This window comes from Heloderma suspectum, chromosome 3 (assembly GCF_057233095.1).
Source record: "Heloderma suspectum isolate Gila_16-S chromosome 3, 16-S_ref, whole genome shotgun sequence".
Lineage (NCBI taxonomy): Eukaryota > Metazoa > Chordata > Lepidosauria > Squamata > Helodermatidae > Heloderma > Heloderma suspectum.
The window spans coordinates 322660717-322721664 of record NC_139460.1 but is presented as its reverse complement, the minus strand read 5'-3'; the positions used below and the strand labels follow the sequence as shown (position 1 = coordinate 322721664).

The 60948-nt window shown below is 47.1% G+C and overlaps 1 protein-coding gene across 1 annotated transcript; it reads right to left on the bottom strand.

Moving 5' to 3' along the window:
* Nucleotides 1-3388: 3388 nt before the first annotated feature.
* LOC146351727 (cytochrome P450 2J5-like) lies at nucleotides 3389-41739 on the bottom strand. Its single transcript, XM_084847692.1, has 9 exons — nucleotides 41510-41739; nucleotides 29427-29592; nucleotides 22062-22211; nucleotides 20015-20175; nucleotides 17486-17671; nucleotides 16260-16401; nucleotides 7261-7448; nucleotides 5836-5977; nucleotides 3389-4425 (listed from the first exon to the last, which is right to left on the bottom strand). The coding sequence occupies exons 1-9, from the start codon at nucleotides 41678-41680 to the stop codon at nucleotides 4247-4249; spliced, it is 1485 nt and encodes a 494-aa protein (XP_084703818.1). The 5' UTR covers nucleotides 41681-41739; the 3' UTR covers nucleotides 3389-4246.
* Nucleotides 41740-60948: the final 19209 nt, after the last annotated feature.

Here is a 60948-nt window from a genome sequence, read left to right as displayed (position 1 = left end):
TTGCTTTTAGCATCCCTCGCTAACCTCAGCTCGTTCTCAGCTTAGCCTTCCTGATGCCATCCCTGCAATTCTGTGCCACCTGCTTGTACTTTTCCTTTGTTGCTTGGCCTTCCTTCCACTTCCTATATGTGTCCTTTTTTGTTTTCAGGTCATCTCTAAGCTTTTTGTAAAGCCACATTGGCTTCTTCTGTTGTCTTCCACCTTTTCTTCTTGTTGGAATTGTTTGTAATTGTGCCTTGAGAATTTCCTTTTTTAAAAGCTCCCACCCATCTTGGACTCCTTTTCTTATTAGAGTCGCTTGCCATGGGACCTTACTTATTATTGTCCTCAGTTTATTAAAATCAGCTTTCCTAAAATCCAGGGTACACGTTTGACTACACTCGGCTTTTGCTTCCCTTAGAACCAAGAACTCAAGTACAACATGGTCGCTTTCCCCCAGAGTTCCTGTAACTGCTACTTTATCCACTAGGTCATCTCTGTTGGTTAGGATCAAGTCAAGGATAGCCGATCCTCTAGTTGCTTCCTCTACTTTCTGTAGGAGGAAGTTATCTGACACACAAGTCAGAAATTTCCTGGAGGGGCCATGTTTTGCAGAATTTGTCCCCCAACAAATATCGGGGAAATTGATGTCCCCCATTACTACTGCATCATGCTTCCTTGAAACATTGGCAATTTGCTTTTCAAAGTTTTATCCTTGTCTTCTCCTCGATTGGGTGGCTGGTAGTAGACTCCGACCACCATGTTCCTTTTATTCTTTGCTCCATTTATTTTGATCCAGATGCTCTCGATGGGGCTACCAAGCTCCTCCTCCTGTATTTCTGTGCAGAGATATGTATTTTTCACATACAGTGCAACCCCACCTCCATTTCTGTTCCTCCTGTTGTTTTTGAACAAGTTATATCTTTCAATTGCTGTATTCCAGTCATGAGAGTCATCCCACCAAGTCTCAGTTATACCTATCAAGTCATAATTTCCCTCTCATATTAAGAGTTCAAGTTCGTTCTGTTTGTTTCCCATACTCTGGGCATTAGTATATAGACATCGAAGACCATGTGCTTCATAGTCTGGCTTTCTTTCTACATGCTTCTGAAGACTATTATTGGGCTATTAGAGCTGTTCTCTCTGTTCCGGTGCATGAGCCTTCGTCCATTGTTACCCCCAACTTTATGTCTCCCTTCCCCGTAGGATTCAGTTTAAAGCCCTCCTGATACTTACATAGCCTATCACGGCCTGAGGCAGGGACGCAAATGGCGGCCGCTACGACTGCCGCCATTTCGTTCCGCAGGCCAGCTGTGGAAGGAGGACGACCCGACCCGGAGCATCCGCCACCCGGTAGGGTCCGTCCCGGGGGGATTTCGGGTGGTGGTGGTGGTGGGGTAGTCCGTTCCACCATGGAGTCCGGGGGGCCAGATTCCAAAGAATCCGGCCTCACTGGAGTCCGTGGTGGATTTCTCCAACATCCCTAAGTCTTGGCACAAATGAAGTTATGGGGAGGAAGATACAACAAGGGCTTGTGCATAACAAGGAGGAGGTAGGGAAGAGTTGCACAAAATAAGACATCTGTTTTGATGAAGAGTTGCTGGAGGATGGTAGAATGAGGAGGGATGGTTGCATGGAGGGGAATAGAATTGGTAGGGGGGGAATGTTATTGCTCAGTGGTGAAAGAAAAACATTCTACACATGCTCAGAGGCACTCTGTATTTAAGAACATAAGAAGAACTGTGCTGTATCAGTCCAAGGTCCATCTAGTCCAGCATTCTGTTCACACAGTGTCCAACCAGATGCCCATTGGAAAACTACAAGCAGGACATGAGTGCAATAGCACCTTCCCACCCATGTTCCCCTGCTGCTAACATGGTGGAATGTAAATAAATTCCAGTAATTCTAAATTTGCAGGCATGTATAAACTAGGAGTGCACGAAAGCCACTTACCTGGTCTCGCAGCTTGCTTCGCGGTGGAGGGGAGGCGCTTCGCTGCTCCCCCCGAATTTCAGGCCGGGGGGGGAGGCTTCCCACCTCGCCCGGCCGAAATTCAGGCTGGGGGGGAGGCTTCCTGCCTCGCCCGGCCGAAATTCAGGCCGGGGAGGAGGCTTTGTAAATCTAGCTGTGATAGGCTACGTTAATCGTCATGTAGCCTATCACGGGGGCGTTTTTTTTTTTTTTTTACTTTTATTGGAATGGCTTTGTAAATCTAGCTGTGATAGGCTACGTTAATCGTCATGTAGCCTATCACGGGGGCGTTTTTTTTTTTTTTTACTTTTATTGGAATGGCGGTGGTGGCAGCCGGTCGAAAGACCGGCTGCCGCCCCCGCCCCTGACGAAGACCTGACAAACCGCCGCCGGGACCCGCTGCCGGGAGGGACATTCGGGAAAGGTAAGTCCCGTCCCGGGGGGGGTGGGGGTGCAGGGAGCGGGGGTGTGTGCGGAGAATTTCTTCCTGAAACTACTTCGGGGGGCCGAACACGTTGGCACTCGGCCCCCCAAAGTTTCGGGGAGAAATTCTCCCCCATCCCTAGTATATCCTTCAGAAACTTTGCAGGTTTCTTGCCTGGGGGACACCTCTAATGACCTGTGCATTTTCATACAAATTTATCCAAAAACTGTTGGGGAAGGGGTGAAGGGAAGGGAAAGCAAATCACTCCCTCCCCCAAATTGGAGAATTCCCCTTCCACATGAACTGCTGCATCTATCCTTCTGAAAATTTGCTGGTTTCTTACTTAGGGACAACTCTAGCCTGTCTGTGATTTTCAGAACAACGGTCCATAAGAAACATAGGGAGATAAGTATGTCCTCTTTTGGAGACCTCAAAATGTCAAGGCCACCCTTGCACAAAAACCCTTATGGCTATCATTCTGAGATTTGGCAGACATGATCTCCTCTGATGAGGCAATGAATCCTGAAATGTTTATCCACTTCTTCCAAGTAATACAAATGTTATTGGCAGTTCCCTTTAAAAGAAAATCAAAATATAAACCCTGCACCTATTTTTTCCCCCTGACAGTGGACGGGTATAATCTCCTTCTAGGGGGCTGCTATGCCTGAAATTATCCTCCAGTTCTGACCAAGAGAAAAAAGTTATATTTTTTTTCCTAATTTCCCATAGTAGTCAACAGGAAGCATAAAGACTCATCTTTCCAAACCTTGACGCAGGTTTGGTGCTGAGCTGAAGTGGTCCAACTACAAATTGGCCCAAGCAGAAGCAGGATGTTTTCCAAAACGCTGAATCGGGATCTGAGTTGAAGTGGGGTGGGGGGTCAGTGCACAATTCTTATGTATGTATGTAATCTGTACACACACACAAGCACACCGCATGTGTCAAGGGCTCCTTGGAGGGCTCTCTCAGTCTAATCCAGTAGCCAAGTCCAGACACAGACAAAGGGATTCTTTTCAAAGCTTTATTCTTCTTTTACAATGTAACAACTCTACAGGTAGCAACTAGATCTGAGCAGCAGCATCCCTATGCCCTAAGTTGGGACAGTTGGTTCCCGTTTGAAAGACAATTACTGGCAGACCCCTGTATTTAAGGACTAGGGAGAATCCCTCCCCTTTTCCCTTGGATCCCCGGGGCGCAGCCGATTGAGTGCGTGCCAACCTGGCACTTCGCCTCCTTTCCACGCCCTCCATCTGGCGCCGCTCTCTGCGTCTGCGTCGCGCATCCACCAAGTCTGCTATCTGTGCTTGGTCACTCCCTGGACTGCTAACTAAACTAGGAATGTGGGTGGGAGGAATCTCCATCAGCTGTTGGTCCTGGGAAAGAGGAGCGCGCTCCTCTCCCAGGAGCGACTGCTCTTCCTCAGCATCAGAACTACTCTGGGATTCTATGGGCTCAGTGTCCACCCTGACAGCATGCACACCACACACACACACACACACACACACACACACATTAGACGTGCGCTTAGACTCGGAGATATATATATATATGTATACACACACACGCACACACAGTTTTGTTATGGGCCTGTGCCCTGGATCTTTTAAGAACCTAGCAATGCCCCTGAGGGAGACAAGTGAAGCTAAAACAGAAAATTCTCAATACTTTCAACTAATTACACTTCTCCCCACAAATCTTTGCAGGGAGCCACAGCAGTGAAAATGGTATAAATTTCAAATGCATTTTGCAGTGTGAACATGCCTTCAGGTTTTTATTGCTGCAGTATCCAAAAAAAGACATGGTGCTAACATAAGAGAAGATGGCTACGGTGGCCCGAGGACCAGGTTTTTAGGCTGCTGATTATAATTCAGTCTAACGAGGAATGATGCAGGCTTTGTATGGGTGTGGTTGTAAAATGATCCCCAGGACAGGTTCACAGTTCACTTCCTGCACCCCTTCTGGCAACTGGAATGTGAATGCCCGCAGGAGGCTGGCAAAGAGGATGAAGAGGGTTGCTCTTGCTAGCTTCTTTCCGATACACACACGGACCCCTGCAAGATGAAGATGAAGAACAGTGTCATGCGAAAGCAAATAGGTAGGCATGCACAGCTGTGCTTGATGTTTTGAGTATGCATAACCCACCGATGGCAGCTTACGAGTGTAGCCCTGTGTCATTGCAGCGAATGTACAGAGAGAAGCATCACACACTAGTACAGATATAAACTGATTTAATTATTATAGCTTGTGGAGTATTTGCTTCTGCTAGCCCCTCCACATACCCATCTCACCAGGTACCACAGCCTCATCCATTCCCGCAATCCTGGCCTGCTACTGATGAGCCCTAGCGCGCTCTCTCCCCTCTTTCTTCCTGTGAATCACCCTCTCGTGCCAACTACTCCTGCCCCTCTTCGCACCCTTGGTACCCTTGCTGATTTGCCACTTGAGTCGGAGTGCAGGCTCCCATTAAATTCACTTCCTAACGGGCAAGCCCTGTCTGGTGGTGCCCTTGGTAGACCTGTGCATAACCCCTGGTGTGTGTCAGGGTGGAAACTGAGCCCATAGAGCCCCAGAGCAGTTCTGATTCTGAGGAAGAGCAACAACCTGTGGGAGAGGAGCTCGCTCATCGCTCACAGGCACAGCGGCAGGGAGAGATTCCTCCTGCCAGCATTCCTGAGAGAGAGAGTCACCCTGGCAGCGAGAGAGCGGGGGATGGGGTCTTGCTGGACACTCGGCGCAGATGCAGGGAGCGGCGCCAGATGGAGGGCGCCGAGAGGAGGCGCTCTGCTAGCTTGGTGCTAAAACAATGGTCGCGTCCCGAGGACCTACGGGAAAGAGGGAGGACCTCTCCATAGCCCATAAGTTCAGAGGTTTCCCGCTCTTCTCCTTCAAACGGGGACCAACTGTCTTACCTGGAGCTTACGCTACTCTGCTAACTACCCCAGTGCAGTTCCTTGCTTAGTCGCTGGCGATTAGCATCTGAAAGAGTCATTAAGTTGTAAAGGAATAAAGCCTTGGTTAGAATCCTCTTCATCTGTGTCTTGAGTTGGCTATTGGAGGGGACTGTAAGAGGCAGCTAGGGCGCTCCTGACAGTGTGCTGCTGCTGCTGCTCATTCTGCGAGTTTCGTGTAGCACCACGTTGGTAAAAGGTTTTGTGTCCAGCTCCCTATATATTTTTGATGGACGTTCTCTTTTGGAGCAACAAAAAACGATTCTGTCCCTAGAATAATTTTTCTGTTGCTATTGGCAGGAGCAGAGAGATGGAAAGACAGGACAGCAGGCCTGGAGCTGAATGATCAGACTTGCTTCCCTAGGAGCAGTTTCCTCACTTTGCTCTTTAAACAGTATTTTTCATAATATATTGTAGCCTTGCAAGTCATTGGGGAAGGGAAATCAGCATATTCTAGGCACTGAAGTCCCATCCCACCCAGCCCTGAATAGAAGTGAAATATGATTGTATTACCTGCTGAAAAGGGTAGGAAAGCTTCTTTGCCCATGAAATTCCCATCTGCGTCCAGGAAGTGATTTGGGTTGAACTTGCGTGGGGTCTCCCACTCCTCAGGGTCATAATGGAGAGAGAACAGGTTTGGAATGACGACCGTGCCCTACAAGGAAATTATACTCTGTGAGACTGAGACTGAAAGGTTGGTAGGGTGGCCAAATGTTTTACTTCATAGAGGACAATCCTCTATTTGAGGGGCCGCTACTCCAAGTCTGCTTGAAAGAGGAAGTCCCCTAAGAAGGTACAGCAGTGGCCTTGAAGATGCTCATCAGTATTTAGTACCCGGGCAGCACTCTGAGCAGTAGCCACACAGGTCACCTGGTCACAGTCTTCCCCACTACAGATTTCTATTTAACTCACAGTAACTTTGTCTAAATTAGCATCTATACATATAAATCAACACAAGCAACATTACATTAACATATGCAGCTTTAATGCAAATCAGTGTCCTCTTTTGGCTGCTTTTTTGGCTGCTTCTAAATTAGCATCTATACATATAAATCAACACAAGCAACATTACATTAACATATGCAGCTTTAATGCAAATCAGTGTCCTCTTTTGGCTGCTTTTTTGGCTGCTTCTAAATTAGCATCTATACATATAAATTACATGTTCAACTTTAAATTAACATTAAATTAATGTTAATATTAATCTCTAATCTCTTTATTAATTAATAGATTAAGTAACATTAATCTATAATCCAATATTAACATAATGTTAACGTTAATCTATAATCTATTAATTTATAATGTAATTAACTTTAAATTAACATTAAATTAATGTTAACACTAATCTATAATTAATCTATAATCTAATCTAAATTAGATGTTAATTTAATTAACTTTAAATTAACACTAAATCAAAGTTAACATTAAACTTTAATTAACAACTTTAAATGAACATCTATAATTAATTAACTTCTAAATTAGCATCTATACATATAAATGCAAATCAGAGTCCTCTTTTGTCTGCTTTTTTGGCAACCCATGTCATCTTCTTTGAGAATCTGTGAATGGCCTCCTTAAGAGATGGGCTCTTTGGCACAAGGGATGGGCAATGTGAAGCAGCATCGTTTGTGGCTTCTCCTACTGTACTGCTAGGGTAACTGAAGTGGCATGCAGCAGACCCTCCTGGTCAAGTGTGCATTGTGCTTATGTGTACCTACTGATGTCCACAGCTATAGGAACTGCTGTCAGCCCTCTCTGTGGGAGTGTGGATGGGGGGAGACGGGCCTCCATCCTCCATTCCTCACCTTGAAGTGGCCATCCTGTATCCTAGTTGCTGACCAGGGGCCTAAGAGGATAAAGAGCACTCCAACCAAAAGTAGATGTTTAGAACAATCTTGTATGATAATGACACAGAGCGCAAGCTCCCATTAAATGCACCTTGCTAATGGGCAAACCCTGTATGGTGGTGTCCTTGGTAGACTTGTGTATAACCCCCAGTGCGCTGCTGCTGCTCATTCTATGGGTTTCATGTAGCACCGCATTGGTAACAGGTAGGATTTTCCGGTCCTCATAGCAGATAACATGGGATGGGTCCAGGACCGTGTCCAACTCCTCTTGTACTCGCTCTGCCAGAGAAAAGAGACAGCCCTTGGACATTAACGGATTCTGTAACATATGACTGACCATGCTTATGTTATTCCCTTGACTGATACATCCAAACCATTATTTGTTGTAGTCATTATTTTCTTATAATTTCTAGATGTTTGCCTGCCCAAGTGTGAGGTGCCCAGGGATGTGGCAACACGACTCCCAAGAACTCCTGGAACCAAGATGCTGGAACTCCCTGAGCTGAAGGCCCCTGAGCCTGAACCAGAGTTTACAACCTCCTGACCTAGGGGTGGGCAGAGCCGTCAAGCTCAATCATGCCAAGGTTCTCGTCTTTCCACTGCCAAGCTCATTCCATCCTGGTTCTGTATGGGGCTGTTTTTCCCACACAGAAATGTTGACACATTTTTCAAACATACACGTTTTGGTGACCCGACCCCTTGGTCCATCAACGTCTTGGGGAGGAAGGTCTGAACAGGGGCCCTGCGGGGTTCTAAATCATGCAGGTAGCCAATACATGGAGTAGTCTCCCCAATCCAGACCTCTCCCCCCCGCCCCCAAATGTCTGGATGGCAGGAGGTGAGCAGGGCCAGTGTGTGTGTGCATGTGTGGAAGGACAGGGCTAGTGAGGGAGCCTCTGCTCTCTTCCTCACAGGACTGTAATGCCAGCATATGGCGTCTGTTAGTAACAGTATCATAGTGTTGGAAGGGGCCATTTAGGCCATCTCAGTGCAGGAATCCAGTTTAAACCATCCCTGACAGATGGTTCTTTTTAAGGATGTTTGCTGCTGCTGCTGCTGTTTCTACTTTTTTTGTACTGTGTCAGTTTTTATTATGTGAATTTTATTGTTGTACGCTGCCTTGGGAGGGCTCCTGCCCTGAAGGGCGGCCAAGAAATATTTTAAATATTTTTTTTAAATCCTCAGATCTTTCTTTTGTCATTTTGAAGATAGGGACAATATTTGCCCTCCTCCAGTACTTCACCCAGGGCTTCATCACACGGAGCTTTTATCCTGTGATTGAGATTGCTCCTTCATGGAAGTTTGCGGGCTCTTTACATGACGCCCTGACCCTGCCATGACCCTCCTGCACTAAATGCCCTTTGTTCCGTTTTTCAATAGATTGCAGATAATGAGCTATCAAATTACCCCGCTGTGTTCCGCTTCAGTTTCCTCTGTGAAAAGAGTTAAAGCGGCAAGAAGAGAAGCGAGATCAATGAAAGATAATGGAAGACTCAGATACAGGGAGAAGGGGGCAGGGGGAAGGAAGCGCATGTAAAGGGAGTCACTGGTGATCCTGCATTTAAAATGGAAGCAGAAAGCCCCGTTTTAAATGCAGGATTTTAGGCTGGTATAGAAATGCCCCATTCTCCAGTGTTTCTCAAAGAGAACAGACAGAGTTTCCATCTTGTAGCTCTTTCAACACACTAGGGTGCAATTCATCTGGACCTGGGGACTTAAACTTATTTAAGGTGCGTAAATATTCCCTCACCATCTGTCTGTCAACCTCAAGCTGCACTCCTACCCCTTCACCCTGTTTGTCAGATATGCCACATGGGACTCAGCTCCTCTTTTGGGAGAAGACTGAGCCAAAATAGGAGTTGAGCAGTTCCACTTTTTCTTTGTCACCTGACAGCATTTTGCCATCTTCATTGAACAACTAGTCTACCATTACCTTTGTTCTCCTTTTACTTCGAACATATCTGAAGAAGTACTTTTGGCTGTTGGTAGCATCCCTTGCCAACCTCAGCTCATTCTGAGCTTCAGCCTTTCTGCAATTCTGGGTTATCTGCCTGTACACTTCCTTAGTGACTTGTCTCTCCTTCCACCTCCTATATGTGTCCTTTTTGATTTTCAGATTGTTGCTAAGTTTTTGTGCAGCCACACTGGCTTCTTCCGTTGTCTTCCACTATTTTCCTCATTGGGATTGTTTCTGGTGGTGCCTTTATGGAACCTTTTACCCTGGATCAATTATTGGGTCCGGATGACGAGTTTCTGTCATTTTCTGATTTGCGTGCTAAATACAATTTACCTGCTATGGCTGAATGGCAATACTTGCAATTGCAGCAGTTGCTGGAATTTGGGCTTGGTCTGGCCGCTTTTACAGCCTCAGAGTCTCCATTGTTACAGGAAACACTTATAGCGGCTGATCAGTCATATCAACCCACAATTCATGTATATAGGCTGAATCAGAAGATCCAGAAGGTATACTAGCCAGCCAGTTCCCTGGGAACAAGCAAAGAGGGAGAGGAAGCAGGAGTTTGGCAGCAGGGTTCAATGAAGGAGATCAAGGAGAAGGTCCCTATAAGTGGACAGTGCTTAGAAGGGACCATCAACTGAGCTGCTAAGGGAATAAGAAGTAGGAAGACCCATGAGGAAGAGAAAACGGATGCATACAGTTCAGTAGTGGGACCTACAAAGTATCTCTTTATATATGTAATTCAAAGTTACGGGTTAGTTGGCCATCCCTTTTTGATTGCCTTCTTGTTGACCAATTCTCATGAAACACACTTATTGGAAAGTTCTTGATATGCAGATTCCACAAATAACAACATTTTTCGCTGTAATTCAAAGTCAAGAGTTTATTTATGTCCATAAAGCTCTTTTTTTAAGGATTAGGCTATCTTCTATAACAATGTACTATAAAGTTTTGTTTTTAATATAAAAAATGTCAAGTATAATTAAACAAACATAATTAATTGCAAATTAGAGCAAAATGAAATATGAACACAAAAATGTCTCTGTACACCTTTATATACACAGGTACAGGCCAAGGTACAATAATATGCCAGTAACAGACAGCCTGTAAACAAATCATGAAGGGATTAAGAGACACCTACAGTTAAAAGTAATCCAGTCAAAGGTTAGTTATTGCTCAGAAAGGAAGTCTCTGGCTGTTAAATTTAACAAAGTAACATTTAAAAGTCTCTGTAAGGAAGGGAAAGGTTCCTCCTGTGCAAGCACCGGGTCATTACTGACCCCTAGAGGGACGCCGCTTGCGCTGGCGTTTGCATGGCAGACTATTGCGGGGTGGTTTGCCATTGCCTTCCCCAGTCGTGACTACCTTTCCCCCAGCAAGCTGGGTACTCATTTTACCGACCTCGGAAGGATGGAAGGCTGAGTCAACCTGAGCCGGCTACCTTGGACCCAGCTTCCGCTGGGATCGACTCAGGTTGTGGGGAGAGTTTCAGTTGCAATAATGCCGCCTACCACTCTGCGCCACACGAGGCTCAAAAGTCTCTGTACACCTTTATAAACATAGGTGCAGGCGAAAGTACAATGGTATGCCAGTAACATATGGCCTGTATACAAATGAGGGACAGACTGTGGACCAAGTTGGCATCTATCTGCTTAACCTGTCTTCTGCCATGGACAACTCTACATTGCCATGAGTTGTGTGCACTCATTGGCAAACCTCAAGATTCAAGTCACTGATGGTCCAGAACAAGGATGTTACAGTGGCCACCCTGGAGTTTACACCAAGAACATTGTATTTAAGGAAGGTTTGTAAATATAAAAAATGTAACACTTCTAAACGCAGCTAGTTAAACCTTTTGTTAGCTTTGATTTTTCTCTGTGAACTGTGTTCATGGGTAACCAACTGGTTCAGTAGGTTTGTTTCCTGCCTGAAGATAATGTGGTGCACATTTGCAGTAAGTACAAGCTGGCTGCATTACTAGAAGAAAAGTTAAGAGGTCTGGAACAGCAAGTGGCTGTTGGTATTCTTTGGCAGAATACCGGAGGTGCTGGAAGGACAACTGTCGAGGACCACTCAGAAAGAGGAGCAGGAGGAACAAAAGAGGAGGAACAACCTGCATGGGTGTCAAGGGCTCCTTGGAGGCCTCTCTCAGTCTAATCCAGTAGCCAAGTCCAGACACAGACAAAGGGATTCCTTTCAAAGCTTTATTCTTCTTTTACAACTTAACAACTCTACCGTTGGCAACTAGATATGAGCAGCAGAGTACCTATGCCCTAAGTTGGGACAGTTGGTCCCTGTTTGAAGGAGAATCACTGGCAGGGAGAGTCCCTCCCCTTTTCCCTTGGATCCTCTGGGCACAACTGTTGTTTGCGCGCCAACCGGGCACTACGCCTCCTTTCCGTGCCCTCCATTTGGTGCCGCTCCCTGTGTCGGCGTCGCATGTCCAGCAAGTCTGCTTCCAATGCTCTCTCACTCCCGGGACTACTATCTATGCTAGGAATGCCGGTGGGAGGAATCCCTGCCAGCTGTTGGCCCTGGGAAGGATGAGCGTGCTCCTCTCCCAGGAGCGGCTGCTGTTCCTCAGAATCAGAACTACTCTGGGATTCTATGGGCTTAGTGTCCACCCTGACATCGGGCAACAGTGATGCTCAGGAGGAAGAGATTCAGAAGGCGCTCTGCACCAGGGGAAGTAAGAAACCGCTTTAAGGATCTTGCAGAAATGAGTGGCTCTCAGCCTTCAGGGGAAGATTTACAGCAGACCTCGCATGGCAGGACGCAAGATACTGGATCTCTACAGAACAGAGGGGATGATATTGATATCACCCCCTGCAGCAAGAAGAAAAAACGGGTGGTTATAGTTGGTGACTCCCTACTGCAAGGAATAGAAGGAGATGTGTGCTGGCCAAATCCGTTCGTTCGAGAAGTATGTTGTCTCCCAGGAGCACAGATTGGGGATGTGATGGGATGGCTGCTGAGACTCATCAAGTCCATGTTAGTTATCCCCTCTTGCTCATCCGTGTGGTGACAAAGACCACATTGTGTCAGACTATGAAGCTCTAGGAAGGAAGTTCAAAACTTTTGGAGCTCAAGTGGTATTCTCATCCATCCTTCCAGTCCATGGAAGAGGACTAAAAAGGGAAAGAAGAATTCTGCAGGTGAACAACAGGCTAGGAGATATGTGGTTTCTGGGACCATGATTTATGCTTTCTGGATGAAGGGTTGCTGGCAGGAGATGGACTGAACCTCACGAAGAATGTGTTTGCCTGAAGAATGGGGAGTTTGATCAGGAGGGCTTTAAACTGAATCTTATGGGGATGGAGACAAAAGTCTAGAGGTAAGTACTACAGATAAGGGCTGAAGGCACTATAGGAGGAACTGGGAGAGCAGCTGTAGTGGGGCCTGTTAAACTTCTTAATAGAAATGCAACTTTATGCATTGGAGGATAAAATTAATAGCTTTCAATGCCTATATACTAATCCTCAGCATATGGGAAATAAACAGAATGAGCTTGAACTCTTGATTCCTCAAGGTAAATATGACTTAATAGCTATACGTAACTGAGATTTGGTGGGATGGCTCCCATGAACGGAATAGAGCAATTGAAGAATATAGCTTGTTCAAAAAGAACTGAAGCCGTAGAAGGGGGTGGGGGAGGAGTTGCACTATATGTTAGAAATGTACACACCTGCACAGAAATTCAAGAGAATGAACATGGTAGCCCTGTTGAAAGCATCTTGGTCAAAATAAATGAAGGAATAAAAACAATACTGTGGTTGGAGTCTACTACCGACCACGCAACCAAAGAGAAGATGTGGGTGATGTTTTTGAAAGCAAAGTGCAGATATGTCAGGGAAGTATGTAGTAGTAGCGATGAGGGGACTTTAATTACCTTGATATCGGTTTGGGGACAAATTCCGCCAAGCACAGACTCTCTAGGAAATTCCTGACTTGCCTTGCTGACAAGTTTCTCCTTTGAAAGATGGAGGAGGGAACAAGAGGGAACAAGCCATCCTTGACTTGATTCTGACCAATAGGGAAGAGTTAGTTGATGAGGTGAAAGTACCAGTAACTTTGAGGGAAATCAACCATGTAATAAATAGTTTGTTTCGTTTGGCCAGAGTTGGAATAGATAGAAGAAGTGGAATTTTTTGAAATAAGAAAAAGGAGTCTAGGCAAGATATTCATTCTTACTATAGCTATTCTGGCTGACCATGATAACTTATCCTTACCCCAAATTTGAGTACTGGAATGAATTTGTGTGTACAATGGTTGACAGTTAAGTTTATGGAGTTCATGTAGGGAGAGTTCATGAGGGAGAGATATGAATCCCCAAATGTCGCCAAGGCTTAGTAATCCACAAAAAGGACATTTATTTTCTAAATTGGCTTGTGTAACTGCAGATAGATTGACATTAATCATCTCTGTCTTTTGCTTTGTACCCAGAAGCTTACCTCAAATCATCGAGTAGTGAGATTATTTCTGATAGTGCTGATATTGGATTTGTTACATAAAGGGAAATATCATCTGCAAACAAGCTCTCTTTATCTTCTGTATGACAAACATGTATGTCTTAAATACACCGATTAGCACAAAAAGCAATGGCAAGGTTCAACAGCTAAGGGTGCAATCCTATGGCTGCTAGTCAGTAGCTAGACGGCCATAGGATAGGTTGGTTCCCAGGAACTGACCTCGGAGCCTGTGCTCCGAGGTCGGTTCCCTGAGAACTGACTCCCACCCCCTCCCGCGCCGCCTCATAGGCAGCGCGGAACGGCCCCATGCTCTGCGCTTGGAAGAGGAGCATGGAGTGGCAAAAATGTGGTGTTCTTGGGGACGTGCCGGAGTGGGGAGGGTGGAAGTGCCATTCTGATGCTTCCTATGCATCAGCCGGTGTCTCCCCCCGCCCCGCTCCACCTTCCTGCGGCTAGTCAGCTGAAATTGCATATAGTAAAGGAGACAATGGGCAACCTTGCCTTGTACCCCTCTGTAACTGAAACATCCTTGAATTTTGATTATTAACAGAGATAAATGCTTGAGGACTTCGATAATTGGATGTGACAGCCTTATAAATGTTGAGCCAAAACCCATTTTCAAAAATAAGGAATTTAAGGTAAGGCCATTCAATGCAATCAAAAGTTTTTTCTGCATCAAGGGACAAAATTGCCATGGCAATTTTGTCCATCTTCACTTTATGTATAAGGTCTATGGTTCATCACACATTATCTGCCAAATGCATGGAATGTGTGGGATGAAACCTGTTTGGTCTGGTTGAATATATTAAGTAATTAATGTATTCAACCTTCAAGCAAGAACCACAGTAAAAATCTTTGAATCCCGATTAATTAAAGATATTGGTCTGTAAGATGTTAGAGCAGCTGGATGCGTATCTGGCTTTGGTATGACTATGATCTTTGCATCACACCATGTACTTGAAGTTATGCCTCCTGTCATAACATGATTGAACAGATTTGTAAGAGGTGTAAGCAACTGATGTTTGAAAGACTTATAAAAACTCTGCTGGAAGCCCATCAAGTCCTGGAGATTTGCATGTTTTTAGGGTTTTTTGTAACTTGATATATTTCTTCTTCTGAGGTCAGTTCATATCAGAATTCACAAAGACTGTATTCTTTGAGCATCACAATGATGCTTGTAATTTTGTACAACAATTAAAGGTACAGGAGAAGCCCTATCTTGCTTTGCACCTGGTTACCATAGCAACAAGAAATAACCTGCAGCCAACAGGGTCTGATACAGAGATGCTGGAGGAATTTGATCTGTGAGAATTCTGATGGAGTGACTTCATCCGCACCTGCCCACCTCATCTGTGTATACATGCAAATTTACAGTGCAATCCTATGTCTACTCAGAACTATGTTCCACTGAGTTCTATTGGACTTACTCCCAGGCAAGTGTGTATAGGATTGCAGGCTTAGTTATCCACTGGCTTTCATATTCCTCAAATGTTCCAACACAGTTCTTGGGGTCATAAAATGTACAAAAACATGTTTAAGAATTAATATTTTGAGAAACAATCTTTTTTTAAAGAGCATTCTAAAGACAATATGTTTAGAAATCTATATCTGGACTGGGAGTTGGGAGATCCAGGTTCTAGTCCCCACTCAGCCATGGAAACTCACTGGGTGACTTTGGGCCAATCACAGACTCTCAATCCAACCTACCTTACAGGGTTGTTGTTGTGAGGATAAAATGGAGAGGAGGAAGATTATGTACGCCACCTTGGGTTCCTTACAGAGGTAAAGAGGTGGGATATAAATGCAATAAATAAATAAATAAAATATCTATATCCCAGATTCAAGGCCAGCCCTACCATTAGGCAGAATGAGGTTGCCATCTCAAGGTGTCACAAGGTGTCAACAAATTGTTAGTTATTAATGTATTAATATAGTATTTCATTGCCAAGGAGTGAAAATTCTCCCTGTGGGATTTTCTGCCTCAGGTGTCAAAATGACTTGGCTAGCATACAAAAGTGACATAAGCCAGAAACACATTGATTCATCCATCCCTGTTCAAGGGCTCCAGTCAGCCTGGAACATGAACCTTGTAGCGCTGTTTGGGGACCAGTGAAAGCGGGTGGGGAGGAAGGGTTCAGGAGGGAAAGGAAAAGGGACACCATTTTTCTTTCCCACCTTCCTGAAACCTTCCCTTGCTGTGCTATAAAGCACTAAAGGCCTCAGGTTCAGTTCTGGCTGCCAAGACTCAAACCTGAGCACTTTATTGCTGCTACACTGTTCTGAAGTGTGGCAGTCAGAATAATAGCTGGTGTCCAAGAGGAGACATTAGCATGAATGTTGATGTTGCTCAGGCCAGCCATCTTGGGGTTCTCAGCTCAGAATCCAAGGCTATTTCTTTTAGTCCAAGCTGGGTGACTGTTAGGCAGTGGGGTAATGGGACACTGGCAGAATCTCTTGCTCTCTTCCTAGAGCCCATGAACAGGCACAAACATTCAAAACTGGACCAGGGAGCTCGTGCCCCAATACTCCATTGTGTCATTTGAACATTCCTGTCAAATGCTTGGAATTTCATTCATTCATTCATTCATTCATTCATTCAATTTTTAGAAATTAAATTATGAGGCGGGTGGAGGGGGGAAGCCACATACAATGTATCCTTCAAACCTTGTATCTCCGGGTGCACCATCATGTAGAGAAGTGCCCAGTAGAAGGAAATGGCGTTTGAGTCTAAGCCTGCTAGGAACAGGTCTATGACCACTTGGACCATATTGGATTCTGTAAATGGTGAGGTGGGATCATCTTTGCTCTGCAGAGGGAAAAGTAGGGTAAGAAACTGACTGGGCTTTATACATGATACTCCTTGAGAAAGAAATGTATGAAAGAAGTCAGTGAAGGATATACCGAGATGTATTGTACATCTCCTGCAGTTCTGTTCTGTTCTCTTCAATTGGCGGTATTATCCAGTGCTTGAGGGTGATGGAGGGGGGCGGCGAATGGAAGGAAGTAAAATCACCCCTGCTACTGCTTCTGTTTAAAGGTAAAGAAGGGGAAGTGGGGAAGTATGTTTTGGGTGTTGGTGGGAACAGCTCTGCGAGGGGAGCTGGAGAAAAATTCAGGGCTTTTAAAAGCTTGTGTCTTGCTCGAGGCAGGCTTTCACAAGCCCCCCCCCCCCCCGCAGTTTGTTTCAGTGTCTGGCTCAAGAGAACTTTGCCAGTGTCTTTACTTTTCATTAATATGTAGTTCTCCTATCCAAGGAGACATATCCCATTGCCTAGATAGCTTTAAGTATCTGGATATCCAATCCAAAATCCAGTTAAGGAAAAGTATTTAATAATCCCTTGACATGTTTCCCCAGTATTTGGAATTTTAATGGCCTTGATGATACCCCAAGAGTTCCCACAGGGAAACCCGTTAGAACAAAGATGCCACGTTTCATCCATGAGTCAAAGGGGCTGTTCACACAACACTCTAATCAACACCCAGTGTTGAGTGTGGGTTGTTTTGAACCATGGTTTGTGTGTTGAACAGTGGACTGGCATGTTGCCTGAATGCAGCATGTTTTCTGGACGGTGGGTTATCTTGTTGTCTGAGCGTAGCCAGTGTGGCTTGTTAACCACCCTGAACAACTCAGTAGCAAACCATGGCTTCTCAAAGTGGCTTGTTTGAGAAAATAAGCCACACTTTATGGTTAACAAGCCTGGTTGCATTCAGACAACATGCTAACCCATGGTTCAACAAACAACCCAAAGTTCAAAACAACCCATGCTCAACCACTGCATGTGGGTTAGAGCGTTGTGTGAACAGCCCCAAATTGTTGTTGCCTGTGGTCCATTTATTGGTGAGCAAAACTCTCTACTATTGTAAAGTGGAATCAGATTATTAGTGCTTACTTTCTCCAGCTGAGCAAGGTAGGAGTCAATGAAGTCTTGAGGCTCTTCGGGTGACGGGCTCCTTTTATGAAACTCGATCTCCTCCTTCACAGCCCTTTCTAGATCCTTCCAGTGAGCCAGTGCTTCCATCCATCTGCTCACAATAGGTTGCAGGGGCTTCATCAGCCCGGGAAAAGCATCATAAAGCTGCACAGAAGCACAAAGGCCCAAGGATATTAAAAGCCAGAGTTCCATGGATGTACTCCATAGAATAGAACGCTTTTGGCTGAACCCAAAGATCCCAGGCTATTATTGATTGATTGATTGATTGATTGATTGTATTTTTATCCTGCTCCTCAGCCAGAAAAGGCTCCTGGAGTGGCTTATAACCAATGAACAAAGAAGACAGTCCCTGCCCACAGGCTTACAATCTAAAAAAGACACGACACACAAGGAAAAGGCAATGGGGAGGGGAGAAAAAAGAATTAGGCAGACTGCAGCAGAGCTGGTGGGATGGCCCTGTTCCCCCCTCTCATCTCCCAAAGGAGGGGCAGTCCAACTGGAGCAGGCCCTGATGTTCCCTTTGCCTGCTCCCTCGCTCCTTCTTCTTCCCCACAGGGCCATGGATGTCAGTTAGCCCTGGGGGTGGGGTGGGGTGGGGTGGGGGAGTCTACAAGAGAAGTCTGCAGTCCCCAAGAAACCAGTCAAAGCCAGCTTAGCTGTTGATGTTGCAGATCACATGCATCTGGGTACTTGGTTCCTTTCCCACTATCACGGGAGCTTGTGGACTAGGAGATACAAGCTTGCAAGCAAATTCAGGTTTCTGTCCATGAGGGAAGGCTAGTGTGGGGGCCAGTGTCCAGGACACAACTGCTGAAACAGCAGGGGGGGTTGTCACAAGGTAACTAAGGCTAAGGCCCAATCTACACGGCCGATTTAGTGCGGAGTGACAGCACATCAGGGTCGTTCATGACAGATGATGTTGTCAATAATCCGCAGCAACCTCGCAGCTTCCCTCTGGAGAAGGTGCGTTTTCAGAAAGTCCTTGTAGCGCATCTTTTTTCCTTAAATGGGGCTCCCGCGCGGTTGCTGCAGTGTGGGCCTCCCCTCGCATTAAATCTGGGTGTGCCCATTTCTGTGACCTGGCAGTGACCTGGTCAAGGGGTGAGCAGAGTAGGGAGGCTGTTGAATGCCTGGACCGGTTTGTGGAGGCAGTTTCGGGATGGCTGAGAGCCAGCGTGGTGTAGTGGCTAGAGCGTTGGACTGGGAGCCGGGAGATCTGGGTTCTAGTGCCTACACGGCCATGGCAGCTCACTGGGTGACTTTGGGCCACTCACAGACTTTCAGCCCAACCCACCTGACAGGGTTGTTGTTGTGAGGATAAAATGGAGGAGGAGTAGGACTATGTATGCCGCCTTGGGTTCCTTAAGGAGGAAAAAAGCGGGATATAAATGTAATAAAATAAAGTAAATAAATAAACAAGCTAAGACTTAATCCAAATAGGACCAAAGTAATGTGGGTAGTGAAATCAACTACTTGGGAAAGAGAACTACATCTGGTCTTAGATGGGGTTGCACTAACCCTGAAGGACGTAAGAACATGAGCCATCAAGCCCCGCGTTCAGTTCCTGCAGTGGTCAGCCAGCTGCCTGTGGGAAATCCACAACCAGGACATGAGTGCAACAGCACCCCCTTGAAGCGCACAGCCTGGGAGTGCTCTTGGACTCAGTGCTAACTCGGGAAGCACAGGTGGCGGCGGCAGCCAGGAGTACTGTGTGACACCAGTCGCAAACCTAACTGGACTGGGAGGATCTTGTCTCAGTTATTCATGCCCTGAAGACAGCTAGGCTGGACTACTGCACCATGCTGTATGTGGGGCTGCCTTTGGAGATAGTTTGGAAACTTCAGCTGGTGTGAAACATGGCCACTTGGATATTGTTGGGGACTGGGTGGTTGGCTCATGTGACACTGAGACTATGCCAGCTTCACTGGCTGCCGGTGAGTTTCTGAGTCCAGTTTAAAGTCCTGTTTTTAACATTTAAGGCATTAAATTGTTTGGGCCCAAGTTACTTGAAAGACTGCCTTTTCCCATACCAGCCTGTACTCTGAGGTCATCACTGGAGGCCCTTTCAGATGTCCACTCCCTAGGGTGGTTAGGTGGGTGAGTACAAGGGAGAGAGTTGTTTTCAGGCATGTGACTCGGGGCATATCCTGAGTTCATGTTCAGTGAGATCTCGTGTTTGTGTATTTCTCGTAGTCACTGTTCTGGACTACAGAACAGATATTCGACAGGGGGAGCCAATTCATCTTGGTCCCAGCATGCACTGGGGTCTGCAGAGAAGGGGCTTCACTTCCCCTTTTGAGCTGGTATCATCTAACTTAGGCTCTAGGAGCTGGCAGGTTCTGATGTTACTATACAACAACTGTGCCCCAGCCTTCACTGTGGCACTGCAAAATAAAGTGGGTCATGTTTCCCCGCTCAGAAGCTGTGTCACTGAAGCCCCTCAAAATGTTTTCTACCCTTAAAAAGTGCAATATCAGGAATACTTGCTCGTGCCCAGGAGCTGCCCAAGAATTCCGGAATTGCCTTGGAACCTTTGATGAGACAGTGGAAGGCCTCATCTTCCATGGAAAAGCCATGCCCCAAAAGCACAGTGCCAATCACATTGCTATTAAATGATACGATGTGACAATAGGGGTCTATGGGTCTTCCTGTGAAGAAAAGAGACATAGTTATAAGCACTGGAGCATAGAGTTTTTCTTGAGCTTCAGCAGGTTGTTGAGCATGCCATGCAATTCCAAGTGCACTTGAATGGGACTGATAGTTTTGATGTATTTCAATCAAGTTTTACGCCCAATCTGGCAAAGAAACTGCCTCAGTTGCCCTGTTTCAATCTCATTTCGCAGCCTCACTATGCTAGATTGTATGGGGAGGGGGGGGGATGCTTCAGGGAGGTGTGTGCGTGCGTGCGTGCGTGCATGTGTGTGATTTCCCCCAGTTAATCTGAGGGGAGATTTTGAGAACTCACCCATCTCTGCTGGGATCAGTGAGGCAGTAAATAAGGGCCAATAAACGGAAGCTCAGGCTAGTTGGTGGGTGAGCTGTCTGCTCTGGAAAAGGTTGTTCAACCCATTCAAGACAGGGTTTCACTCCCACTAAAGGATCAGGTACACAGTCTGATAGACATAGATCAGCCCTGGCACTGGGGGCCCAAGTAGTGGCTTCTGAGGCTAAGAGCACGTTTGACCAGCTGATACTGATGCATCACGAGGTACAGGCCCTCTTGGACAGAGATAGCTTGGCCATGACTACCTGTGCTCTGGGAACATCCAGATTAGACCAGGGATGGGGAACCCCCAATGTGCGGCCTAGATAAAGCCCTATGGAGTTCCCCATCCATCCCGCAAGCTTCTTCTGCTGTTATCTCCAGTGACTGGAGATAAGGTGCTATTTAAACGCAATTAAACTTTAAATACTTTGCATAGGATTGAGTGGTGCTTTTGCAGGTATGAGAGCTGTTGCACTGGGGCTCACTCCTGAGTAGGGATGTCACAGATATCTGGGGGAGGTGGGGGGTGGAGTCCAACGGGCATCCACCCACTCGCTCCCTGGGTCCATGGACCCTGCTGGCTTCCTGACTCTGTTTGGCATAGGGCATAAGCCACTGGCCGGTCTGCAGCCACCCGGCTGCCCACTCCCTCACCAAGCTGCCATTTTGCAGAAAATGGCATCTTGTTCTTTTACATAAAGGGGCTTTTTAAGCAAATGACAGCCGTAAATAAGCCCATTTATGCAACATGACAGGCGTAAATGGTCTATTCACCCTACCCCTCAGTAGACTTGTTTAGAATTGAGCTATGCTTTCTATGCTTGGTGGGAAAATGTTCAAATTGATATATCTGTCCTTGGCCCCACCCATGCCCGTAGCCCTTCCCATTGCCAGAATGCAGCCACCAAGACTCTTCTCCAATTGGAATTCAGCTGCTGGGACAAAAAATGTTCCCCACCCCTGGATTAGAACACTGGAATTCACCTCTGAACACTGTTTTGAAAGTGTAGCTCTCAGGCTGATTTCTTGGACTTGTCACTGGGTACACATCTCACCAGTACATGAATAGCTTTATTAGCTTTCATTCCATTTCTGACCAGAGCCCAAAGTCCTACATGGCTTGAAGCATGGATACTTGAAGGAAGACCTACTCCCACATCAACCTGCCCATCCACTATCGTGATCATGGGAGGCCCTCCACTGGGGTCGTCCGCCACCTAAAGTGAGGCAGGCAGTGATTGTGGGTAGGACCTTCTCAGTTGTGGTACCCCTGTTTATGTCCTCTCCTGGGAGGCTCACTTGCTATCTTCACTGATGTCCTTTGAGTGCTAGATGAAGATGTGCTTACTTTTCTTGGTCTTCAGGAAAAGATTGCCATCACCTTCACAGCCTGCTTTGGATTGCCCAGAATCATGCACTGTTGGAAACACAATTCTGGGCCAGGTGTACCTGGATGTGACCCAGCAAGGCAGGTCTTATGAAATACCTGTCTGCCATTCATAAATTGACTTTTTCACCAGCCTTTAGAATGAGGAAAAGGCTTTTTACCTTTCTCTTGTGTGAAGGCTTCAATCAAATTATTGGCTTCTTGGTAAATGCATTTCTGCAGACTCTTCTTCCCCACGCCCAACTTCCGCAGTGTCATATCGGCAAACCGCCTCTGCTGCTTCCATTCATGGCCATTGGAAAAAATGAGACCTGGCATTATAGAGACACAGTTTTGGTGTGTTTGAGGAGGCTTTCTTAGCAAGAAACTGCAGTTATATCTCAAGTTACAGTTCTATTTCTGTGGTTGAGGCTGGGTGGAGTGCATATGCTGGATGTTATTTTAGGGCTTTTAACCTTTTTCATGTTCGGACTGCAATGTGCAAGCATCACATGTGTGTGCATCATAGCCATCATTGAAAAGAAAATCACAAAATGCATGTGGATGGTCTCAAAACAGCCTTCTCCTTAGAATCATAGAATAGTAGGGTTGGAAGGGACCTATAAGACCATCAAGTCCAACCCCCTGCTCAATGCAGAAATCCCAGTCAAAGCATCCCTGACAGGTGGCTGTCCAGCCTCATCTTGAATGCCTCCAGTGTGGGAGAGCCCACCACCTCCCTAGGTAGTTGGCTCCATTGTCGTATTGCCCTAACTGTCAGGATGTTTTCCCTGATGTTCAGCCAGAATCTGGCTTCCTGTAACTTGAGCCCATTATTCCGTGTTCAATCTAGAGCCACCCAGTTGTTTTGGACTACAAGTCCCAACAGCTCTAGCCAGAATGGCCAGTGGTCAGGGAACAAAAGTCCCAAACATCTGGAGGAACCCAGGGTGGAGAAGGTTGATCTAAAACCTGGTTCTGAGGTCTGGGATTTGGCCTGTTTATCTGTTCTAGATGGGATTGCACTCCCTCTGAAGGAGCAGGTACATAGACTGGGGGTGCTTCTGGAACCATCTTTGTCAATAGAGGCCCAAGTGACCTCAGTAGCTCAGAGCACCCATTACCAGCTTTGGCTGGTTCACCAACTATGTCCATTCCTGAAGAGGGATAGCCTAGCCACTGTGATCCTTGCACTGGTAACCTCATGATTAGACTACTAGAAAGCACTCTACATGGCGCTGTCCTTGCACTAGGTTCAGAAGCTGTAGCTAGTGCAGAGTGCACATCTAGGATGCTCAGTGGAGCACCTAGATATACATATATTACAACTGTGTTAAAAGAACTGCACTGGCTGCCTGTTAGCCATGAAGCTACAGTCAGGGCCAGAAATATTGGAACAAGGATAACTGTTGGCCTCTGTACACCACCACATTGAAGTTAAAAGGAAACACACCCAGATGAGAGCAAAGTCAGGACTTTCAGCTGTAATTCAAGGGGTTTGACAAAAGTGGGGCACAAACCATTCAGGAAGTACAGCCAGGGGCATACATCCCCCCCATCGTTGGGGGCTCATAAGTAATGGAACAAATGGCTGACAAGCAGCTGCATGGCCAGGTGTGGCCTGTTTCCTGGGTACCCCCTGACCAAGCAAGCAGATGAAAGGCCTGGAGGTGGTTCTGAGTGTTACATTTGCATTTGATAGCTGTTCACTGGAACCCCCAACATGAGGTCCAAAGAGGTGTCCATGAGAGTGAAGGAGGCCATCATTAGGCTGAGGAAACAAAATAAACCCATCAGAGAGATAGCAAAAACAGTGGGAGTGGCCAATACAACAGTTTGGAACATCCTGAAAAAGAAGGAATTAACTGGCAAGCTCAGCAACAGCAGAAGGCCTGGAAGACCACAGAAGACAACTAAAGTGGATGACTGTGGAATTCTGCTCATGGTGAAGAGGAACCTGTTCACAACATCTAGCCAGGTCAAGAATGCTCTTGAGGAGGTAGGCATGTCATTGTCAACATCTACAGTCAAGAGACGGCTTTATGAATGTAAATAGAGAAGCTTCACAACAAGGTGCAAACCACTGGTAATGCTCAAGAACCGAAAGGCCAGATTAGCCTTTGCCAGTAAACACCTAAAAAAATTCAGGCTGGGGGGGGAGGTGCCCCACCTTGCCCGGCCGAAATTCAGGCCGGGGAGAAGCGCGCTGTCTCCCCGGCCGCGAAACAAAAAGTAAAAAAACAAAAAAAACCCTCCCCGTGATAGGCTACGTAACGATTTACGTAGCCTATCACGGCTAGATTTCCAAAGTCACTTTGGAAAAAAAAAAAAAAGCGCGTACGCAAATGGCGGTGCCCTATGGGTGCCGCCATTTGCATTCCTTATTTGGTCCCGGTAGTCTATGTAAAGATTTACGTAGACTACAACGTAGTCTACGTAAATCTTTACGTAGACAACCAGGACCAAATAAGGAACGCAAATGGCGGTGCCCATAGGACGCCGCCATTTGCGTACGCGCTTTTTTTTTTCTCAAAGTCACCCGTGATAGGCTACGTAACGATTTACGTAGCCTATCACGGCTGACTTTGGAAATCTAGCCGTGATAGGCTACGTTAATCGTTACGTAGCCTATCATGGGTTTTGGGGGTTTTTTTACACTTTACTTTGTAATGGCAGCGGCGGCAGCTGGTCAGAAGACCGGCTGCCGCCCCCGCCCCCGACGAAAGGCTGATGAACTGCCGCCGGGACCCGCCGCCGGGAGGGACATTGGCCAGAGGTAAGTCCCATCCCGGGGGGGTGGCGGGGGGGTGGCGGAGAATTTCACCACCGATTTTGGGGGGCCGAATGCGTTGGCGCTCGGCCCCCCGAAGATTCGGGGAGAAATTCTCCACCATCCCTACAGTTCGCTCCCATCTGGGTGTGTTTCCTTTCATCTTCAATGTGGTGGTGTACAGAGGCCAACTGCCAAAACAGTTATCCTTGTTCCAATATTTCTGGCCCTGACTGTATGTTCTAGGCTTTGATGTTCACATACAAATCCCTGAATGACTTGAGACCAGTATACCTAGCTGACTATGTCCCCTTATATATACCCGGTCGACCCCTGAGATCTTCTGAGGAAGCCTTCCTTGATGGGATTATTAAATAAAGATGCCTCCCGTTAGAAAGGAAATTAGCAGAGAAAAAACAAAAAGGCAAAACAGAATGAGCGATTAGCAGTTCCACATGCACACAGGCTATCTTAGGATAACAAAAGGAGACCACACCTTTCTTCAGTGAAAGAAAGAAAACAGTTTACTTGCAAATATTCTTGCATATTCAATGCAGGTACAGCGTAGTTTCAAAAAGTGTTTGTTCAGTCCATTTAATGTTCTATTACACCAGTAGGAGCGAGACCAAACACATGTGTTCCCAACAATGGTGGAAGTTGGAGGCAAGGAGGAGGAAGGAGAGGAGCAAAAGGAAGAAATCACAGGAAACCACACTGTAGGCTATAGAGATCCTAAGCCTAGATGTGGGCAAAATTCCCCTAAACTAACTGCAACACTGCCCCCTTCCAGTAACTTGCAGACGAGGTTGCAATATTCCCAACACCCCTCTTCAACGTCGAATGCAAGAGTCCTGAAGCCTCATCTTGAGTTGCAAATTCTTAAAGCATCCTCTTGGCAGTGTCTTGGTTAAGATGTCTGCTGTCATTTCTGCAGTTGGTCAGCAGCTTATTTTAATAATCCCTTGTTCTTTTAAGTCGCGCACCAAATGGTACTTTCCCGCATACGCTTGGTAGGGATGTACGAAACCCCTACCTTCCGTCCTGGGGGAGGGTCCTTGGGGGGCAATCCGTTCCTCCCCCCAGAATCCTTGTGGGCCAGCTCCGCTCCACAGCGATTCCACGGAGCCGCTGGCCAGCTCTGTATAGCCAGCGATATGGCTGCCATTGCCGTGCCGTATCGCTGAGGAGGAAGGACTCCAGACACAAATGGCGTCCACTACGCCATTTACGGCTGCAAAGCTCTTAGATTAACCTAAATGCAGCCGTAAATGGCTAGGCTGGATAGGCTAGCCTATCGCAGGAAAAACCATGGCCACAAATGGCGTAGTGGACGCCATTTGTGGCCATAAAGCCCTTAGTTTAAGCTAAATGCAGCCATTTACGGCTGCCTTTAGGTTAATGGAAGAACTTTACGGCTGCAAATGGCATAGTGGACGTCATTTGCGTCCAGACTCCTTCCTCCTCAGCGATACAGCATGGCAATGGCGTCCGTATTGCTGGCTATTCAGAGCTGGCCGCGGAGAGGAGCCGGCTTCAAAGTGGATTCTGGGGGTGGGGGCGAGGTGAGTGCCCCATTCTGCTGCGGACTCTGGAGGCCGGATTCCTTTGAATCTGACTTCATTGGGGTCCGCGGCAGATTTCTCTGACATCCCTAACGCTTGGTGTGTGCTTGCATTTTCTCATTTTGAAAAAGTCTGATACAGCTCTAGTTGTCTTCCATAATCTGAATTGGTTTTTGTTCATCTATCCCAAGGTCCATCAGCAGCTATGCATCTGCTGCTGCGTATTCAGATCCTGTGCATGATAGGGCTGCTGCTGTTTGTTTTTGGCTGGCCCAGGAGACCGGTCCATTCCCATACATGAACAAGTATCCACTGGTGGACTTGTAGTTGGAAACGTCTCCGGCCCAGTCTGCTCCAGTGTAGCCTACCAGTTCTGGATTGCTACCAGCTGGCAAGTCCATAGTCCCTTTTAAGTATCTACTCCAGTCTCTTTCAGTGGGTAGCTGGTTTTTCTGCTTAGGATCCATACAGCATTGTTGTGTCTGGTCTGGTTGTACTGGTTAAGCATATTCTTTTATTGTTGGCTCAGAAGATAGGAGCCATCCTCTTCTCTTTCACTCTGAATGCCTAAATAGTAAGTTGCATTTTTTAATCCTTTTATGTCCACTTCCTTGTTTAGGTGGTGTACAATTCCTGCATAGTCCTCATCCTTTTGTGTTAACATGATGAGATCATCTGCATATGCAAGACTCAAAGGTAAATGTCCATTTTTGTTTCTGGTATACAGACATGGACCTGCCTCACGTAATTTGAAGCCTTGCTCTGTGAGCATTTTATGTAATTTCTCATTCTAGGCTCTGGCTGCCTGTTTAAGTCTATGCAGTCCTTTCTTGAGCTTGCACACAAGATTTGCTTGCTTGGGGTTTGTGAAACCTGGAGGTTGTTCCATATACCGTTCCTCTGTTATCTCTCCATGTGGAAAAGCAGTCTTCATGTCTAGGTGCCTTACTTGCATCTTCCTGGAGGCTGCTAGACTCAGGAGTATTCTGATGGTGCTGTATTTCACAACCCTGGTGAAAGTTTCATCGAAATCTTCTCTACACGTCTGTAGAAATCTTTGGCCACAAGTCTCACCTTGTAGTGTTCCACTCCACCTTCTGCACCTGGCTTTATCCTGAAGACCCATTTGCATCCCTCGGCTTTCTTGCCTGGCAGTACTTTGGTTAGGATCCACATATTGTTCTTATGCAGGGCCTCTGTTTCCTCTTCGGCTGCTTCCCTCCATCAGCTGGCCTCAGCCTTTGGCATTTGTTCAATTTCCTCCCAAGCTGATGGTCCATGGGGTGGTACCTACCTTGTGAGGTAGGATAGCCATCAGGCTGGTATATTTTTGTTGGGTTATGATGAACATCTGAGAGCTGATTCTGGAATCTAATCCTCTGTTGCAGTATCTTCCAGCACATCTGTGTCGTCATCTACATCCCCTTATTCAGCTGTACTGCCTTTGTCTCTGGTTCGCCCCTTGCATCATTGACCTCATCTTCCTGCTCCATATCTATTTCAGGATGTGTTTCTGGTAGTGAGGGCTCTGTTATCCCATTTCTGTATTCCAGTCATACGGCTTCTCTGAGCTGTATCCATCATCAGGCTTTTCTGAGCTGTATAATACAATTCTCTCTTATCAGCTCTGTTTTGTTAATCAAAATAGACCATGTGCCTTGTGCTGGACTTCACCTGTTTTTAAAATCATCACTCTGTACCCTTTGGTTCCTGGAGCATAGCCAATTAACACAGTCTCTTCTGCTTTCCCCTTCATGGATCACTGCCTTGTTGTGGCGAAGGGGCTTGCGTAACTCAGTGAAGCCATAAGCTATGCCGTGCAGGGCCACCCAAGACGGACAGGTCATGGCAGAGAATTCTGACAAAATGTGGTCCACTGGAGAAGGAAATGGCAACCCACTCCAGTATTCTTGCCAAGAAAACCCCATGGAAAACCCCAACCACTGATGCTGAAGAAGCTGAGGTTGGATGCTCGTAAGCCTCTGAGTTGGGGGGTTTATGATAATTGAGGGTACAACCCATAGGATTGCACCCTAATACTTAAAAAAAAAATGGTATTCTATACCAGTCAATAGTTTTTATTATTAAATGTGCATACCATTCGGGGGTTGGGCTCGATGGCTTTGTAGGCCCCTTCCAACCCTACTATTCTATGACTACTATTCTATGATTCTACCACCCAACTTGAAGATGCCCTTGGGGCAGTTTACAATTATTTTACTAGCCTAACCAAGACAATCATATTCTGGTAACCACTTTGGGAGTCCAATTAGCCAGTAAGTGTCAGGCTGGGCTAGGCTCCACCCAAAAGTAGCCAGGTTCCACCATGGCTCTGTCTTGGACCTTCCAGATTCTGCATGGAGGGCCCAGGTGCTTCCGTGCATGCAAAGTTGCATTGCATCATGACAACTACAGTAACAGGCCTGGGAACCTCCAGAGCATCTGTATAGGTTATGGTTCAGAAAGTGTGGATTGGGTGCTCCCCACCAACCCTGCCCCTGCTGAAGTGTTGCCTGCTGTAGGAGGAGGCGCTAGAAAGAACGCTTCCAGCAATACCCAGACTACAGCCTCTGGTAGCTGGAATACACCAACGAAGACATTAACCCAACATTGCCCCATTGTAACATATATGAAGTTTCAGCATCACCAGCACAGAAGTTGGGTGAACCTTCCAGGTCTACCAGAAACCCACTGGAATTCCAATGCATTCCACAGCAATTCTGTCCACAAAAATGTAGGGTGGAACCCAGTTCCACCAATACCATTCTGGATTCATTGCCAACCCTACCTGACACCAAGACTTAGATGCTGTCATTGCATTTAAAATGTGGGAGAGCGTTCCACCCTCTGGAATGCTCTCCCACACGTGGTCCAAGAGGCAGAAATTGTGGTGAGCTTTAGATGCCTCTTGAAGATGTATCTGTTTACTCAGGCTTTTCCTGACTTATAATGGCACTGCTCTGTTCTATTGATCTTGCAATGTTTTTAAAGTTTTTATTTTTTTTATTTTATTTATTTAATGTTTTTACATTGGTTTTTATATTGCACTTTTTATGTGACTTGCTTAGAGATCTTAGGCTATCAGGCGGTATACAAGTAGTATGAATGCTGTCCAGAGTGGAATTGGCAGAGGAGTTGGTTTCTACCCCAAATTTAATTCCTGTGGAATTTATTGGAATTCCCATTAAAAAAAGCTGTCCCACTGTGACAAATACCACGTGAGTTGCCAAGTAGAGCCTCATGGAAAGGTGCGATAGGACGCTCTGCAAAATCCTCAGAGTTGTTGATCAGGACCTCTTTCACTGCCTTGAAGCCATTCAGCACGACCACAGGGTCGTGTCCCAGCCAGATGGTATAGACATCCCCATACATTGAGGCCATCTGGAAGACAAAGATGCACATCATCAACAAGAGACTCTGTAGGGTGTGTGGAAACCACAAGCCAAGGATCCTGGTAGTTCAGTGAACTTTGCAGGCTGTAGCTATGGGGTTTTCACCTCTTACTCATCCTGAAGCTGGAATTGGCAGAAAGCCTAAAGGTTGCAGGGTTGGCATCATGTTTTCATGGCCCTTGGAAAGATGCTTCAGTCAGGCCCCAGAGAGCCCAATCCCACCCTTGTCCTATTTAGTTTTAAGAATGGCTATAGTATTTGAAAATTGCCTCATGTACACTCAATACGGCTTTGGCCATGTCCAAATGATAGGAATAAGTAAGTTGTTCTCCTACGGCTTATAGCCTTCTTACCAGTAGTATCCACTCTTAAGTTCTGGGAATTTGTCAATGGATTGTCTGGTAAACTTGTGCTTTCAACACATTGTTTGCAAATTCTTCTTTTGATTTAACTGGGAGGCTTCAGGGATCATCACAAACATTTAATCTGGTGTGTGTGAATAGTAGGGTTGGGCTAAAAATGCTGCATTGATAAGTCACCAGCTTCTCTCTCAGGTCAGCTGGTGTCTCTCGCCTTCCCAAGGGGCAAACATACTCCAGGATGCACTGGGAGCAAGACAGTCTATCCTTTGCACCCAGAGCTGCCATAAGAACATAAGAAGAGCCATGCTGGATCAGACCAAGCGTCTATCTAGTCCAGCTTTCTATTCACACAGTGGACAACCAGCTGCCTGGGGGAAATCCACAAGCAGGACAGGGATGCACCAGCACCCTCCCGTCCAAGTTCCCCAGCAACTGGTGTATATAGGCCTACTGCCTCTGGTACTGGAGGTAGCACATAGCCATCAGGACTAGTAGCCAGGGGTGCAGTGGTGGTGGGTCTCACTGGGACAAAGACCCGGGACTTTTTTTAGAGCCAGGTCTCAGCCGGGTCCCTGCCACTCCCAGCCTACCACTGTGAACCTAGGCCGGGCTTAGAAGGGAGCCTGCTGCAGGAGTGGCACTTGGGGACGTTTGGAGAAGTTTTATGCCATGGGGGGCAGTCAAGAAAGAGGAAGTTTCCTCGTGGGGGTGGGGCCGGAATCGCACTGCTCCGAGATCTCTCAGGGTCTGCTCTTGCTGCTGGCTGGACGGACAAGACCGGCTTTGCTTCTGTGTGGCTGGATCCAGCTCCTTTTCCACTTTCCTACCTCCTGGCCACAGAGTCCCGTTTCCTCCTCCTCCGAGAGGTGCAGCTCTCCTTATCCCCCTCTGTTCCCTCCCCCCTTTTCATTTCTAAGGGAGGAAAGAGAACAGGGTGGTGGGGTGTGGGGTGGGGTGGGGAGACGAATGAGATGACCTGGGGCTGCATTAACTTCCATCGCTATAGGACACTGTTTGTACCCAGCTGTTTATCCCTCTGGGACGCTGCAATCTCCCTCTGCCTTTCTTTGTAGCTTCTGGATCTGCATTTTTTTAAAAAAATCAAATAAAGTTAATAATTGTAAAGTGTCTTAGAACCCCGAGGTGGTGGACAGGACACCAACAGCATTAAAAAAGGCATACATCTAAAAGACAGGGGTAAAGAACCAGCTGGATTATAATTTATTGTAAGAAACATGCTCTCTGTTGCTCGCTCTTCTTCCATAAATACTGCAAGTAAGAAAACTGGAGGTGTTTGTCTCGTTCCCATCATCTGTCTCCTTTCTGCTTAAACAGTTCTTTTTGAGCTTTCCTCCCTTCCTCCCTAAAAAATGATGCTGTTAAAGTGCTGCACTCAATATGCCAACAAATTTGGAACACTCAGCAGTGGCCACAAGACTGGAAAAGGTCAGTTTACATTCCAATTCCAAAGAAGGGCAATGACAAAGAGTGTTCAAACTACTGTACAATTGTGCTTATTTCACATGCCAGCAAGGTGATGCTCACAATCCTACAAGCTAGGCTTCAGCAGTATGTGAACCGAGAACTACCGGAAGTACAAGCTGGGTTTCGAAGAGGCAAAGGAACTAGAGATCAAATCGCCAACATTCGCTGCATCATGGAGAAAGCAAGAGAATTCCAGAAAAGCATCTATTTCTGCTTCATTGACTACACTAAAGCCTTTGATTGTGTGGATCACAACAAACTGTGGCAAATTCTTAAAGAGATGGGAGTACCAGACCACCTTACCTGTCTCCTGAGAAACCTGTACGAGGGTCAAGAAGCAACAGTAAGAACCAAACATGGAACAACCGATTGGTTCAAAATTGTGAAAGGAGTACGCCAAGGCTGTATATTGTCTCCCTGCTTATTTAACTTATATGCTGAGTACATCATGAGAAACGCCAGGTTGGATGAATCAGAGGTCGGAATTAAGATTGCTGGGAGAATTATCAACAACCTCAGATATGCAGACGATACCACCCCAATGTAGGGATGGTGGAGAATTTCTCCCCGAATCTTCGGGGGCCGAGCGCCAATGCATTCGGCCCCCCGAAATCGGCGGTGAAATTCCCGCCCCCCCGTCCCCCCCGGGACGGGACTTACCTTTGGCGAATGTCCCTCCCGGCAGCGGGTCCCAGCGGCGGTTCGGCAGCGGTTTGTCACGGGCGGGGGCGGCGGCCGGTCTCCCGACTGGCTGCTGCCGCCGCCATTGCAAAAAAAAAAACAACTTAAGTAAAAAAAACAACCACACCCGTGCATAGGCTACGTAACGATTTACGTAGCCTATCACGGCTAGATTTCCAAAGTCAGCCGTGATAGGCTACGTAAATTTTCACATAGCCTATCACGGGTGACTTTGAAAAAAAAAAGCGTGTACGCAAATGGCGGCAGCCCATGGGCGCCGCCATTTGCGTTCCTTATTTTGGCACGTCTAGTCTATGTAAAGATTTACGTAGACTACAGCGAAAATAAGGGCACGCTATTTGCGTTGCCGTTATTCTCGCCGTAGTCTACGTAAATCTTTACGTAGACTACATGTGCCAAAATAAGGAACGCAAATGGCGGCGGCCCATGGGCCGCCGCCATTTGCCTATGCGTTTTTTTTTTCAAAGTCACCCGTGATAGGCTACGTGACGATTTACGTAGGCTATCACAGCTGACTTTGGAAATCTAGCTGTGATAGGCTACGTAAATCGTCACGTAGCCTATAGGGATGGCGGAGAATTTCTCCCCGAAACTTCGGGGGACCAAGCGTCAACGTGTTCGGCCCCACGAACAAGTTTCGGGGAGAAATTCTCCGCACCCCCCCGCACCCCGCACCCCCCCTGGGACGGGACTTACCTTTGGCGAATGTCCTCCCGGCTGCGGGTCTGGGGTTCGTCGGGTCTTCGTCCGGGGCGGGAGCGGCAGCTGGTCTTTCGACCGGCTGCCGCCGCCGCCATTCCAATAAAAGAAAAAAAAAAACGCCCCTGTGATAGGCTACGTGGCGATTAATGTAGCCTATCATGGCTAGATTTGCAAAGTCAGCCGTGATAGGCTACGTAAATCGTCACGTAGCCTATCACGGGTGACTTTAAAAAAAGAAAAGAAAAAGCGCGTGTGGATAATGGCGGCCCCCATAGGGAGTCGCCATTCCCGTTCCTTATTTGGTCACTGTAGTCTACGTAAAGATTACGTAGACTACAGCGACCAAATAAGGAATGCGAATGGCGGCTCCCTATGGGGGCCGCCATTTGCGTACGCACTTTTTTTTTTTTTTAAGTCACCCGTGATAGGCTACGTGACGATTTACATAGCCTATCACGGCTGACTTTGCAGATCTAGCCGTGATAGGCTACATTAATCGCCACGTAGCCTATCAAGGGGGTGTTTTTTTTTTTTTTAACTTTTAATTTCGCAGCCGGGCAAGGCGGGAAGCCTCCCCCCCCGGCCTGAACTTCGCGGGGGGAGCAGCGAAGCGCCTCCCCCCCACCGTGAAAAGCTGCGAGACCAGGTAAGTGACTTTCGTGCACCCCTAGTAGCCTATCACGGGGTCTTTTTTTTTTTTTTTTACTTTTTGTTTTGTGGCCGGGGAGACGGGGCGCTTCTCCCCGGCCTGAATTTCGGCCGGGCGAGGCGGGAAGCCTCCGCCCCAGCCTGAATTTCGGCTGGGCGAGGCGGGAAGCCTCCCCCCCTTCACCTGAACTTCGGGGGGAAAAGCGAAGCGCCTCCCCCCCACCGCGAAGCCAAGCTGCGAAAAGGTAAGTGACTTTCGTACATCCATACCCTAATGGCAAAAAGCAAAGAGGATCTAAAGAGCCTCTTGTTGAGGGTGAAAGAGGAGAGTGCAAAAGCTGGTTTGAAACTCAACATTAAAAAAACTAAGATCATGGCATCTGGCCTCATCACTTCCTGGCATACAGAAGGGGAAGAAATGGAAGCAGTGACAGATTTTACTTTCTTGGGCTCCAAGATCACCGCAGACGGTGACTGTAGCCATGAAATTAAAAGACGCTTGCTCCTTGGGAGGAAAGCTATGGCAAACCTAGACAGCATAGTAAGAAGCAGAGACATCACCTTGCCGCCAAAGGTCCGTATAATCAGAGCTATGGTTTTCCCAGTAGTAATGTATGGCTGTGAGAGCTGGACTATATGGAAGGCTGAGCGCCGAAGAATTGATGCTTTCGAACTGTGGTGCTGGAGAAGACTCTTACGAGTCCCCTGGACTGCAAGGAGGTCAAATCAGTCCACCCTAAAGGAAATCAACCCTGACTGCTGCTTGGAAGGACAGATACTGAAGCTGAAGCTTAAATATTCTGGCCACCTAATGCGAAGAGAAAACTCCCTGGAAAAGACCCTGATGCTGGGAAAGATTGAAGGCAAAAGGAGAAGGGGATGGCAGAGGATGAGATGGCTAGATAGCATCACCGATGCAATGAATATGAACTTGAGCACACTCCGGGAGAGAGCGCAGGACAGGAAGGCCTGGTGTGGATACGACTTAATGACTGAAGAACAAATATTTGGATCCGTTTGGCTTGACAAGTATGACTAGGGTTGGTTTTAAAACTTTCATTTCTAAGTCATTACTTTATAGGTGTGGAAAGCCGGGATCCATTGATAAGGGGAATGGGATTCAGTGCCCCATTTTCTCCTTCAAGAGGGGGTCCCCTTAAGGGATCATGGAGGGGGTGGCATTAAGACCCAACTCAGCTTGGGGCTGCAATCCGGCCATACCCCAGGGAGGCAGAAAGGGGCTCACTTCAACAGTCTGCACCGTGGGGTGTGCCTCTGATTCCTGCCCCCCCAATGAGGCACCTGGGAGGTGGGCCAGGATGTATGGATTCGACTACAGGCCGGCAGTCAAATTAATGGATCTATGCCGTATGCCCCCGCCAACTCTATTCCAAGCTGAACCAATAAATTTGTGGCCAGTAATTTAACCCATCCATGTCTATGTCTGAATTTGTTTCCCCACCTCTCTGTCCTGCCCTAAAGGGACTAACAACACACTGCCACACACAACAGCAGCATAGCTGACTGCCTCCCTTTGGGCACAGTGTCGCTTATAGTTAGGATTAGAGATATAAAATTTCTGGGAATTTTGAGGCCATGGAAAAAAACCTTTTTTTTCCGGAAGAAAATGAAGATTTGGGGGAAAATGGAGAAATAAGCAATGCTTTTTTTATTGCTCTTTACAGATCTAAAGTCACTTTGTTGCTTTAAGTCAGCCTTTCCCAACATGGCGCCCTCCAGAAATGTTGGACTTCAGCTCCCATCAGCCTCAGGCAGCATGGCCAATGGTCAGAAATGCTGGCCATTGTAGTCCAAAATATCAGAAACCTGGAGCCAGCACTGGTCAATGGCCTACTGATTCTGTTATATAGTTGTGGTTTGGTTTAGCCATAATGTATATTTATATTGTGCTTTTATTGTTGTATATAGTCTGGATATATTGCACGTAACACACACACACACCATTATCTCGGCCAAATAGCTAACTACCTTGACCAAACAGGTCAGTCTTTTCGGTACTGAATAAATGGACAGAAATCTGGCAATGAAAATAGTAGTACTCCAAACTCAATGGGAAAACATTTCAGTCTCCCAGAATACTCTGGTGTAGGGATGTACGAAAGGTACTTACCTTTGATGGATTATGTTTATGGTTGGGGGGAGAGGCGTTCCGTCCCTCCCCCCGGAATCCTTGCCGGGGGGGGAGGTGCTCCGTTCCTCCCCCCCTGGAATCCTGGCCGGCCGGCTGTGCTCCGCAGCGATTCTATGTAAATGTTTACATAGCCTATCACGTCTGACTTAAAAAAAACCAACAACAACGCGTGTACTCAAACGGCGGTGGCCACGGCCGCCACCATTTGCGTTCCTTATTTTGGCACGTCTTAGTCTACGTAAACATTAACGTAGACTAAGACGGCAAAAATAAGGGGAACACAAATAGAGTAGATGCTACGCTATTTGCGTTCCCCTTATTTTCGCCGTCTTAGTCTACGTAAATGTTTACGTAGACTAAGATGTGCCAAAATAAGGAATGCAAATGGCAGTGGCCATGGCCGCCGCCATTTGCATACGTGCAGGGTTTTTTTGTTTTTTTTTAAGTCAGCCGTGATAGGTTACGTAAACATTTACGTAGCCTATCACGGTTTTTTTTATAAAACCTAGCCATGATAGGCTACGTAAATCTTTACGTAGCCTATCACGTGTTTTTGTTTTTTTAAACTGGAAATGGCGGTGGTGGCAGCCGGTTGGAAGACCGGCTGCCACTGCCGCCGCCGCCGAACTGCCGCCGGAGCCGCCACTGGAGCCACTGCCGCCAGGAAGATCCACCCAAGGTAAGTCTCGTCCTGAGGGGGTGGCGGGGGGTGGCAGGCCATTCTGCCACCGATTTCGGGGGGCCAAATGCCAGTGCATTCCCGAGATCCATGGCGAAATTTTCGTACATCCCTCCTCTGGTGTTGCTCCCAAAGTCACCAGACTTTAACGAAAATACTTCAAAAGGAGGTTTTGGTGTGAAATTACTTAGCTACAGCTTTAACAGCAATTTGATTTCACCAGCCCTTCTCAGCTGATTTGAGGGCTAAAGACAAAAAGGGTGAAATCGGCCCACCCAAACAAGGGAAGGAAAAATGACTTGAAAATAAAGTTGAGAGAACTTAGAGAAGTTCACCAGCACAGCTGGAAAAGTGCACACTTTGGGCATCTCTATACCAGCCAGAAAACTCTTACGAGTCCCCTGGACTGCAAGGAGGTCAAATCAGTCCATCCTAAAGGAAATCAACTCTGAGTGCTCATTGGAAGGACAGATACTGAAGCTGAAGCTCAAATATTTTGGCCACCTAATGCGAAGAGAAAACTCCCTGGAAAAGACCCTGATGCTGGGAAAGACTGAAGGCAAAAGGAGAAGGGGACAGCAAAGGATGAGATGGCTAGATAGCATCACCGATGCAATGAATATGGACTTGAGCACACTCCGGGAGAGAGCTGAGGGCAGGAAGGCCTGGCGTGCTATGGTCCATGGGGTCACGAAGAGTCGGACACGACTGAACGACTGAACAACAACACACCAGCCTAAATCCTGCATTTTAAAATGGGGCTTTCTGTTTCTGTTTTAAATGCAGGATCACAACGACTCCCTTTTTCATGCGCTTCCTTTCCCCCCTCCCCTTTCCCCCTCCTTCTTCCCATATCTTTCATTGATCTCGCTCCTCTTCTTGCCACTTTTCCTCTTATCACGGAGGGAACTCAAGAGGAACACGACTGGGTAATTTGATAGCTCATTTTCTGCAATCTATTTAAAAATGGAACAAAGGGCATTTAGTGCAGGAGACACCTTGAATGATCACGGCATCATGTAAAGAGCCCACAAACTTCCGTGAAGGAGCAATATCAATCGCAAGATAAAAGCTCCATGTGAAGGAGCCCTTTGTTGCATGTCCAGAAAAATACTGGACACAGAGGCTTTTGCTATCATGGTTTTGCTCTTTTGCTATCATGGTTCACAGCCAGTGATAAGGATGTCCTCCATGAATGTGTGTAAAATCCCCTTTTAAAGCCATGATCCAAGTGCCTGGTGGCAGTGAACTGCTAAGGAGAAATGTCTTTTAGAGGAAGTGTCTGAGGTAGATTAGGCCTGGTCTCTGTTAAGAGACGGGGGCGGGGGGGTCTCCATGACAACATAAGGAGAAATGAAAGGGGGATTACCCAGATTTTTTCAAGGAATTGGCTTTGGTGTGCTTTGGTCCGTGCAGAGCTCCACGAGTGAGTGTACTGCATCAGTATAAGTCTGTTCGCAGAACATACTTCTGGGTGGGGTGAGGGGATTGGAGTAAATGTCTTCAGACTGTCAGGGGCCGCTCAAACAATAAGAGAGGCTCCCCTCTCCCCAGGCTCTCCTTTCTCCTTCCTCTGATACTCCCGTAATGTGATGGAATGAAGCTTAGCACTAGTTACTTCCTTACACCAACAAAGCAATCAGTAAGGAAACACAGCTGCAGATGGAAAAAATCCTGGGAGGTCTCATCCCATAAAATGGTCTTGCCAAATCAATCTCTTTCTCTCTCTTTCCCCCACACCTTAATTACTTCCTTTCAGCAAAGCAAACAGTAAAGACAGGCAGCATGGATATTTACCGAACAAGCCTCATTGACCACAATGGGAGTTACTTCTGAGGAGACACATCCTTTCAAGCTATGCCCAATTCCACCAATTTCTTTTTTTCTTCCCCTCTAAAAGCGCTATCTTGCCACTTTGTTACTAGCACACATTTATCCAGCAACACCTACACCCCCATCTCGCTATGCCATTATCATGCAATTGCTCTATCACGCAATTACTCAATTGCGTGATAGAGCAATTGCATGATAGAGCAATTGTGTGATAGAGGCATAGTGAGATAGAAGAAATCACACATCCTGAAAGGAAGCAGTTAAACAAATCACACCTACAAAGGGGTTTTGAATGTTGCTTTGTCACTATCACACATTTGTCCAGCAATACCTATACCCCCTACCACACTATCTTGCATTTGCCATAGCTGGGATACTTTGCGGGGATAGCCACCAGAGTTTAGTGGTAGGCAAGGTGAAGTAAATGCCATGAAGTAGCTCAGAACTCTGACAGCCAGCTGTGAAATGGTGGAAACACTGGGGAAACACAGGCAGGGAAAACACTGGGGAAATACCCCTTGGCTGGGTCAGTGAGGTCATGGCCAGGTGAAAGGCACACCCCTGAGCAGGGCTATCAGGCTGGAGTAAATGTGGAAGGTGGTGCATACCACAGCAGAAGTGCAGACAAGCTGAATTAAGGAAAACAGTTGGACTAAAAGTAGTTTCAGAAGAACCGGTTTTTCTGTGATAAGCTCCAGGATGGCTATGGGATGGCTACGACGTCATGTATCCCTAACGACTTCTAAACACTGCCAGTTCAGAGTAAATCGCTCGTGGAGACACCCCCAAGGCCTATGCAGGGAACAGGCCTAATGTACCTCAGACAGATGAGTTACACCATTCAAATACAAAGGGTGCCCTTTATTTTCAAGGTGTTTCTCCATCCCTTGGCAGGGGGAGGGGGGAAGGCAGATTTCACCAGCCTTGATGGAAGGCCTTCTCAACTATTCCTAGGTCTCAAGAAAAGGGAAGAAAACTAGAATCATAGAATCATAGAATAGTAGGGTTGGAAGGGGCCTACAAGGCCATCGAGTCCAACCCCCTGCTCAGTGCAGGAATCCAAGTCAGAGCATCCCTGACAGGTGGCTGTCCAGCCTCGTCTTGAATGCCTCCAGTGTGGGAGAGCCCACCACCTCCCTAGGAAATTCGTTCCATTGCCGTATTGCTCTAACAGTCAGGAAATTTTCCCTGATGTTCAGCCGGAACCTGGCTTCCTGGAACTTGAGCCCATTATTCTGTGTCCTGCACTCTGGGATGATCAAGAAGAGATCCTGGCCTTCCTCTCTGTGACAACCTTTCAAGTACTTGAAGAGCGCTATCATATCTCCCCTCAGTCTTCTCAAAGCTAAACATGCCCAGTTCTTTCAGTCTCTCTTCATAGGGCTTTGTTTCCAGTCCCCTGATCATCTTTGTTGCCCTCCTCTGAACCTTCTCCAGTTTGTCTGCATCCTTCTTAAAGTGAGATGCCCAGAACTGGACACAGCTAAGGGAAGAAAAATTACAACTACAGTGTCTGGGGTAGATGAGGCCTGTTCTCTGCTAAAAATGCAACACTATGCACGTTTGGACAGAAATAAAGGCCTACATGTGGGGATGGCATGAGCGTCCGGTTGGGGCTCGAAGCTCGGCGGGAAGTTGTGGGTTTGGCAGTTCATGGACCTGAGCTCTTGCCCGGCTCACGGGGTGCTGTGTCAGGCAAGAGCATGGACACCCGCTCCCTCAGTGAGCCAGCTGCCTATCGCCAAGAGGGGAAGAAGGCAACACCTCTCCTCCTTCCCCCATCCTTGCTCCAGTGGCAGCGGCATGGGACAGGCTGGTCATTTTCCGTAAGTGTAAGAGCCTTATGGAGAATGACCAGCTTGTCCCTTGTCGCCGCTGCTGTAGCTGGAGGAGGGGGGAAGGAAGAAGGAGGCACTTATCCTCTTCTCCCACCCCCCCACCTGCTGGAGGCCAGGGCGAGACGCTGGGGCCTGGGCTGCCAACGCCCTTCTTCCCCATGCCAGCCCTTGACTGCCAGTGTGAGGAAGGGTGACGACAGTATCCCAGCGCTCTTGCCCTGGCCTCCTCTAGAGAAGGCCAGGGCGAGAGGCTGGGGGCTGGCTGCCCAGGCCCTTCATCCCCATGCCCAGCCCTTGACAGCCGGTGCAAGGAAGAGGGGCGGCTCACACAGCTCGTGGGCAGGCGGGGTGAGCAGGGAAAGTCACCGAGCAGGTCCGGGACACGTGAACTGCGGGGGGCAGTTTGTTGAGCTCCCCCCACCCCAGATGGAGATGGGCTCATCCATCACTAAATACAAGTCCCAGCATGTTGGGAGTTGTAGGCCATTTTTCTGTCTAAACATGCATAGCATTGCACTATAAAAGGCAAATCTCAGGAACACACATCACACCATTCACATATATTTTTATTTTTAAGCTATTTCTCCTTCCCTTGGGGGGCAAGGGAGATTTCACCAGAGCTGATAGAAGCCCTTCTCAGCTTTTTAGGCTAAAGGTAATTAAATAAAATTAAAATAGGCATAAGAATAATACTAGAAGATAATAATCATTGAATATATACTGGAAAACAATAATCATTATATATATTACTTGTACTAACATGGAAATGGTCCTCTTGACACACAAACAACACAGATTTCTCACTGAGAAACCTTTCTCTTCTTGCAGCAGCCACCCATGTTTTCCATCGCTTCTTTTCCATGGGAACATACACAAATATTTTGTTTGGTGTGCTTTTTGTTGAACACTTGCTCAACGGCATTATGCACCATTTTTTAACCTTCTGGAATTTGTAAAATCACGGGTGTTTTTGGTCATGCAGGAAACTTCACTCGTCAGGCAGGCCTCGAAGGAAGAGGGGCCCTTGGGATGTCACAGCGCAGCCACGCTAGCTGCTGCCTGTTTTTGAGGATGTGGCCAAATTGGAACATTCTGCCTAGGTTTCCGCTGCCAAAGTAGATCCATGCACAACCTGGATCTCATTTCCAAATACGTATCCTTAGGCTTTCCCCCCACCCCAGTCCAGGACAGACAAGCCATGCTGAGTATTAGCATGGCCTCTCCTTCCTGCTGCAAGTATGCTGGCAATTCTGCTGCTGCTTCTGTGTTGTATTCAGGCACTAGGAATTCATCTCTTTAGGGGAAACCCAGCTTCCACTGGAATTAAGAGAAACCTTGCTTCATACCCGTCTTTAGCACCTCGCCCAGGATATGCATGTAACCCTGTTTAATCAACCTGCTATGTTACCAATAGCGGTGTGGAGCCTGAATCAGTTTGACAGGCAACACAGCTTCCAGTCCAGAAAGGCTGTTTTGGGCAGCCTCACGCTAGGGAGACAACGTACCTTTAGCAAAGTTTCATGGTGGACTTGAAAGCCGAGCATTCCCAGGTTGCCAATGATAGGAAGTGGCACCGGTCCAGCAGGAAGTTTCTGTCGGGCCCATTGGAAGTTCAGGAGATGTCTGAGAAAGAAAAAGGCTAACAGCCCCATGCAAATTGGAATTACAGAGAACATTTTCCTCCCCAAATCCCTCTGCCTGAGCTCTGTTGCCTGTGGCTTGTTTGCTTCTTTCTGTTTGACTTAGGTGACAGGCTGCCCTTTAACGTGCACCACCGCGCAAGCTCTTTCATGGGCTCGTCAAATATTAACAAGCTTGAAAGGCTGGGCAGGTGTGACCTTCTGTCCTCTGAAAGAACGCTGCCACCGTCCCTGGTATTCCGTGGGAATGATGCTGCACGGGGTCCCAGCAGAGTTCTGGAGCAGAGAAGACCGTTGTCTTTCCCAGTCCTAGCAGAGTATCACCCCTGAGGCTTTAATAAATCATTACTGAAAGGAATGGGAAGGGAGGTAACAGTGTTTAGCTCACATGCTGCTGCAGGACAGGCGGAGCAAGAGCTGTAACAGGAAGGAATGGCCCTTTATTTAAAAAAGAAATTGAGGAAAACAATGGCATGTGTTAGAGGGATTTCGGAACAATATCTTAGGACTGAAACCCTGGAAATATTATACCATGATTAAGCACATCATGCCCAGAAACCATCTGGAACAGAGTGGAATGCCCCAGAACAGCACCTTCCAAGTGAGCCAAGCCAACCAAATTCACCACTCGCACATGACAAGATGGGATTGATATAACAACCTAGTAAATGTCCACAGAAACCACGTTTTAGTAGCGGTTTCGGAAAATAGTCCTCACAATGGAAACTTCCAAGTGAGCCAAATCAACAAAATTCACCAGTTTTTTTTTTTTTTAATACTGAAGTGGCCATTCCATTGCATTCCGTTCTGCTTTTGCACCATCATGCCGCAGCGTTTTAAAAAAAAGTCCTGGCAAAACTTGCAGAGGTGTTTCAAACAGGAGTTCTTGGCATGGTTTCTGCTTGGCTCAAGTCTGTGCAATGTAACAAGATGCATCTTCAAAAAGCCTGTCTTTCAACATCCAGCAGTGCCCTGCTTGTTCTGATTTCCTTTTCCTTCCCCTGGCAAATCAGAAGCTTTTTTAATTAGTGAAGCTCTGTCGGGCAGTCCCAATCCTTTGGCCTTCTCCTGAGCCAGCTTGCCTCTGTCTTAATTGATTTGATTGCATGGAAATTGCCTGGTATCATTTTGTTTTTTCCTTTATGACAGATGTGTTTGTCTGGCCCTGGTAAGCTCTTTCCAGCAGGTTTGGTTTTAGTGTCCCTCTTAGGGATGTTGGAGGAGTCTGTCCTGGGGGGTGGAGCTCACCAAGCTTTAGTCAGCTCAGCCCCCCGGACTTTGGCTCACTTTCCTGCAAACTTACCTGACTCAATCTGCATTGAGTCAGGCCAGCTCATGGATTTATATTTTTAAAAATTTGTGTAAAGCAATTTGCACAGTTTACGGCAGCAATTTGCACAAATTACACCTGCAATTTGTGCAAAGTACACAAATTGCAGCCGTAATTTGCACAAGTGAAGGGCAACATTTGAATAGTTTGTGCAAATTGCTCCCCCCCCAAAAAAGTTCCCAGATTTTGAGAACAAATCCCTAGCTCAGCTTGCAAATACAAGCCAAGTTGCATGGTGCTGCGGGAATCCATCGGGCCACAGATCGGCTGGATTTCCTGGCGAAGGACATCCCTAGTTCCTCTCCTGGGGTCCATCCCAGCTACAGCTAGTCTTTGAATACATATGCTAATCTTTTTCTTGGCTATTTTCCTAGGCCTTTAAGAGGTGCTTGATTTGCAGGGAAGACTATGCAGCAATGCTTATCTCCATGCTGCAAATGCATCACCGATTGACGCCTGCATTACCAAGCTCCTGTTTAAAACATGAGAGCATAAGAAAGGCCTTGTCAGGTCCGACCAAAGGCCCATCTCATCCAGACCAGTCAGATGCCTGTAGGAAGCCCACAAGCAGAGCATGGAGACAATAGCACGAAAGGTGCAATAGCAGGCCAGATCCGTTGTGTGTGTTTTCCTAGAGAGTTCACAACCCTACCTGAGAAAGAGATATCTGGTCATTTCATTGGCATGGAGTGGGTTTGCTAGCTTTTGACTGGACCTTGTTCCTGTACCCCTAAAAGCAGACTTTGCAGGGCGGGAAGCAGCTGTGGTGTTGTCCTTCCTGCCACAGCTGCTGCCCCATTGCTGCTGTACCCAATTTTCCGCTCTTCCTGCCAGACACTGGCAAGGATAGCAGGAGAGTTGCCACAGCAGTGGCAGTCTGTGAGCCGAGCTAGGGACTCCTGGGAAATCCGTCAAGCCCGAAGAGGGCTGGATTTCCCCATGTCAGACATCCCTAGTGCCCTCCGGGCTACTGCTGGCAGGTTGGAAGGGGCGCTGGAGGCAATTTTCACCTCTCCGACCTCCTGTGTTTTCCCTCTAGACCAGCCTCTGAGCCCGTCTAGAGGAGGCGCACTGCGGGGTGTGTGGCCTGGGCTGCCTATAGGATTCTTCATAATCTGGCATCTCCTCTCTCTGCCCCCCCCAGCCCACTGGAATGCCCCCTTTCTGACCTTGGAAAGCAAGCACCATGGTTCTTTTGGTGGCTGTGGCTAGGGATGGACGAAAGTCCCTTACCGGGTCCCGCAGCTTGCTTCGCAGTGGGGGGGAGGCGCTCCGTTTCTCCCCCCAAAATTCTTGGCAGGGGGAGGCGCCCCGTCACTCCCCACTGAAATTCTGGCCGGGGGGGGAGGCGCCCCATCCCTCCCCGCCGAAGTTCTGGCCGGGGGGGAGCGCCCCGCCTCTCCGGCCGCGAAAGTTCTTCTGCGGGGAAAAACGAGGAAGTTTAAAAAAAAAAAAAACGTGATAGGCTACGTAAAGATTTACGTAGCCTATCACAGCTAGATTTTCAAAAAACACCGTGATAGGCTACGTAAATCCTTACATAGCCTATCACGGCTGACTTTGGGGGGGGGAAACGCGCGTATGCAAATGGCGGCACCCATGGGCGACTGCCATTTGCGTATGCGCTTTTCCCCCCCGCCCAAAGTCAGCCGTGATAGGCTACGTAAGGATTTACATAGCCTATCACGGTGTTTTTTGAAAATCTAGCCATGATAGGCTACGTAAATCTTTACGTAGCCTATCATGTTTGTTGTTGTTTTTTTTAATTCACCTTGGAAATGGCGGCGGCAGCCGGTCGAAAGACTGGCCGCCGCCGCCGCCGAACCGCTGCTGAACCGTCGCCAGGAGCCGCCAGTGTCAGGGACATTCGAAGAAGGTAAGTCCCATCCCGGGGGGGTGGCGGGGGGTGGCGGACCATTTCTCCACCAATTTCGGGGGGCCGAATGCATTGGCATTCGGCCCCCCGGAGATTCGTGGAGAAATTCTCTGACATCCCTAGCTGTGGCAGCTGCAAGGTAGCATGGGAGAGGGAGGGACTGGATTTTGGAGTCCTCCTCCCGAAGTCATAGGAGTATCTACAGCTTTGGGAGGGTGAATCTGAAAAGTCCTATGGTCCTTGGGACACTCTCCAGGGACCACAGGATTGCACCCTAATTAACTAATTTAATGAGTATCCTATGGAATGAAGACAGGCCTTTCTCACTGGCCAGACTTACACCTCGTATTGTACCGATACGATCCCATCGTGGTAACGCTATATGCCTCTTGTGCATTTATACCTCACAGCAGACATGATGACATCTATTGCGGTAGTATTTTGGATAATACGGAATAAAAAGTGGGAAATAACATGAGAAAAGCAGTATACGGAATACGTAATGTGCCCCAACGGTTATCAGTGCACTTCAATACCAATAAAAGCACTAGTGTAGATCTTAATAGATCTTAATCTTTAATCTTAATCTTAATCGATCTTAATCTTAATAGATCTTAATAGATCTTAATGTTTAATCTTAATCTTAATCTGTAGATCTTAATCTTTCAGAATAAATAAATCATGGCCCAGCACTATATGACAGGAACAAGCCGTGAAGGGAGTTGTCTGATGGACATTGAAAATAGCAGTCCCGGGTCTCGTTCTCCCTCTTCCCCTGGTAATGTCTAAGAAATCCCAAGACACGACCAGGCGCTGAGCTTCCCTGCGCCATACACGACAGCCAGTGAATCAGAGCCTGGATGCAGCAATGCTGCAATGCGGTGACACATAGTTCGGATGGTGTTCTGGGGGAGGAAGGGGAAAAGGCAGCAGGGGGCTACTGCTTTTGGAAGTAGCCTGTGTGACTCTTACCTATCTATGTACTTATTTGCTGTACTTTTAAAGCACCCAATAATCAAGGTTGTCTAGGCAGTGAGAACATATGGCGCTAAGATTAAAAGAAAAACAGAAAAACAGCACAGAATAAAATCAAGGTAAAACTAGCAGCAAATAATAAAAGCGTCACTCTCCTTTGAGATCAAGTTCTGCGAGGGACGGAGACATCTGTCTATTTCCAGTCTGTTCATTTTGTATATTTTTACCCATCATTCTGTTTGATTCCATTTCTGTATTAATTTCATTTTAAAAAATCCTGTCACTCAGCCAGTGTGGAGAAATTGGAAACCTAACAATAAGGAAGATGAAATATTTTCTGTTTCAGAAAGATCAGACACATTGGGTTAATTACACTGTAATTAGGAATATTAATTTCAGAGCTTTATCTGCACAATAATGTTGAGATCTATGTGAAATTTCCAAGGCCAATCAGTATAACTGCCCTTTCTCTTTATCAGAATTGGTTTGTTTCATTACAACATTTAATTTATTTATTTTCCCTCAAGGCAAAAAGATATGCTCAAGTACTTTAGGTTGCAGCAATTTGCACATTTCTAGCATTCTATTATTTTTTGTTGGTTTCATCTGCAGCACAAAATTGTCTAATGAGGTTATTCGGAAATAATGTTCCGATAAGACTAGTGCAGTCCTGTGTGGGGTCTCCGCCAGAGACACCACCCATATGCCACCTACACACCCGAGGGGAGCCGCTGAACTCGGGATGATCCAGTCCACTTCCCTCCATCGCAACACGCACAACATTGTCAGTTCGACAACATTGCCATTGCGCCCTCACTCCATCACCCCCAGTGGCACAGGCCATGATGACCCTGATTCGGCAAGTCCCCAGGCATCTGTACAGGCGGGGTTCAGATTCCTTTCTCCTTCTCACAGCTACTGTTTTGGAATGCAACAGCACACAAAGGGAGGAAAAGATAGCCCACACAACCCAGCATCCGCATAGTTCCCCGGGTTGGGTGCCTATAGAGAGCACAGACAGCCCTCCTGGGACAAGAGTTCAAGAACCCCCCAGGAAGGGAAATATCCTTTTGTCAAGCAACAAAGGAGCCAGGACAGGCAGCGAGGGCAGACACAGCAGCAACCTCCAGTCGCTCACTGCATAGGGCATGAGGTTGGAATGCAGAAGAAACACACCCTCACTCCCATTTTGCATGCTGGGGGGGGGGGAGATTCAGTCCTGTTTAGGGCAAAAGAGAGAGAAAGAGAGAGAGAGAGAGAGAGAGAGAGAGAGAGAGAGAGCGTGTTCCCAACATTCAAATCCACACTGCAAACACCAGAGAGCATGCATTCCCTAGGAATGGTTAAGAGTGTCCTCTCCAAACACATATGTAGGTATATGCACATTCCAAAGTACACAGGTATAATGAATCTTTTGACCTTGGCAGCAATGCATCCTGGCGGGTGCACACACACCCGGGTTTTATTCCAAAGGGGCTTAGTTTGTTTATCACACAAAATAAAAAAAATGTACACAGCTGTTCCCGAATGTGCTCTTCTAGGTACGTGGACAAACTTGTGCACATTCTCAAGACACGCATTTGTTAAAGGAACTTTCTGACTTTGGCAATAGTGCTTCTCTGGCAAGGTGGAACCCAGTACTTCATACATACATACACACACATACACACACACACACACTTCTTCAAACTGAGAGCCAGTGTGGTGTAGTGGCGAGAGTGCTGGACTGGGAGTCAGGAGATCCAGGTTCTAGTCCCCACTCGGCCATGGAAGCTCACTGGGTGACTTTGGGCCAGTCACTGACTCTCAGCCTAACCTACCTCACAGGGTTGTTGTGAGGATGAAATGGAGGGGGGGGAGGACTATGTAAGCCACCTTGGGTTCCTTGCAAGAGGAAGAAAGGTGGGATGTAAATGTAATAATAATAATAATAAACTATGGGGAATTCATTAAAATGTACACTCATTACTTCAGAGAAAGTAACATGGTAGAGCAATTATAATTCAAATACAAACTTTCAAATTTATTTATTTATTTATTTATTGCATTTATACCCCGCCTTTCTCCCTCTCGCAAGGAACTCAAGGCGGCTTACATTATCTTCCTCCTCACCGTTGTATCCTCACAACAACAACCCTGTGAGGTAGGTTGGGCTGAGAGTCTGTGACTGGCCCAAAGTCACCCAGTGAGCTTCCATGGCCAAGTGGGGACTAGAACCCGGATCTCCCGGCTCCCAGTCCGTCACTCTCACCACTACACTACACTGGCTCTCCATTAGAATCCATTAGAACCTTCAAAGCCTAAGGAGATAAATGTATTATGGGGAAATTAGCATTGTTATCTCAGAGGCTGATTGCAGAGCTTAAGCTAGGCCATGCACATGCACTTACCGTCTAGCTTGCTGTAAGACGGGTTTGTCCGTGTGAGCTATCAAAGAGGTGGGGCTAGGTAAATCAGAGCATGGGAAGTGCCCTTTGGGGTCTGTCAAGGTATCCGAAATATTTATCTTGCATTTGTTCATAATCACTATTAATACTCTTCTCAAAACATGCAAAGGGGAGAGGGAATCACATAACCACGCAAAAGTACTCCTTTGTATCCATATTCTCCTGTTCTAGCAATAACTCCCATTTCAGAGGGTCAGGTGACTTTAAGATGATGAATGGGAGCAGAGAGTCCAAGCAGCCATAATAACAATGATAATAATTAAAATAAGATGTGATACTCTCAGAGACACACATCTGTTTATTTTTTAAAAAAAATTGTCCATTTGTGTAGCTTTGTATTTTTTTTCATCCTGGGAGTTCTACCTAGGGATGGCGGAGAATTCCGCCACAGACTCCAGTGAGGCCGGATTCTTTAGAATCCGCCCCCCAGGAGTCCGTGGTGGAATGGAACAATCCCCCCCGCCATCCTGCGAAGTCCCCACGGACCGGATCCTACCTGCCTCTGGCGGTCCAGATCTGGCCGCTGCTGGCTGCTGCTCCAATGTGCGGTTGCGAATGGTGTCCTGCATAGGGGACTCCATTTGCATCCCCGCTTTAGCCGTGATAGGCTACGTAAATATTTATGTAGCCTATCACGGCTACAGCAGCGACACAAATGGCGTCCCCTACACAGGACGCCATTTGCGTCTGCAGCAGCCCAGTCTGTGTAAGCTTATCTCTGTAAGCCTGCTCAGAGCAGAGCCAAGGGGGAGCTACCTAACCCCCCTCGCCACAGCTGGTTTAGCCTTAGCAAGCAGAGAGGCTGGAAGGTATGTGTGAGGACCTGACAAAAGAGTGAGATTTGCAAAAAAAACAAGAAAAACATCACAGCTGGAAAGCTGAGCAGCACTGCTCTGTTCTTATCTGTGGAGGAATCTAGAAGAGGTGTAAGGTTACACCTTCCCCATTTGAACTGATGAAGAGACAGAGAGCTTTTGTTAAAAACATCCCTTCTTTATGGCCCAAAGCCTTCTTTGTTTAGATCTATCATTGTTCAGACATTTGAGGGGCACTCTGCACATGGACTGGAACTTTGGACAGTTAAAGACTTGCCGTAAAAAGTACTGTGAGGCTTGTCATAGCCTTAAACTCCCGTTGTTGTAGATTGTGTGTTTGTTTGTGATCAGCTCAGTGTACAGTTTGATTAGTGATTTCAACACTCAGATAAAAAGCTGCATTTGACTGAAAGAACTGGGCATGTTTAGCCTTGAGAAGAGAAGACTGAGGGGAGATATGATAGCGCTCTTCAAGGACTTGAAAGGTTTTCACAGAGAGGAAGGCCAGGATCTCTTCTTGATCATCCCAGAGTGCAGGACACGGAATAATGGGCTCGAGTGACAGGAAGCCAGATTCCGGCTGAACATCAGGAAAAACGTCCTGACTGTTAGAGCAATATGACAATGGAGCCCATTACCTGGGGAGGTGGTGGGCTACCACGCTGGAGGCATTCAAGACGAGGCTGGACAGCCATCTGTCAGGGATGCTCTGACTTGGATTCCTGCAATGAGCAGGGGGTTGGACTCGATGGCCTTGTAAGCCCCTTCCAACCCTACTATTCTATGATTCTATGATTTCCAAGGCTTTGATTTCATTTACCCTAATGAATCATACAGATGCAAATTGCTAGAGATTCACAGACTACAAAGGAAACAGCCTTCAAAAAGTTCAAAGAGAAACTACGAAAGTTAGTTTCCCTTTAAAAAGGGGAGCAGCAAATTCTCTTAACTTAAGAGGTGAGAGGGAAAGACTCCCCCCGCTCCCATGATACCTCTAAGCCCAGCTGTGTTTCTGAAGCCTGAAAAAGTTCCTGCCCCACGTGTTGCAGCTCCTTCTCAAAATCTGAACTGTTCTGACATTCCATTTGCTCAAAGGCAAACCTGACACACTGCCAAAACTCATGCAGCGTGGAGTTGCCGATGCAAAAATGGTGGCTTGGAACTCTTTGAATGTAGGAGAATGCCCTTCCCTTGATCTTGATGGGCTCTGACCATGCAGTCAGAGGAGTGGTATAATTGTTAGATCTGCTCCACCATGCCCTATGATGCAAAACAAATGTTTTCCAGTCATGGTGTTAGATTTTAATGATATGAAAAAGGTATAAAAGAAGGCAGAAGATATTAGCAGACAAAAAGGCTTAAAAAAGAAAGAGAGCTTGTCCCAAATGTGTGTTGTTGAGATTAGTAAGGTCTAAGCAAGTGAGTCTCTGTCAAAGCAATGGCAAACAGCCTAACTTGCAGAGAAGACGAAGAGTTAAAACTGGTGCATGGCACAGAGAATTTGAAACATGATCTGCAGAACAGACAAGCCAAAAGATAAGTGTGCCTGTTACAAGAGGGAGGCTATAGTAGCCATAAAAAGGGGTGAAGCCCCCCGTATGAAGCTTTAACAAAAATATTACCCACCAGAAGTGGACAATTAAAATAAAAAAAGGCTTTTCTTAAATTGAAGCAAGCCTTAATATCACCTTAATATCACCGCCTGCTTTAGCCTTATCAGACCCCAGATCATGAAATTTTTAGAGCTATGGTGCATGTGAGAGCACATGAAAAGAGTGCCATTCCTGAAAAAAGGAAAAGGCAATGCTGGCAGCCACCATGGGCGGAAATATAAACCACGGCTTGAGAGCACAGAAGTGACTGGGTGGGGGGGCGGAAAAGGAAAGGGCCGACCAGGGCTCGATTAATGTGCGTATTGCTGAGAGAAGAGACATTGGAAGAAAGATTTCCAGAGTTGAAAGAGAAGAGAAAAGAGACTCACCCTGAAGGCTGCCAAATGCAGGCAGGGTCCTCTGGGGGCAGTGGGGGGGGGAGTCTAGCTGAAGGGCCACCACCCTGCAAACAAATGCTCGGGAGAATCCCAAGGTAAAAGAAAGGGCTGGTGGCAGGGACTGTGAAGCCCTAGTAGATACTGGAGCCACATTTTCTATGATCCCTGTGAAGCCCCCCCGGCGAGAGAAAGTGGAACGCATGTAACTGTAAAAGGAATTAATGGGAAAAAAACTAAATTGCCCGTGTGTAAGCCCCTCCTCACGAAGATTGGAAATAACATACTGGAACATGCCTTTGTAGTTTCATCTGCATGCCCGGTTGCCCTCTTGGGGTGGGACTTGTTAACAAAACTGCAAGCTAAAATCTTCTTCTGTGATAATCAGATTGTATTACAGCTGCCAATAAAGCAGGGCTTTATTGATCCATGAATGTGTGGGCAGACAGAACCCCTGCCCAAGCTTAAAATCTTCTTTAAAAAAGGAGAGAGCCCTGTGTGCATGAGGCAGTATCCTCTGAAGAAAGCCACCTGTGCAGGCTTTCTCAATGCAGGCTCATTGAGACATTCAAAAAATTATGGTTAGCTAATAAAGGGATCATCCCCCTTTAACACCCCAATTTTGGGTGTGCCCGAGGTGGATAGCACCTCCTTCAGGTTAGACCAAGACCTGAGAGCAGTGGCTAACTGCCCTTTGTGCCTCAAAAATGATTCAAAGATGTTTGAGCCCCCAGCTCAAATGAGAAGTCACCCATGGGCTTACTATCCTTTTCAGAGATTTCAAATTGACTTTTCAGAGTTGCCCCAGACTCATGGCTATCGGTACCTGCTAGTAATAATAAAACCAACTGACTGCACCGCACAGACAGTAGCCAAGATCCTGTTAAAAAGTAATCCCTAGGCTCTTGTTACCTAAAGAGAGTGAATCAAATCAGGGGCCCCATTTTGTTGGACAAGTGATGCAAGTAGTGGCCCAGGCATAACAAACTAACCAGAAGCTACACCCCCCTTGGAAACTTCAATCCACAAGTGAAGTTGAGAAGATGAACCGCGCCTTAAAGACAATGCTCACTAGAATTTGTTTAAAGATTAAGTTGAAAGGCCACAGGCCTTGCCAATCACCTTGACTTGAGTACGGTGCACCCCCAAGGGACGTATTAAATTGACACCCTTTAAACGTTATATAAGCGCCCACCTTGGATATTACCTATGGCTGATAGCTTAAATGTGAATTTAGAAGTAAGAGTTTTAAGATTCAAGATTATGTTACTGCCTTGCAGTCTGTTTTGCTTTCACATGTTTGCGACACCGCACCAATCCTGGCCTTTAGATGCTCCAGTGCATAATCTCAGTCCCAGTGATTAGGTGCTAATCCAATCCTAGAAAGATGAACCACCTACTGAGAAGCAGAAGGGTCCATTTCAGATCCTACTTACCACTCCCACTGCTATAAAAGTTGCTAAAGGGAAGAAGTGGATTCATCACACTGAATAAAGGCATTACCTGCACCAGAGAGGGTCACACTGGAAGCTGACCCACCTGAAGGCAGCCGTTAGAATAATGAACCCCTGGAGGGACTCAAGTATTTGTTCATGAGAGAGCTTTCTCCTAACGCTTACTCATGTGCATTATTCTCTCCTTCTTAAGTTTAGTTGCCTCAACACTCCCTACTCAAGTAAAAAACAACAACAAAAAACATTAGCTTAAGAGGCATGTTGAGCTTATGTTTAAGCAGAATAGAGATAATTTTGCTCTCTATTACGAACACCCATCAACTGTCATAAACTTTACTTTGTTGCCTGCCTTAATTAGAAAAACACAGGAAGCTCTACAGAAAGAGGGCACTCTCGTTTCAAAGGTTCCTGATGAACAAAACTGAGTTCCAAAAGTTCAAATTCCAGACTTACACCCAAAAATGTGTTTTTGTTGTCAACATTCTAGTAGCTAGAACAAAGACATCCTAGGCCTCACTTGCTGTTTAGAAAAAACCGTCCATGCCACAGCAATAATAGTTTGCGCCTTTAAGTGCGTAGTTCACCGCTGGACCAAAGAGAGTATAAATTTGAGAAAAGCCTTTTGAGGGGGGAAGTGTAGTAAAAATGTAACCTAAAAGCCATTGTATGTGTCTTAAGCAGCACGTAGTAGTGTAAGAGCTGCGCATGCCTGGAATGAGTGAGCAGTAACCCTAAGATAAGGTAGCTAGGCAAACCGTTAGCAACCAATCAAAGTGACACGCTAGCTAAGGAATGCAAGCTGAGGTGATAAAACCGTAGCATGGGAGCTACCCAGGGTCAACTCTGCTTTTGAGCGTGAGCTCCTTTGTCGAACTGTTTGCAAACAATAAAATTGAGTTGGACTCAGCCTGAAGTTGACTCTCGTCTTTGGGGCAAATTGGACTAGCCTCCAGGGGGTGAAACTAGCATTTTGTGCAACACCATGTTTTTACTGTTTTAATGATCATGGGGGGTGGGGGTTGTTGCAGGGTTTTATTTTAAACAGTCAATCCTAAAGGAAATCAACCCTGACTGCTCATTGGAAGGACAGATACTGAAGCTGAAGCTCAAATATTTTGGCCACCTAATGTGAAGAGAAAACTCCCTGGAAAAGACCCTGATCCTGGGAAAGATTGAAGGCAAAAGGAGAAGGGGACGGCAGAGGATGAGATGGCTAGATAGCATCACCGATGCAATGAATATGGACTTGATTACACTTTGGGAGAGAGCGCAGGACAGGAAGGCCTGGCGTGCTATAGTCCATGGGGTCACAAAGAGTCGGACACGACTGAATGACTGAACAAGAACAACACACAGCCATAATGGCATTTTAGCAGATAAGTAGGGATGTCAGAGAATTCTGCGATGGATCTCAGTGAGGCCGAATGCCAGTGCATTCAGCCCCCTGAAATCCGTTGCGGAACGAAGTCCCCGCCGCCCCCATCCCACAAAAGGCATGCGAAATGGAACACTTACCTGCTCCCGTCCGCACTGCTTTGTGAATGGCGGCCGTCCTGCGGCCGCCATTTGCTTCCTCCTCTCAATAGCCGTGATAGGCTACGTAAATACTTACATAGCCCATCATGGCTAATGCAGGGACGCCATTTGTGTCCCTGCGGAGGCCATGATAGGCTACGTAAGTATTTACGTAGCCTATCATGGCGGGGGGGGGAACCCCAGCGTATGCAAATGGCGGCGGCTACCGCCATTTGCGTACGCTGGGTTTTTTCCCTCCCTGCCGTGATAGGCTATGTAAATATTTACGTAGCCCATCATGGCTCAATACAGGGACGCAAATGGCGGTGGCCACGACAGCCGCCATTTGCGTCCCTGCAGGACTGCCCAGCGGCCGGATGTCCAGCTGCGGGTGGCTGGAGCTGGCTGGTGGCTCCGCAGCTTGACCGTGGAGTGGAGCCGGCCAGGCAGGATTCCAGGGGGAGGGACGGAGCGCCTCCCCACTGTTGCGGATTGCCCGGTGCGGAGCCCAGTAGGTGTTTCGTACATCCCTACAGATAAGGCATTATATAAATGTTAATAATAAATAATAAATATATTTCTCCTGTTAATTATGTCATTCCATGAACAGACAGTTTCAGTTTTTCTCTGGGCCTCTCCTCTTGAAGGTTAGTTTACTTTTGGGTTCCTTTGCTCTGCCTCAGAAAAATGAGTTATTTTCACTCTTTTCAAAAATAATGTCTGTACGATGTAGCTACCATAGATGGACAACAGATGAAACCAAAATTATGCTTTCTGTTATTTTTCACAGCCTTGGAGTGAAAGTTCTGATAGGAAGCACTTCTGCGGCAAACAGAAAATGCTGCAAAGCAGTGCAGGAGAATATGGGTTCGCAGGGCCACAGGAGATCAGAGGCTCAAATAATAGCAAAGTGGAAGCATTTGAAGGCACAGTTTTTCAACCTGGGAATAAATGCTGTCCTTGAAGGACTAAGTATCAGATGTACACCACAGTATTATACTCAAGTGTGGTCCATTTGGGTTTTGGCTGGCAAGCCTACTTTTGGAGAACAGAAATGGCCCAGGACATCGTTCTTTTTAAAGAACTAGTTTGTTGGCATCAATTGCAGTCCAACAACATCTTGAGGGTCACTCGTTGCCCATTTTTGGAGTATAGGATATGGCACAGACCTGTTTCTCTGCTGTGCTACCAACACCCTGCCCATGACTCGACCCTCTTTTAGCCACTCTGGTGGTATAGCTTCACTGGTGGAAGAGCTGCGCCACTAGAGTGCTCCACTGCTGTATATGAGCAGTTCTGCTTGTGTATCGTTCTTGCTCGCAACATATCTCAAGTTCCGGCCATTTCCTATAGCCCAGGGGTAGGCAACATGGTGCCCATGGGCATGTTTCTTAGCATCCTCCAAGGTGCCCGACCCATTCTGCTTTAAAAAACAAACAACCCCTATTTTGTGAAATAGGTTTCTGTTGATGTTGAAAGTTTGGGTTCAAAGGAGTTGTTTAGTGTGTTGGGGCAGGGATCAGACCCCATCTCTGCATTGTACTCAGTCTTCTGGGTAGGTGGCTTGTCCTTTAACACACCTCCCATGGCAGCCATTTTTGGTGGTGCCCAGGACAGTTTCTCGAATTGCCAAATGTGCCCATGGCCAGAAAGGCCATTTCCGACACAGAAAAACTGAGGCAGCAGTCAATTGAAGTTTGCCTGATTTGAAGCTTCAAATCTTCGAATTTTCGAATCTTCGAAGATCATGCCTGAATTAGGGGGGAAAAATCGCAGAGATGCCATGATTCTTTGAAGATAATGCCTTAATTTAAAAAAAAACACTGAAGTGGGGGATAGGAGGAGGTAAGACCTAGTCTCATTTGAAGGGATAGAACAACCCCCTGCTCAATGCAGGGAGCCTGATTCCCAGGTGGTCACCCATCCAACTACTGACCAGGGCTGACCCTGCTTAGCTTCCAAGATCAGACAAGCACGTACACATCCAGCCCTTTGCTTGTTGCTGAGGAAACACTGAGTGCTGAGGAAGCTATGCAATCAGTAGCTGGAAGACGACATGGTGCCGCCGAGAGCTGTGATTGGACAGGAGGGAAATACAAACACCGCTGTATATGGACAGGCAGGGGAGGGGACTATGACCAGATATGGTAGCGAAGGCAGAAAATCAGAGCACATTAAGGGGAAATACCGGGATATCAGGGTATTGAAAGTGGGAGCACGGAAGCAGGAAATTCCAGTTCCAATTTGAGGTGGGTACTGCATAGTGTGAAAGACAGGTGGTGAAACTTCATTGGAAGAGAAAAAGCCCATAAATGTAGATCGGCCCCAAATGTAGCCAAACCCGTACCCTGGATTTTAGGAAAGCCAATTTTAATAAACTCAGAACAATGATAAGGTAAGGTCCCATGGCAAGCAACTCTAACAAGAAAGGAGTCCAAGATAGGTGGGAGTTTTAAAAAAAGGGAATACTCAAGGCACAATTACAAACAATTCCAACAAGGAAAAATGGTGGAAGATAAAAGAAGAAGCCAATGTGGCTTCACAAAAAGCTTAGAGATGACCTGGAAACAAAAAAGGACTAGGGATGTACGAAAGTGACTTACTTTTCCGCGGATTATGCTGATGCTGGGGGGGAGGCGTTCCGTCCCTCCCCCCGGAATCCTGGCTGGCCGGCTCCGCTCTGCAGGGATTCTGCAGAGCCGCTGGATGGCTGCGCCAGCAGCTGGACATCCGGCCGCTGGCTAGCAGGGACGCAAATGGCAGTGGCCATAGCCACCGCCGTTTGTGTCCCTGCAGTCAGCTGTGATAGGCTATGTAAATGTTTACGTAGCCTATCATGGCTGACTTAAAAAAAACAAAAAAAAGAGCGTACGCAAATGGCGGCGGCCATGGCCACCGCCATTTGTGTTCCTTATTTTGGCATGTCTTAGTCTACATAAACATTTACGTAGACTAAGACGGCAAAAATAAGGGGAACGCAAATAGCGTAGCATCTACGCTATTTGTGTTCCCCTTATTTTTGCCGTCTTAGTCTACGTAAATGTTTACGCAGACTAAGATGTGCCAAAACAAGGAACGCAAATGGCGGCGGCCATGGCCGCCACCATTTGCGGACATGCGGGGTTTTTTGTTTTGTTTTTTAAAGTCAGCTGTGATAGGCTACGTAAACATTTACATAGCCTATAACATTGTTTTTTAAAAAATCTAGCCGTGATGGGCTACGTAAATCTTTATGTAGCCTATAACGTTTTGTTTTTGTTTTTGTTTTTAACTGGAAATGGCGGCGGCGGCCCGAACCACTGCTGGAGCCGCCGCCGGAGCTCCCGCCGCCTCCAGGAATATCCGCCCCAGGTAAGTCTCGTCCCGGGGGGGGGGCGGGGGGGCAGACCATTCTGCCACCAATTTTGGGGGGCCAAATGCGCTGGCATTCGGCCTCCCCGAGATCCGTGGCAGAATTCTCTGACATCCCTAAAAAGGACACACATAAGAAGTGGAAGGAAGGCCAAGCAACAAAGGAAGAGTACAGGCAGGTAGCACAGAATTGCAGGGATGGCGTCAGGAAGGCTAACGAAATGAGGTTAGCAAGGGACGCTAAAAGCAACAAAAAAGCTTTCTTCAGCTATGTGCATAGTAGGGATGGCGGAGAATTTCTCCACGAATCTTCGGGAGGCCAAGCGCCGAGGCATTTGGCCCCCCAAAAGTGTTGGGGTAATTCTCCGCCGCCCCCCGCCCCCCCCGGGATGGGACTTACCGTGGCCGAATGTCCCTCTCGGCGGTGGGTCCCGGTGGCGGTTCGGTGGCGTTTCGTCGGGGGCGGGGGCGGGGGCCGGTCTCCTGACCGGCTGCTGCCGCTGCCATTACAAAATAAAAAAGTAAAAAACAAAACAAAAAACACACACCCGTGATAGGCTACGTGACGATTTACGTAGCCTATCACGGCTAGATTTCCAAAGTCAGCCGTGATAGGCTACGTAAATCGTCACGTAGCCTATCACGGGTGACTTTGGGGGAAAAAAAAAAGCGCGTATGCAAATGGCGGCGGACCATGGGCGCCGCCATTTGTGTTCCTTATTGTGGCATGTCTAGTCTACATAAAGATTTATGTAGACTACGGTGAAAATAAGGGCAACGCAAATAGCGTTCCCTTATTTTCGCTGTAGTCTACGTAAATCTTTACGTAGACTATACGTGCCAAAATAAGGAACGCAAATGGCGACGCCCCATGGGCGCCGCCATTTGCGTACGCGCTTCCCCCCAAAGTCACCCGTGATAGGCTACGTGACGATTAATGTAGCCTATCACGCTGGCTTTGGAAATCTAGCCATGATAGGCTACGTTAATCGTCACATAGCCTATCATGGTTTGTTTTTTTTCCTCACTTTTTCTTTTGTGGCCAGGGAGATGGGGTGCTTCTCCCCGGCCTGAATTTCGGCCAGGCGAGGTGGGGCGCCTCCCCCCCCGGCCTGAATTTCCACTGGGCAAGGCGGGGCACCTCTCCCCCCCTTTCCTGAACTTTGGGGGGAGAAGTGAAGCGCCTCCCCCCCACCACGAAGCAAGCTGCGGGACAAGGTAAGACCCTTTCATACATCCCTAGTGCATAGTAAAAGACATAATAAAGAAATGGTGTTTCAGTGATTAAATAAGGATGGCAAAATGATAACAGGTGACAAAAAAAGGCAGAAGTGCTCAATTCCTACTTTGGCTCAGTCTTCTCCCAAAAGAGGGTCTACGACCCCCCTGGCAAAGGCGAAGTACAGGCTGAAGGGGCGGGATTGCAGCTTGAGATCAATAGGCATATGGTCAAGGAACACCTAATTACTTTGAATTTATTTTATTTATTTATTATTTAATTTATTAACCGCCCATCTGGCTGGTCACCAAGCCACTCTGGGCGATGTACAGCATACAATAAAACAATAAAATTCTACAATAAAAACATTTTCTAAAATACCCTAACCCACCCCAAATGCCTGCCTGAACAGCCACGTTTTTAATGCACGACGGAAGCTCATTAAAGAGGGGGCATGGTGGAGTTCCCTAGGGAGGGAGTTCCACAGAGTGGGGGCCACCACAGAAAAGGCCCTCTCCCTCGTCCCCACCAGTCTAGCTGTCCTGGCTGATGGGACAGAGAGAAGGCCATGCGAGGCTGATCTTGTTAAGCGGCCTGTCTGGTGCTGCTGGAGGCGCTCCTTAAGATAGGCTGGGCCGGAACCATATAGGGTTTTAAAGGTCAAAACCAACACCTTGAATTTGGCCCGGAAAACAACTGGTAACCAGTGCAACTCCTTCAGTACTGGAGTGATGTGATCTTGCCGGCGGCTGCCTTTAATCAGGCAAGCCACCGCATTCTGTACCAGCTGCAGCTTCTGAACCGTCTTCAAGGGTAACCCCACGTAGAGCGCATTACAGTAATCTAAACGAGAGGAGACCAGGGCATGTACTACCGATGGGAGCAGATGGTCGGGAAGGAAGGGGCGCAGCCGCCATATCAGATGGAGTTGATACAGCGCTGTCCGGCTCACAGCTGACACCTGAGCCTCCATGGACAGCTGGGAGTCCAAAATGACCCCCAGGCTGCGGACCTGGGCTTTCAAGGGTAGCCGTACCCCATTCGACACCAGGTCAACATCCCCCAGCCTCCTCTTGTCTCCCACCAAAAGTACCTCGGTCTTGTCAGGGTTCAGCCTTAGCCTATTCCTCCCCATCCAGCCACTCACCGTCTCCAGACATTTGGACAGGGATTCTACGGCCAACCTTGGTGAAGATTTGAATGAGAGGTAGAGCTGCGTGTCATCCGCATATTGATGACACTGCACCCCAAACCTCCTGATGATAGCCCCCAGCGGCTTCACATAGATGTTAAATAGCATCGGGGAGAGGATGGAACCCTGTGGCACCCCACAAGTGAGTGGCCATGGGTCCGAAACCTCCTCTCCCAGTGCTACCCTCTGGTACCTGCCGGAGAGGAAGGACCGGAACCACTGCAATACGGTGTCTCCAATGCCCAACCCCTCCAGGTGGTCCAGGAGGATACCGTGGTCAACGGTATCAAAAGCCGCTGAGAGGTCGAGGAGAACAAGGAAGGAGCATTCGCCCCTATCCAGAGCCCTCCTCATATCTGAATGAGTTCAGATCTCCAGGGCCAGATGAACTGCACCCTAGAGTAATAAAGGAACTGGCAAAAGAACTCTCAGAACCAATGTCTATTATCGTTGAGAAATCATGGAGGACGGGTGAAGTGCCAGATGACTGGAGGAGGGCTAATGTTGTCCCTACATTCAAAAAGGGTAAAAAGGAGGAACCTGGGAACTACAGACATGTCAGTCTGACAACAATCCCTGGGAAATTCTGGAGCAGATTATAAAGCAATCCATTTGTAAGCACCTTGAAAACAATGCTGTGATTACTCAAAGCTAACATGGATTTGTCAAGAACAAATCCTGCTAGACGAATCTGATCTCATTTTTGGATCAGGTCACCTCCCTTGTGGACTGTGGGAATGCTGTGGACATAATATACCTTGACTTCAGCAAAGCTTTCGACAAAGTGCTCCATGATATCCTGATGAGCAAACTAGCTCAAAGTGGGCTAGATGAAACAATGATCCGGTGGATCCACAGTTGGCTACAGAATCGCACTCAAAGAGTGCTTATCAATGGGATCTTCTCAAACTGGGGAGAGGTAATGAATGGGGTACCTCAGGGCTCAGTCCTGGGCCCAGTGCTCTTTAACATTTTTATTAATGACTTGGAGGAGGAGGTGCAGGGAATGCTGATCAAATTTGCAGATGACACAAAACTGGGCAGGATGGCTAATACCTTGGTAGACATAAACAAAATTCAAAGTGATCTTGATAGACTGGAGTGCTGGGCAAAAAACAACAGAATGACATTTAATAGGGATAA

What these genes read in the sequence shown, in the direction of transcription:
- LOC146351727 (XM_084847692.1), bottom strand. Translation starts at nt 41,680, where the DNA reads ATGTTCTCTGTAATTCCAATTTGCATGGGGCTGTTAGCCTTTTTCTTT. An exon ending in AGGGTTTGCCCATTAGCAAG is followed by an intron (nt 5,978 to 7,260) that starts GTGCATTTAATG and finishes ATTTCCTTGTAG; the next exon opens with GGCACGGTCGTCATTCCAAA. An exon ending in TTTCCTACCCTTTTCAGCAG is followed by an intron (nt 4,426 to 5,835) that starts GTAATACAATCA and finishes TTCATCTTGCAG; the next exon opens with GGGTCCGTGTGTGTATCGGA.